This window comes from Coptis chinensis, chromosome 3, assembly GCF_015680905.1.
Source record: "Coptis chinensis isolate HL-2020 chromosome 3, ASM1568090v1, whole genome shotgun sequence".
NCBI lineage: Eukaryota > Viridiplantae > Streptophyta > Magnoliopsida > Ranunculales > Ranunculaceae > Coptis > Coptis chinensis.
The window spans coordinates 24,372,431-24,444,519 of record NC_141458.1 but is presented as its reverse complement, the minus strand read 5'-3'; the positions used below and the strand labels follow the sequence as shown (position 1 = coordinate 24,444,519).

Genomic DNA, 72,089 nt, shown 5'->3' with positions numbered 1-72,089 from the left:
TTATGAATGTGCCATGAATGTTAGTGATATGATAGGTATTCCTTGAATGTGGGTGGAATGACCTAAGGTATTCATTGAATGTGCCATGAATGACTCGAAGTTTTGTGCCAAAGAAAATGTGGAAAGATGTGTATGAAAGCCAAAGAGATGGCTATGATATTGTGGTATTCATGGGAGAGGCACATAGGAATGTGTGATTTGGCAAATGTGTGGAGTGCAAATCATGGAGTAGGTACTAAAGGGTGGGTGTATAAGAAAAGTAATTGATTAATTGATAAGAAAAATTGATTTGATTATGGAGTATGCTTGGGTTTATTTTTGAATACATATAGGATATCTACATATGTTATATACAAGTTCTAACTTTTCTTTGAGGGAGGTAGGACTTAATAATATTTTGTGCAGTGGACGCCGGTCCTACCTTTTATATGGATATTGGTAAGTATTAATTCAAGTTTTTAGATATTAAAACGAGTTATTAAAACGAGTTAATATAATGGAAGTTTTTCCATTATTATAAAATTTCAACACCAATTCTTGAATATTGAGCTGGGATTCGTCGTAATAGATATTCCCACTCTCTACTTTCAATTTCCTCATCAAAAATGGGTGAAACATCCCGAATTATAGAGATTTGTGAAATTTCTCTCGAATCGTAATTGCCTTCGTGCTGCCATAAGCGGCGGTATAATTTAGATTTTGATGGTGCAAATATCAAGAGGAGGTGGAGGAGGTGGTGCTGGAGGAAGGGGTTGAGGTTGGTGAGAGTTTGGCCAGCGTCTTGGTCAATTCGAATTCTCTCTTTGCCGCCGCTGAAAGTGGATAGTGAGGGGACCAAGATCGTTTTGTGGAAGAAGAAGTGGGGGTGGGCGCGGGTGCCCCCCGCGTGGAGCTTTAATACCCGGATCTTTGGGTTTTGGGTGGGGTCAAAATTTTGGCCCAAGTACAAATGAATTACAGAAATTCCTCTTATGTCCGAAAAGTTCCGAAATTTCAAACGTGGAAATTGATTCGTTTCAACCCGAATTTAACGGATGAGATATCGAACGATCAAGATTAAAATGTCATCCACTAGAATATGAAAAATCACATTCAAACATCAATTTTTATTTATTTTTTATTTTTTTATTTTTTAACCATCTTTGGTTTTTATTTATTTATCCTTTATATACAAAATGTACAAGTCGAGAAGAACGTGTCAACAACACCGGAAATCCAAATAAAACAACACATCACAAACAGCTGCTTTCAGGTAACTTTCATTCATGCCGGGTGAACCCAATCCAAATGATCGTGGCTTATCCTTTATGTTTTGGGGCCTAGGGTTTAGGGCCGGCACCATCCTTGACCAATGTGCAATGGTCTAATAATAATATTACCCCTTAGTACATATGGTATAGCCTCAAACCGCCTCAAAAGTAAATTACATAGAAAACTGAATGGGGTTGGCTCGGGGAATCCATGCTGCATTTAACTATGAAATATCCGATGGTGCATATCACGACTCTTTGGGCACCATTTGGGTGCTAATAAAACAAAAGCGTGTATATACATGTCGAGTCTTTTAACGTCCGATCCTCAAGGCGAATGTGAGTCTTTTAACGCCGATCCTCAAGACGAATGTGAGTTTTTAACGCCGATCCTCAAGAGTCTTTAATCCCTTTAACGCCGATCCTCAAGGCGAATCCCAACCCGCGGAGCAACAGCGGACGACGATTTAAGTTTATCTGTTGAGCTGGTGTCGACAATAATATACCTTATACCGGCCATCTCGGATAAAAAGATCAAGACACGGATGAGAAAGGAGTTTGATGTTTCATACACCACCCCATCCTTTTCGCCGCCTTTCGAGCAAAAGTACTACCACCATTACCAATTCGAGATGGGTGAGATTTGGACCAAATGATGAGTTGGAGTTCGCGAGGAAGAGAATAGAAAAGGGAGGAGAAAGAAGGAGTTGAAATTTTGGTACCCATTGTTTTCCCGGAGGCACGCTTTTGCTCTCGATTATCGAAGACATTTATACTCAGTTCAAGTAGAGTTTTCATGGACTAAGGTTCCGCGCCACAAACCACACACTTTAAGCAATTTTAAAAGAAAATAGAAGAGGGGCCGGCTACCCTAATGGCATACTTTTCTGTTTAAATACATGGAAAGAAGTACACCAGCTAATCTATTAGTCCATGTAGACCGGATCATTGAGAAGAGTCTCTTCGACATCCTGGTTCTTTAAACTCATGATAATGTTTAGCCGCCATTTACTTGGAATTCGCTACCATCATTTTCGTTGTTCACACAGAGATAGCCCCATAAGGGGTGACAGCAGAGAGACGATTGAAAGGACCGGACCATCGAAGCTTTTTAATTTTCTGGAAAAATGTGTAATCTTGAGTTGTACATCAAAACTTTTGACCGACTTTGAACTCTTTTTCGCAATATGTGCTTGTCATGCACTCTTTTTCATGTTGGCTTTATAGGATTTCGAGAGATCATAGGCATCACTCCAAATTTCTTCAAGCTCATTTAACTGCAATTTCTTTTTTCGCTTTCGCCATGTTAGTGTTATAATTGAGGCTTTTGATGACCCATAGAGCACGGTGCTCAAGTTCAACCGCAGATGACAAGGTTTTCCAAAAACGAAGCGTCGGAGACATCCCTATAGGTGTCTTAAAGTCGCTCAGATGCCCACAAGGCATCGATAATCGTAGAGACCGTCTTTCCTAGAGAAGGATTGACAGCTTTTTTCCAAAATGGATTTTATTTCTCGATTAGAGACTTCTACTTGACCATTTGGTTTGAGGATGATACGGAGTTGCCACTTTGTGCGTGACTCCATATTTCTTTACTAATGATTCAAAAATTTTTATTGCAGTAAATGTTTTCCCGTCCACTAATTATAGCTTTTGGAACACCAAATCGAGAAAATATTTTCTTTTACAAACAAAACCACCGTTTTATGATCGTTAGCACGACATGCCAATGCCTCAATCCATTTTGACACATAGTCAATCGCTACAAGTATGTATAGGAAGCCATGAGAATTTGGAAATGGACCCATGAAGTCGATGCCCCATACATCAAAGATTTCCACAATTAGAATCGATTTAAGGGCATCATATTACGTTGAGTAATGCGACCTAATTGTCGGCAAATGATTGCATGCTTTGCAATGCTCATGTGCATCTCTAAACAAGGTGTTGGCCAATAAAAAACCACATTGTAGAACCGGGCCGCAGTTTTTTTACCACAAAATGACCACCACAAGATTGTTCATGGCGGAAGGATAACACATCGCCAGGTTCCCGCCGGGAATGCTGGCGGATTAGTCAGTCCGAACAATACTTGAAGAGGTAGGGATCATCCCGAAATAGAATTTCCACGATGGATAAAACTTTTTCCGGTCATTACGAGACCAAGATAAAGGAACTTCCTCGGTAACTAAGTAATTTACTATGTATAACCGTACCAAGGGGACTAAAAAATAGAGTACAAGTGTTCATCCGGAAAGGAATCACAGATAGGTCGATGATCGCGATCAACATCACCGACAAGTCTTGATAAATGGTCTGCAACCACATTTTCGCTACCTTTTTTATCTCTAATTTGAGAGTAAACTCTTGCAAAAGGAGAATCCATCGATCAACCTTTGTTTTGCATCTTTTTTTCGCTAATAGATAACGGCGCCGCATGGTCGATGCAGACAATAGTTGGAGAACCCACTAGGTAAGGACTAAACTTATCTAACGATATACAACGGCGAGAAACTCTTTCGGTGGTGGTATAGTTTCGTTGAGCTTCATTAAGGGTTTTACTCGCATAGTAAATGACAACCGGCTTATCTTTCGGCGTTGCCCAAGATACGACTCCAATAGCATAGTCGCCAAGGCCACACATTAATTCAAAAGGTTTAGACCAATCGTGTGGTTGAATTATGGGAGCGGTAGTTAATGCGTTTTTAATACCTCAAAGGCTTGTTTGCAACTGAAACTGAAATCAAAAGGCATCTTTAAGCAGGAGATTGGTTAAAGGTCTAGCAACCTTTGAGAAATCTTGAATAAATCTCCTATAGAAACCCGGTCCTAAGAATGCGCCAATGTCTCGAACTGTTTTTGGTATAGGAAGTGAAGCAATTTTTTCTATCTTAGCTTTGTCGACTTCGATTCCGGCCCTTTGAAACGATATGTCCTAAAACTATTCCTTTAGTAACCATGAAATGACATTTTTCCCAATTAAGAACAAGGTTTTTCTCTTCACAACGTGTAAATACTTTTTCAAGATTTGATAAACAGACTATCTAAATAATCTCCATAAATTGAGAAGTCGCCCATGAATACCTCCATAAACCGCTCAACCATATCAACCGAAAATATGAAGCATGCGTTGGAGTACCAGTGCATTGCAAAGGCCAAAAGGCATTCGCTTCTATATGCAAATGTACCAAATGGACAGTGAACGTTGTCTTTTCTTGATCAGCCAGGTCTATGACTATCTGAAAATAACCGAATAACCATCAAGAAAGCAGTAATAGGCATGACCGCTAAACGCTCGAAAGCATCCGATCGATGAATGGAAGTGGAAAGTGATCTTTACGAGTGACGGCATTAAGTTTGCGATAGTCAATGCATATTCGCCATTTTATCGATACGAGCGAAATGCATTCATCTTTATCATTTCGCACAACCGTAATGCCGATTTCTTTGGAACTACGCGGTACGGGACTCACCCAAACACTATCGAGATAGGGTAAATAATACCCGCGATCTAGTAATTTTAACACTTCCCTCCTCGGACCACATCTTTCATGGTAGGGTTTAGCGTATACGTGGTTCACGCGACGCCTTTGCATTTTTTCTTCCGTGTGTATCGCGATGGGTGCACACATTAGGTTCAATGCCTTTAATGTCATCTAGGGACCATCCAATAGCAGAACGATGTTGTTGAATGACATTAATTAAACGCACTTCCTGATCGTCAGTTAATTTTGAAGAAATAATAACTGGGTGACGACCATCAGCATCAAGCTGTACGTATTTTAATTCCGAAGGAAGTGGTTTTAATTCAGGGGTGGGCGGAGTGGGTATTAAAGATTCTTGAGGAAGATCATCATCCATGTAGTAAACAGATTGATGATCATCCAAGTTACTTGACATCACTGTTGTAGGGTCAAATAATGGTACTGACTCTAATAACTCATTTACTTCGCGTGTATAATCATCGCCCTCAAACTCGTGAGTCGCTAAAGGAAAGAAATCGGGTACACTTCATCTTCGTGAAAAGAGTTTGTAAAATACCTTTGAATGAATCTGTCAACCCCCGTTAACCTCACCATCAATGTCGCTCGAAGTTGTTTCATCAACTTGAACACATTCACCTCGACCGAAAGATTTCGAAGGACATGGACATGGAACCATCTCGACAATTAATAAGAGCATTAGCAAAGCAAGGGCAAGGAACGGACGCCCTAAGATGATAGGAATGGAATCACATGCAACCTCTCAGATCCAAAATAACAAAGTCTACGGGATAGAAGAAATCTTGGACTTTTACAAGGACGTTTTCCACAATTCCTTTTGATACTTTATGGAACGATCCGCTAAATGTAGAGTCATGGTGGTAGGTTTAAGTTCATGAAGACCTAGTTGTTTAAATAAATAATATGGAAGTAAGTTCACACTAGCTCCTAGGTCTAGTAGAGCAAAGAGTCGCGGTATTTGTCACCTAAGGTGCATGGAACCGATTGGTCTACCGTGGTCTTTGTATTTTACTATACCATCAGGTTCTGGTAATGGAGTGGAAACCGATGTTGAGAGGAACGCTTTGTTGAGGAACATTAGTTCTTCTTTTGTGGTGCACATATCTTTTAAATTTTGCATGTTTTGGTAATAATTTTAAGGCATCGAAAAGGTAAGTTTATTGTTAAATTTTGAAAAGTCTCTCGAATTTCAAGCAAAATTGTCATCGTTTATTCTTTGCTAAAGCGTCTTTGGAAATGGTGCCTTAGTATGAATTTGGCAAAGGGTCTACTTGCTTGTTTCCTACATTCGAGGTGTTGACTTTGTTGTATCGGGGAATCTTCTCAGAGGTTCATTATTAGAAATAGATTCCTTGGAACCTCCCCGTTCTTTTGGTTGATTATCCCGCATCGATGATCCGATTGTCAATGATTTTTCCAGATCGTAGAGTAGTGATTGCATGCACCTCACCTTGGTTGGTGGTGGTGCTTGTACCAGGGGCATTGGTCAGTTCAAAGGTCGTGGTTTGCCGGTTTAGGGTTTGGAACCGCTTGTGCGTGAAACACTTTCTTTTTCGACTCTTTCTTGCCAATTCTTTGAAGTGATTGTTGGATAGACGTTAAAATTTGAGACTGTTGGTTCATGTAAGCCGGAAAGTCTCATTTGTCCTATCCGTAATGGTTGGCGCAGGTTTGCAAGGTAGTAGTTCTCGATTATTGCTTAGAAGAAGTTGTTGATTATAGTTGGGATTTGGATTACCGAACAAGGTCGCGGTTGGTCCGATAATTAGCATTAGAATTATTTTGAAATTGACCTTGTTGGTATTGTTGATTATTTCCTTGGCGGTATGGAATAAAATTATTGGTAGGTCTAACAGTTGATTAGCTTAAACCGGGAGGAGCCCCCATTTGTTGGTTATTTTGACGCCGTTTAAATTGGATGTTGTCTCCACGGTGCATTGGGAATGTTGAATGCACATGCCTCCTCTGCTTGTTGAGTAGGGAAGCATATAACAAGGGACAATATGCATCGGGATGATCGGGACTAAGACAAAGGACACAAGGAGCGGTGTCAACGCTCATGACCGGTTTTGGTAGTTGATCGCTTACTTGAACCGCAAGTGCATCTACTTTTTAGTTAGGGATTCTATCAAATTTTTATTTCGGGATCGTTTTACCTCAAAAATAGATGTGGCTTTTGTAGCAAAGATCCTTTGATGATCTAGACGACTCGAGTTACCCAGGTGTGTACTTTTTTCGCTTGTTTTTCAAGAAAAGTATAAGCTTCAAGAGTCTCTTTGTCCATGAAGCAACCTCCGTTCATTATATCAAGAGTTTCTTTTTGATGATCGATTGCACCATTAAAGAATGAACGAACAAGGACCGCCTTTTTCTAGTTGGTGGTGAGGACATTCTAATGTAAGATCAAGAAACGCGACTCCATGCTTCCGTAAATGATTCATGAGGATTTTGACGGAAGAATTGAATTTTCTCAAGCATTTCAGTTGTTTTTCTTCGAAAGTGTAAACCGGAAGCTACGAAAGCTTGAACTAGTTTATTCCATGTGTCTATGGATTGTGATTGTTGTCCCCGCTAGCCGATTGACGCTTTTTCCGCTAAAGTGAATGGAAACAAATAAGCAAAGAGTTGTTCCTTAGATCTGCTTTGGATGATGAAATGTTGTTGCCACTTTGTTGAAGTCCACGAAGATGATTCAGACGGTTTTTCGTGCTCCAAACCATGATATATTGGTAACAAACTGAAAACGTTTGGTGGGATACCCTAAAATCACCGACAATGTCCTCGAAGTTTGATGCAGAAGAAGGTCCTTCCCGTAATGCAAAGATAGAATCCGAGAGGGGGCTTCTGGCCGGTGGAGGATCGTCGGCCATAATGACGAAGTTGATGGCTTAATGAAGGATTATGATGAAGGTAATTAGCGAAGAAGAACAATTTTTATGTGAGAACTTACGCAATTGCTTATCGTTTTTTTTTGACGATAGGTTTGTTCAATTTCTTTAGTAGAACCGCACCTTAATCTCATGCAAGCATAAAATTAGATCTAACTTACGTAGGAATTATGAGGACTCGAATTTTATTATTATCTTAAGCATTAGGGTTGAACAACATATGCCTAAGTCGCCGCTAACGAAAGCGTTGAAGCTAGGAATACGTGTGCATAAACCAACAAACGTGCCAGTCACAAGATAGATATGAGGGAGGATTTCCGTGCAAGCACGGGTTCTAATTAAGTAACCTCAATCTTTCAAGTTTCCTAGACACCATTGGAATATGATTAAGATTTATGGAATTAAAATTTATGCAAAGGTGGTATTAAATTAATTTTTAATTTAATTTTTTTTTTTTTTTTTTTTTAAGATTTATGCAAGGTTTAAAATACAAACATACAAATACGATCTACTCATACAATACTAGGTGCAAGAAGCATGTGAAGATATTCTACTCATAATTATATAGCTATTAATAGGCAAGCTTTTGTGTCATCGATAAATATTTCCATACGCATGCAAATATACATCAAGAATAATGATATGTACGCTTAATTTGTAAATCGATATTACGTAAATGTATATCAACAATGAAGGTGAATTTGAATCACTCATACATGATCTAAATACCTTAGCATCTAATACTGATATATAATGCCAGTAATAGATGACAAAACTAAACATGCAAAGTATTATACCCAAACTAAAATCGACTCTTGTATTGCATAATAAATCGATTTCGACAATACTCATTGAGATTGCGAATGTCCCATATAGAGAGCGACTTTTACCCCGTAGGTTTAGAAACAACTTACCCAACTAAGATTTTAACCCCTCGTTGGAATGTTCTCCTCTTTCTTGACAAAATCGACTTAATATACAAGACCGCAGGTATGCGATAATGCAGAGAAATATCAAACATTTAACAAGCAACATTTATAATGTAGAAAGACATATACCCATGCAATACAATACCATTAATATGTAAATATACATTCATATGCAATTCATGTCCGTGGTAATCGATATATAAATATTTACCGGTATACCTAATTTGATTCATGCATAATTCGAGGCTAAAGCTTAAATAATAATCCATAAATTTTTCCTAATACTATATACATGGCATACATGCAGAAAAACATAATAATAATAATATAAATAAATTACAATAATACTGAAAATTGGAACCTCAGAAGCTTCCCGTTTGCTGCCAAAGATATGAAAAGGACGTTTCGATCCGCCGACGCCGATTAATCCCAAAGGATTATCGAATTTTTCCGATCTTCGACCAAATATTTAGGCCTGAAAAGGATCAAGGTGGATCGGGGAGATCTTTGGTGGCTGAAAATGAGCAATAATGAAGAAATTCACCCGGGGACGCTGGTCCCACTCTACAAGACGCAGCGACTCCCACCTGAAGACGCCGGTCTTTTTTTTCGTAATGACTTGAATTTTCACGTAAGTCTTATAATTTGCTACAATGATGTTTCCCCCTAACTTTTGGAACCGGCAAAGGAACCAAATTTTTTAGCTTAACATGTTGTTTACGAGGCAAAAATAATTTAAAAAAAAAAAAAACGTGAAAAACAAATGAAACGTAAAAGAAGAAAGAGAATGGGGGTTCCCCCTTGATGCAACTTCCGATCTTTAGCACAAGTTCTATGGCTTTAGAACAGCAGCGGCGCCATTTGATATACGCTTAGACACTACTTAGAGATTTGAACTCTCTAAGTTTGATGTAAAAGCACTCAAAGTACCTTACTCACGATCTTCGTTGAGTAGAGTTAGAATAAGGATTCGAACTACCTAAAGTATAGAACAACTACAAATTGGATGTTACAATAAAGGAACTAAGGAGTAAGGTTATAATACTAGGTTTCTTCCTAACAAACATTAAAGCAAAACATTTAAGTTTGAAATCATGCACTTAAACAAAATACAATTTACTAAAAAGAAAGGTGGAGAGTTAATCCTCCTCATGTGAAACTATCATTAGTTGTTTATTTGAAAAGGTTTTGATTCTTCCTAGACTCATAGACAAGTCCCTAATGGAAAATAGAATTGATCCCTAGCATGCATGGCTCACTTTAAGAGCTCATACATGCTAGTTAAAGTGAAACCAAACAATGACTTATCTCTAAGCTCATTGTTTGATTCCTAACTAGACACTACACCAACTATCATTTTGGGATAGGATGTAGTGTTAGTTGTTCATCCTAAAACCTACCAAACTCACAACCAATGTTTTTTCCCTCACATGAGTTGGATTAACTCCCCAAAGGAAGTTAGCTCATGATCCTTGGGACAAGGACTTATGAACTAATAAAACTCAAAAAGAGAAAGAGATAGAGAGAGAAGAAAATCCACAACCAACTCACTTCTATTATTTCTTAGAAGAACAAGTGTTCCTCCATTAAAACTATTACAAGCTTTTTTCAATAAAATCAAAAACTAAACTAACTTCTCATTTTCACTAAGGAACTAAAATAATGCCATGTGAGGAAAATAAGTCAAGGGAGTAAATGGAGTATCCCCCACCTTTGTCTAATTTCTTCTCCATTTGGGAGAAATCTCATTTCCTCCCACGTGAATTATCAAACCACATTGATTCATTTTTATCTACCACATTAAAACAAAGTGACACCTTGCCTTTTTCTCACTATTAACACCTAATCTAATTTATTACATGCAAGGTGTCAACTTTGCACCAATAATTTGTTATCTTTGTCTTGACATGCTCCATGATTGATGACTCATCCAATCTTGTGGCCCCAAGAGTGGGTCCATGTGCATCCAGATGTGATCCGGTATTTTGGGCAGTTTTACAACTTCCCTTTATCGTAGAAGTTCATCGCCCGATTGTCCGAAAGCAGCTCTCTTGTCGATTCGAGTCCCGGGTTCGGCGGTAGGAGCTTTGGAAGTTTGATGCTTCAACGTGGATTTGGAAGAATTCATATATACGCCGTTCCTCGCGGCTTTATTGGAGTTTAACCAATATTTCCATGTTTATCGCGAAATACCGCAGAAAAGTATGAAAACATATTTATTTCATGATTATTAAACACATAATGAACCAAATTTATATGTCTCAATGGGGTTTCATAATACACTTTTGGGTGCTTATCAATCACCGTCAATTCTACTCAATAAAAACGCATATATACTTACCTAGTTTGACCCCGACATTTATAGTAATCATAAATAATTTATGTACTCGTTTTGTTTCAATGTAACGGGGCAGATTTTATGTAGAAAATTTCGAACCAATGATAACAGTAGTTAAACCATATAATTTTAAATGTAAAATCGACCGTATGAACACAATAGGTATTCTCCAATTCCTCCTCATACATACAGAGTGAGCAAACACAGAAACTTAACATGAGCAGTAAAATAGAAAACTGGAATCATTATAACTTTGTCGGTAACCCAAAACAGGTTGTAAGAGTAATAAGAGTAAGAGATTTCATGTTCAATGAAGTGAGGTATTCTCTACTCACCTGTAACGCGCTCCGACTATCAGCTAGCTGATAGAAAAACTTCCTTTTCTGCTGTCAGTAAAACCCCCCTTTTTTTTTTCTTTCCTCTCTATAAAACTCTCGCTGTGTTTTTTACCAACCCTATTTCGTTTCTTTTCTGTTAAAAAAAAAACCCCCCGAAATAGGGAAGAATGTTTATCCCATAAACCCACGTCTCCTATTTCCACTAATACTTATCCTATTTTATTTTATCTATTATCCATTATTATTAATATTATTAGGAAAAAAAAAGAATAAAACACGGGGTGTTATATTTTGTGTAAATGGTGGTTACTTGTAATTTTTTGGAATGACGAGAATGTAATGAAAAAGTGAATATCAAATGTTAATCATCTTTACTTTGTTTATTAAATGTTGAATTTTAAGGAAAACACTTACATATCTTTACGTTGTTAAGTTTAAGAGTATCAAAAAATATAGTGTGCATGTGTTTGCAAATGTCATATATTTAATGCCTTTCACCTTGCTAAGATTGAATTGTATCAAGCAAACCACATAGGAATTATCGAAATGGAACAATATAAATGACCAAATGACCAAGTGATACTCGATTTTAAAACTGCACGCATGTTTATGGATTCTAATGTTAAATGCTGAAGAGAGTGTTTATGAATATATTCAAATGTTAATCATCTTAATTACTTTGTTTATTAACTATGCAATTTGAAGGAAAACACTTGTATATCTATACCTTGTTAAGTTTAAGAGTATAGAAAATGAACACTTTAAAATGTATCAAAACAGGCACTCACGACAGGCACCTACCGTGAGAAAGATTAATTGACAACAGGCACCTACCGTGGAAGACTGAATCTCATGGCAAGTCAGAAACATGGAAGACTAACTTTCCTAGCACAAGGGTACCGTGGGTGTCTATTTTCCTACTGGAATGCCACGACATCCAGGTGCCGCCAGCAGAACAAACCCACGGCACAAGGGTGCTGCCAAAAGACCACATGGACGGCAAGCAACTATCGTTGCTCACTTTTTACTTGAAAATGATTTAACTCTTGTTGGAATGCAACGGCAGGTAGGTGCCGCAAGCAGAACAAATACACGGCACAAAGGGTGTTGCCAAAAGACCACATGACGGCAAGCAACTGTCGTAGCTCACTTTTTACTTGAAAAATGGTCGAACCTTTGCTGGAATGCCACGGCATCTAGGTACCGCCAGCAGAACAAATCCATGGCACAAGGGGACCGCCAAAAGACCACATGGATGGCAAGCAACTGCCGTAGTGTACTTGAAAATGGTTGAACCTTTGCTGGAATGCCGCGGCATCCGGTGCCTCCGGAAAAGAACAAAGCCACGCACAAAGGGTGCCGTCAAAAGACCACATGGACGACAAGCAACTCTTTGTAGCTCACTTTTACTTGAAAAATGAACCTTTCTTTGGAATGCCACGGCAGCTAGGTGTCGCTAGCAGAACAAATCCACGACACAAGGGTACCGCCAAAAGACCACATGGACGGCAAGCAACTGCCGTAGCTCACTTTTTACTTGAAAATGGTCGAACCTTTGCTGGAATGCCACAGCAGTCAGGTGCCGCCAGTAGAACAAACCCATGGCACAAGGGTGCCGCCAAAAGACCACATGGACGGCAAGCAACTGTCGTAGCTCACTTTTTATTTGAAAATGATTGAACCTTTGCTGGAATGCCACGAGGTTTGAGTTTAAGCTGAGGCAACTTTGTTCACTCTACTGTCAAGTATGCTCCATTGATGGCAGAGGGAACTAGCCTTCTATGTAAAATCTTGCATCTATGTCTACGCTGTTACATTGTGCATATTTTTCAATTAGGTTGAACTAGTTCTGTAGATTTGTTGTTGTCATTCCTAAAGAAACTGTTTCAATTAGGCTGAATGAATTTGGGCATTGGGTTCGTATAGCATAACCACTTTATAACCACTTCACAACGAATTTGCTTCATTTGTCGTAGCTCATTTTTTACTTGGTTTATTCAATTGAGAGTTTGGATTAGAATTTTTCATGTTTGGTATTTACGCTTCAAACACTTTAAAAGGAACTGGACAATATTCCAACACTTTTCATATCAAGAACAAATTTCAGCAGAGTTTCATCTATATTTAACATTAAATCATAAAACTTGTCATATGTGAAAACAAATTTCACAAATATTTGAAGAGCCCAAGTTTTGTACACCATTACATATTCCAACACTCATCAGAACTATTTCTTTCTACTACCTCGACTTCGACCTCGCCCTCGCCCTCAACCTTGAGTTGGACCTGGACCTGGACCTGTAGTCTTTCTTTTCTTCACATTCACAGGACTGCCATCATTCGAAACAACCGCAACACAACCTTCATTCTCAGGACTACCAACCGGATTTGTCGATGCAGAAGTCGCAGAAGAATTATGAACCGGATCTTTGGATGCAAAAGACGCAGAAGAACCATCAACCAGATCTTTGGATGCAGAAGACGGAGAAGAATCATCAATCGAAAGTATTTGGTATGCTTCAATTATTTTCGCAATAGCACTTCCCCAATCCATCAGAGTCTTTAAAATGCTCTTTGCTTTTGATATACGAGAAATTTGCAATTTCATCAATTCATATACTTTAGGGAGGGGGGGGGGGGGGAACGCGACAATAATAGGAACTAAAAGTCACGACAAAAATCTGAAGACATGATCGAGTAAAAAAAAAGACAAACTAAAAGTTTAGGCCAAACATATATTTCTCAAAACACAAAAAGGTAAAAGTTGTTCGTAAGCCAACTTAAAAAAAAACATGAAACTTTCTTTAAATTCAAATTTAAAAGACCACAATGATGATCAAAGGGTTTAGCATATAGATATTGAAAGTCCACTAGCTGCAAACACAGTCTAGTGTCATAATGTAACGTGCAAAAATAAAAATAAAAATGACATGACATGATCAAATTCCAATAACATCAGAAAAACAGTTTCTGGTCTGCACAGTCTTGGGAAACAATTCATATAAAATTGAATATAACTCCAAATCAGTCAAATCCAAATCATGTGAAATTCTGACACATATATCTAGATTTAGTCTCAATAAACTTTTATCTAATCAAGTAGCTAAGTCATCGTAATACCTGACTAAACCTCAAGTTTTGGGAATGTCAGCAAAACGGTTTCTGGCCTGTGCAGTCATGGGAAACAATTCATATAAAATTAAATATAAGTCCAAATCAGTTGAATCCAAATTCTAAGAAACCCAGACACATAGATCTTGATTTCTTCTCAAGGGTAAAATGGAAGATTCTTTCTCTGAAATTTCCAAAAGTCTGTGCAAGCAGGGAGTAAAAATCTGACATGTTTCTTTCTTCATTCCAACACACAATACAACTTAGGTATTTCATAGAAGAAGGGAAAATAGCAGCTTTCAACAAGAATAAGAAACTAGTAAATGACGCTACTTCTCGAAGTTCAATCATCAAACTTAAAAGGATTATACAGGGAACTTATTCTACTTAGGATTCAACAATAATAAATGCATGAGGTCATTATTTATAACCGGTGTATTGACGAACAAAACCAGTTATAGGGAAAGCCTCCTGCATTAGACTTTGGGCTGTGTGAGAAGATGCGTTAGTGCTTAAGATACCGGCCTGCCAGTTGTACCCTTCCCCTACCCTTTCCTTGGCCAAAAGCAGGGCATGACAAGCGAAGAGCCGTGTCAATCGGTCCTTCACCACTTCTCGAGTAACTTCAGGTCGTAAATCGACCCGAGGAAGTGTGACCAGAAGATGTGGTCGAAGATGGCTAGCTTTCTTGCTTGCTTTCCGTTTTGGACAAGGCAGACTTGTCGTCTTGCTCACTTCTTGAGAATTGAGACTAGGGGTGGAAGAGTAGGAATGAAAAAGCAGTCTTAGAGAATTGAAGAAGGCTTTCAATGCACTTCTGAAGACCGAAGAGGAGAAGGAAGCCGCTAGTGAAAAGGAGCCTGAAGAGCCTAAGATGGGTGCGCTTAGGCTACTAAACGCTGTGAAGAAGCAATCTGCAAGTCCCAAGCAGGTCACTAAGGGTCTAATGTACATGGATGTGAGCATAAACGGATAGCAGGCTAGGGCCCTAGTTGATACAGGAGCAACCCACAACTTCATATCCGAGGGGAAAGCCAAGCGATCAAGGAAGGGAATTCATGCTAGTTGGTTGATCGGTAAGCAAGTGAGCACTTTCGTGTCTATCTCCTCTCTCTAGCATCTTATATAAAGAAAAAAAGAGTTATCCTGAACCACTAGATGATGGGTCCTAGATATGTGGAAATTCATTGCTCCCAATTCTCTCTTAAGCTGCTGACTATAGAAAAAAGAAACAAATTTCCCAGTCTTTTAAGCAATCTACCTCTAATTCCTCACGAGAAATGCTTCACCCAGCTCCTACGCCTACCACAAACTTGAATCATCATGTGGTTGGCTGCTAAAGGAAGCTAAGCTTCACACGGCTCTACACTTAACGATTTGCTATTGTTAGTATCTAACTTGTGCCAAAACCTACTATCCAGTCTCATCCGTTGCATGAATTGGGAATGAACAAGCCTTTTTTTTCGAACAAAGGCTAGCTAATGAGCTTCAGGATAGAGCAAAGGGGAGGAACTGAATCCCCTTTGAACCAAAGACATCATCGTCCAAATGAAGCTCTATCCGGGTATGCACCCTTTTTTTCCTACCGGGGCAGACTCATCAAGATCCGAATCCAGAATGGAATCTCCAAAATAAAGTGGCTATGCCTCGGAGGTTGTGGAACTAGTGAATGAATAACTGAGACTGGGGCCTTCGTAAAACTACTAAGACTTTGGGAAAGGAGACACCTACTACTACTTTCGTCACTACTACTACTCGCATCGCGCATAACAACTTCCTATTCACACCAAACACGAGGTAAAAAACGTTACAACACATACCAACTCATCATAGGTAGGTCGAGCAACCACTGAAGCGCGTTTGAACAATCCAGAGCACCTAACAGGATTTTGAACACGAGGGTGGCTAACACTGTAATACCACTCGATATATTTGGGGTCGCAGTATGAAGAATCAACAATAGCCGTTCCACGCATTGTCTCATTTAACACATGGTTAAACCACTGTGACCACTGATGCCCCTGAATGTTTGGGTAAATGATTTTGTAATTACGAGGAGTACTCGTGTCAAGCTCCGGTATAAGCCGCTTGAGTGGAATACCTTGAACCCTACCAAATTGGCGCAATACCCGATCTTGGTGATAAGCCGCCAAATCATCAAGACAACAAAGGCATCCACTAAAGAATGAAACCTCATCAAAAGAAAAAGATACCCGCACGTCTCTATAAGGATCCCAAGTTACCTACAAAAGAAAATCACAATTGATATTTAAAAAGACACAACTATACAATCCAACATGATTTTTAATATATATGGAATTTAAATCTTACATCTCTTGCTTCCTACTCATCAAGCTCCTCTCTAACTGAAGCCAACCTTGTCATGAGATCACCTGTACTGGTTCTAACGAGCCACCTTTTCATGCGTGGCATGTCTATAGTATATTCAGAATTATAAAGGGGTCGGAAGCAAGGAAAATGCTCATACACCCATGCCTGAAAATATTTAAGTCATACCACAACCAATGCTACAAAATAGCAAAAAAATAAAAATAGAAAACATTTTAACACATACCTCAACCAAAGCTGCAAAACCACAAAATTGTCTTACGCCGTGCTGAGAAGCAAGGCTTAGTTGCTTGTACAAATACGCTCCGCCAGACATACCCCAAGCATAATCTTTCACTTTTTCCAAATTCAACAAAAACTTCATGTATGCCCACGGATATTTTATCACCCGGACTTATTTGGGAAGAGTACACATCCAAGCAAATATAATAAATAACCCCTCACACAATTATCAATTATTTCACTATCTTTATTATTTTCCTTTCCCGCCAACTTAGAACGAAGCCAACCCAAAGACACAGCCTTACCAGCACCACCACAATCATTTAACTCTTCATCTATCTCAAGCCATTGCATTTGGAGATAACCCTTGCACTAGTAATTGTTTAGCATATGCCTTTTTAATATTGACTTTCCCAACCAACGCTTCACCCCTAATCGAAAGCCTAGTAAGTTGTTTAATATCACCCAAAGTGATTATCATTTCACCAAACGGGAGATGAAAGCTATTTTTCCCACAATGTCACCTCTCGATAAAAGCATAAAGAACGACTCTGTTAACATACCTATAGGTGTGCAACAAAGGGGAAAGACCTGAATCTTTAACCTTTTGCCAAAATGTTGTGCATTTTCCCTCCACAACCCATGCCAACATCTTCATTGTATGTTGGTGAGTTTTCAATACTCCGCGCTCCTACAAAACACATATTTTCTCATTAATTACAATGAGCACAAATGAGTTATATATAATAAAACAAATACGTTATTGCATAAGTAACACACCTTTCCCAACCAAACAAGGAAAGATACATGCTCATAATACCACCTCGAAACAGTCATTGTCATTGGGCCTCCAGGGAATGGACTCTCTTTGGGATATTCATCTCTTACATCAGGACCCTTGGTTTTTTCCTTCTTCTTTTTCAAAGAAAGTATAAAATTTTTGTCAGAGTATTCTTGAGCCCCTTCTTGGGAGTCTATGGAATTGCTTTCTTCCAAATTTTCTTCCTCAGAAGCAGAAATACTTGGAATTTCTTCTTCAATAACATTCTTACCCTGCTTTCTTCGGTTGTGATTTTTACGAAAAGAAGCAGTTTGAGGTTGCTTGTCGGCTCTTGACAACTTTGCAGCACTAGGTTGTACTTGGGAAGCCTTTGTACCTCTAGTTTTAGGAGACATCACTACAAAAATCATACAATTAATCATAGTTTATTCTTTAAGAAATTTAAAATTAATGATAAGCAGTATAAACAACATCATCGCAATTATTTAAAATGAAATAAAAAAATTCAAACATTCAATATATATTTAGCAAAAAATGCAACATCCATTTAGTTTCAATAAAACCAACACAAAAAAAATTACAAAATAAACGACAGTTTAGGCATTTCATCAAATATCTAGCACACTTTATCCAACTTCATTTCAATCCAAAATAATCAACAAATTCATCTATGCAATCGCTCAAAGTTCTTTTACGCATTTAATCAAAAACAGCAATGCACTTTACAATCATTTAAATCAACATTAAACCAAGAATAGCTAAAAATTCAAATGTTAAAAATTCAAACCCCATTGCAGAGTAACAATTAATAGAATTTTTTATGAAACTGGCGATACTGTAGAACTGTAGCTGAACTGTAAACTAAAAATAAACCATTAAAGTTTTTTCAAATATACAAGTTAGTTTTTTCAAATTTATCCAATTTAATTTACAAGAAACCATAAGAACAATTACCTAACTTAATTTACATAACACATTGTGAAAAATAAAAGTCAAAATTGAAAAATAAATTGAATGAATGACAAGAGGAGTAGATGAATACCGAAATGTCCAAATTGAAATTGAAAAAGAAGATGGAAGGTGCAAATTGAGAGGAGTAGGAGAGAGCGCCAATGTTTTCTATTTTGAAGAAGAAGTAGCCACCATTTCTTTCTTTCTTTCTTTTTTTTTTTTTTTGTTTTGTATCATGCCAGTTCCAAAAAGTGGGGTGGGAGTGCTTTGGATGGTGGGGTGGATGGAAAATGTCTTATTAAATGGAGGGGTGCCAGTACCACAGATTTAACCAAAGGGGTGCTAGTCCCATTTTATGGGGTGTCAATACCGCCCCCCTAAAAGAAAGAGATTCACATTGAAATTTCCGTTCATATAAAATGTCGCTTGAACAAAAACAACGACGTCTAGAAAAATGTGTGATGCGTGAAAAGGTGTGACGGCTTGATGTGCCCAAGTACGAACATCAAAAGTTTATTGCAACTCATGCAAAACGGCCTTTGATCGTAATAATGAAGATTACAAAACGTAAATAACAGTTTCGAAGGCACGCTAAGGTGAAGTCAAATGCTTGTTACTAAATTATGAACTGCTAATAACTCAAACATCAACACCAATTTTTTAAAATTTTGATGAAAGTCGTCTTCAGTCTTTCAACCATCCACCAACACCAAAATTTCAGTAATCTTGGCAGTAAAGTAAATAGGGCTCTATTTGCTGTCAAGGTTGCAAAAACGGTTAAACAAGTGACTTTTTCAACTATTCTAATAACATTTTTAAGAGAGAAACCAAGAAAACACCAAAATTTTGAACCAAACCAAACACCAAACCAAAAAAGCACTAACCAACTTTAGGAGAAACATTAAATATTCGACATCAAATGATACGGTTTTGGATAAACCGTGCCATATAACTCACGTGGCTTTCTTAAAACCGCGCACTGAAGCCCATCTTAAAAGCCTAAGCCCACGCGGTTTTCCAGAAACCGCGCCAGTGTTTGCAACACCACGTACTATGTCTATATAAACATGACCAAAACCACACGGTTCATTCATTTTTAACTTTTCTTTCAATTTATAAACCCTTTCCTTAATAAAAAAAAAACAAAAACCTACCTAACTCTTGAAATTTTATATGAATCATTTTTAACATTTCAACGATGATGACGATGAGTATTGGCAGTACACAAATGACATTGGCGATGATATAGAGATAGAAGAGCCCGAAGAAGTACAAAACGGTGGGGGAGAAGAAGCCGATGATGTCGCACCGACTGATAGACATCCCTATGTACTTGAGTATCAATTGAACGACTTCGATTGGCAATTTAATCCCGATGAAACACTTGATATGCAAGTTGTGTCTTCTATACGTGATACAAAACACGTATCGAGTGTAGTGGCTAATTCTCAGGTAATTTAATTAGTTTTGATTAAATATTTTAAATATTATTATGCATTAATTAGTTTAGTTGGACCAATTAATTATTTGTCTTATATGCATTTTTTTATTTATAATATTAGCAAGTTATTGACTACCGAGTTAGATCGGCTTTACTTGGTGTTAGAGAGTGGTGGAAGGTTCTTAAGAGTTTGGATGAGTTTATACATATTAGAGATAGTATTTTGTGTATACCTTTGGGTATTTTGGTTGATGTAGATTATGAGAAGGTTGATTGGGTAGTGGTCATAGCTTTAGTAGAAATATGGTGGAATATAACTCATACATTTTATTTTCCTTGTGCGGAGTTAGGGTTCACACCACTAGACTTCACCATGATATATGGGTTGAGTATTGGTATAGGCCAACCGATACCGTTTAATACAGATTATGAGAACATTGGTAGTATGTTTATGATTTTCCTCGCTTGGATGCAGATGCTTATGATTCTTCTGGTATTAAGTTATCTAATATTAAGACTGCATACATGGAACCTCTCTTGGATCCTAATACACAAGCGGAGTTAGCTTTGACTGTTCTACCTGGTAGTGAGGGTGTTGATGTGTATGTTAGAGCTTTTTTGATGTTTTTTATTAGGCACGTTTTGTTTCCAAATGGTCATTCTACGGAACGACTTGGATATTATGCTTATGTTTCTGATTTGCATAATATGAGATATTATGACCTTGGTATCTCAATATATGCCACATTGATAGCGGCGTTAGACAAATCTTCACAAACATTTGGAAGTAGAAGTCCTCAGATTGCAGGATTCATAGGACTTTTGTAGATTTGGTTTTATGAGTATTTCCATTGTCTTTGTCCTAATATAGACATGATTGCTGATACTTGCCTTAGATTTGCAAGTTGGTAAGGGCCTCACTTGACTCATAACATAGGACATATTAGAAATAATGTGTGTATGACTTGTGCTCAGATTGATATTAGATCATTGTCATCTATTGAGTGGAGACCTTGGCGTTTGTCTACTGCCTTTGACGATCTTGTTGTGCAGCATGCTTGTGTTTTGTCACGTCACAGAGTTGTCTTTGCCGCACGTGACTGTAAGGTTTGGTACTGTGGCGATAGATGTTGGAGACAGTTGACTGGATGTTATATATGGAGTTCCATGTGCTCCCATACCAGATGTTAGTGATGCTAAGTCGTGGAGTAGAACTTAAGTTCATGAAATTCTTGGCAGTGATGGTCCTTGGCCAGATGCGTCTTTATTTGTTGTTGAGCAGACTGCTAATCAGTATTATAGATGGTAGAATACCGTGTGTCACAACCCGAATTTCTAAACAATTACAAAGTGAATATTTGAAATATAAATATCTCAAACATCGATATGTTCAATTGTCTAAAAACCCAGGCTATGATGGGGTGGATACAACACATGCCAAAAACCTAAAAAACCACATCATAAAAGAATCAACTTAAATTAAAATAATCCCAAGAATTTTCCACCATCACTTTATTAAGCTATCATCCGTCCAAAACAAAACATCAACCAAACTCTAAGAATAAAATTCTTCACTACCATTGATATAATGTAAAACGCTAGTTTTACCAATGAATAAAGCTTGCGAGAACTCTTTCCGCTAGTAAAACTAGAACTAAACTCGTGCCTAATTTATCAAAGATTTATACTGTCAATCCTATTAAGATATAGTAGAGTAGATGATTCGTTCCACTCCTAGTTCTTTCACATGTAATGTTTTCTAAGTCTAATCAATCTTAACTAAAGTCTAATGAGAGATTTACGAATTATAAACTACGATGCAACTACCCACAAGATACGACTAATTAACTACAGAATGTTGCGTTGATTCTATGATAAGGAATTAGGGGGGATTGATTCCACCATAACTCAACTTAACTTACTAACGACGAATCGTCGTAATCCGAATTGAACTGCTATGCAGAACAATTGGTTCTTCCTAATCCCTAATTACACATGACACTTCTACCAATTCATAACTAGCATGTGAACGATTAAACCCATTCTCATGGTGAATTAATCGTTTCTATAGTGGAATAGAAATTACGACGACTCTACGATAATCGGAATCAAGCTTTCATCAAGGCTTCTCAACCCCCTCTAATGGAGGGTTAGCCGAGAATCATTATGCAATCATTTTTCGATATGAAATTGAATACGACATAATATAAATATTCTAACTTTATGAATTTTAACTAAACAATAATCCAACCCGAAATCAATAACTACGAAATGAATAACAAACAATAAATGAAATTAGATCTAACAAATTTAAATGACAAAATCGAATTTGATCAATAATAAACTACTTTATTTATCTAATCAAGCAATAACAATATTTTAAAGGTTTAATCTAAAACAAGGAATGAAATGAAACTAAACTTAATTAAAAACCATTAAAACTAGGTCTATAAGCTATTTTAATGGCTACTTTCTATCCTAAGCTCCCAGATGTCTTAAGAGTTAAGTCTTCTTTGTTGGTAAGGAGGAAATCAGATCCAAAATCGTGCATGGGCTTGGAGCCATGTTTTGGGCCGGAAAATCGGGCCCAAAACCCAATTTCTTCAGTCCAAAAAGGGCTCTTCAGCTGGATTCGGCTTCAATAGACTTTTAATCCACTTCTGCTCCTCTGGTTGGGTCAAAGCTTGGACCATTGGAAAGCTCTTCCCGAGACGGTCGTTTTGACATAAGGTAGGCCTAATTCCAAGGTCTGAGTCCAAAGATACGGTCTTCGGAAGTTTTATTGACTTTGTGCACTGTTTCTACCCGCGTGGACTTTGACTTTTCAAGGTTTGAGTAGGCTTTACAAAGGCTTTGTCTTCTTGAATCTTGGCCTTTAATCACAGAACTCCTTAGCAACCAATCATTGCTCCTTTATCTCATCAAAGTGGGACATTTCTGCACATAATTGACTTTGAAGCCTGAAACGCATAAAAACACGTAATCAGTATTAACTCTTAATTATTACTCACATAATTGGTCTAAAAGTATGATTATTAAGGGGTTAAAACTACAGTTTTGGGCTCTTATCAACCATGTTCTCATGTCATGCTAAAAAGTAAACTACGTTATTACATCTTTCCAATAAGAATTGGGCCTAATAAAAGAACTAACGGACTGCTCCAGGCAAGAATCCAAATCACACACCGCGGTTCCACCTATGTTCCCAAGAACATACCCACGTTACCAAAACAAAGCAAACATGGGTCAGCAAAATGGAATTTGCTGGTATGAGTAGACTAACCACATATAAACATTTATAATCTTTACTTATCAAAATAACACTTTAAATATATCATAATTTAATCATTCTCAGCTTGGAAGACAGGTAGTTCCGTCATTTCAACCGGCATATAGTTTCTTCCCAAGCAAGACTTCCATTATATTAACTCATTATAATAACTCGTTTTAATAACTAAGTAATTAAATTAAAACTTACCGATATCCCCTTCTGTATAAGGGTAGGACCACGTCCCTACACAAAATATTAGTAAGTCCTACCCTCCTGTAAACGAAAGTTAGAAATTTTATATAACATATGTAAAAATCCTATAGGTATTCAAATATAAGCTCAAACACACTCGCATAATCAAATCAATTTCTCTTATTAATTAATCAATTACTTTTCTTATACACCCATCCTTTAGTACCTACTCCACGATTTGCACTCTACACATTTTCCAAATCACACATTTCTGTGTGCCTCTCTCCCACCGAATACCGCGATATCATAGCCATCTCTGGGCTTTCATACACATATTTCACAGCCTCTTTGGGCATAAAAATTCAGGTCATTCATGGCACATTCAATGAATACCTTAGGTCATTCCCGCCACATTCAAGAAATACATATCATATCACTAACGGGCCATTTATGGCACATTCAATGAATGCCTTGAGTCATTCCCACCACATTCAAGGAATACCCAACCATACATTCACGTACACTCAAGGAATATAACTAACCCGCAAGGCGAATACCTTAGTTCCTCTCTAGGGCAGTCCAAACAATCTGGTCATTCATGGCACATTCAATGAATACCCATTTATAATGCTAACGGGCCATTTATGGCATTCAATAAATGCCCCATAACATATGACATCATCAGTCATAAAACTAAATTCCAAAACTTAAGGCGTGGAGAGTTCTAAAAGGGTGCGGTAAATTTGTTTACGCATTATTGAACTTTATTGCATATATTATTTTAGATAACGAAGGAGTAACTTGTTTCACGTATTATTGAACTTTATTATTTCAGAGAACGAAGGAGTAACTTGTTTCACGTATTATTGTTTACGCGTTATTAATTAAATTGATGTCTAAGTCTCATAGCGTCGTATATTAAAAAAACTGAAATATCACATAGTAGTTAATACACGTACACACGTATATATATAAAGGTCTTGGCCTAAAGCCAAGCACGCTAATAGCCCTAAACCTATCATAATAGACCTAATCTTAGTCAAGTCAAAGGTCAAACTGGGTCAACTGGTCAAAGTCAACCCTGGTCAACAATCAAAGTTAACCTGCCAAGGGTCAACAACAGTCAACCAGCCAGGTCAACAGCAGTCAACCAGTCCCAAACTCCTCTAACCCAAAAGCCCAAAGTTTAAGGCCCAAAGTCTAAAACTTAAACCTAAAATGAAATCTAAAAGTTTAAAACACTCAGGCCCACCCACTGATTCAGCCCAAGCACAAGCCAAAACAAAACTCACATACTGTTCACCTTCTTCCTCCCTCACCAGCTCGCCACTTCCACCAATTGACCACCACAACCCACCAACCTAACTCCACTATAAACCCTATGGTTCCACTCCTCTTCAAAAACCAAATCTGCCGATACCCTAAAACTTTAATTCCCTTATATTGTAAAAATCGCGATCGACCCGCCATTAATGGCTTCTTCAAGCTTCAATCACCCCCTCTCCAGCACCCAATCAACCACCAACAATCCACCTCAACCCAACAATATAACCTCACAACAAAATCAAACAAAACAATCATTTAAACAACACAAAAAATCCAGACGGTTTGGTTCTTGTTTGAACGCCATTAATGGTTGTTCAAAGCTTCACATCACTCCTATTCTCAAACAATCACATCTACATTCATCACACACAGTCCACACAACTCCATAGTTCACCCATCCAACCCAACAGTAAACCACCAAATCTAAAACCCGACATTACCCATAATCCAACAATCACAATCAATACAAAACGCGAAAACACATATTTAATTACCTATATATACAAAGTAATTTACATTAATTCTTAATCGCTTGATTACTCAATTTTTATCAAGGTATCTGGACCAATTTTCTTTCCAGAGACCAGATTGATTCTTCAACCGAAACCCAACATGTAAACGCAATTGGCACTAAACGACATACAGTACTGAATAAAGTAGCATGTGAACAGTATGAACAATAAAAATCATATATTTCCTTTTTTTTTTTCTTATCATAAAATCTACAGTAAACGAAAAATCTAAAAACCGTAAAATATCTACTCACCCGTAGTGCGCTCCAACTATCACCTAGCTAACAGAAAAATCTTTCTTTTCTTCTGTCAGTAAAACTCATTTTTTTTTCTCTGTATAAAAACTCTCTGTGTTTTTTTCCCAAAAACTCTACGTGAGAGTCTCATTTTTATTTTTGAAAACCCCCCACCGAAAAACAAGGATGAAAGTTATCTCTTTACCTACGGGGATTTTATCCTTAACTAATAGTTATAATATATCTTGTTTTACCTATTATTATTATTATTATTATTATTATTATTATTATTATACTAGGAAAAATAAAATAAAAAAACGGGGTGACGCGTTATACCTTGTCTCTATGGGTCTGTTGTTGCCCCTCTGCTGGTCGGGCTAGCAACTTCGAGTTTGTGCGCCTAGAAGGGATGAGACGTGAGCTACATATTCCTCATCCACACTATACCAAAATAGGACATACCTAACGGTCAAAAACCGTTACTAAAAATATTTGTAACGGTTTTTTTGCGTCACAGTTTGGGCGTTGCTAATTCGTTATTAATATTAAGTAGCGGTTGAACCGTTACATAATTATTTATTGTAACGGTTTTTTCCATAACTAAAAATATTTGCTAACGGTTTTCTTTGCTCAATTGTGTTACTTTTTTGTAACGGTTTTATAAAGTTAGTAACGCTTTTTTGTGTTACTGATTTATAAAATTTGTAACGGTTAATTTTCTTTTGGTAACGGTTTTGTTGCTTCGTAAGTGTTACTCATTGCAAAGATTCATTACGGTTTTCTACCGTTACAAAACTATTCCATATGTAAAAAAAATAATTTTCCCCAAAACCACCATTTTTGGGAGACTACTGAACCTGTATAAAGATGCCCCCACTTATTGGGTATTCTGCAATCGTCCATAACATAAACAAGAAATCTCACAAGTACATCCAATCACATAATCTTTTATTAAAATAACATCACCAAAATCTTTTTCATAAATAGGACTTGCCACGAATGAAATACTCATTGTTTTCCAATAAATGGGACTTGTTTTAAACTCAAGCTCTCAAAGCGTCATTTGTCTGAGATATCCCACCGTCAGTAGTTGCAAGCATCAGGGGATGACTTTGGGATGGTATCATCAGAAAAGTCCCTTTCATCATATACACCAATAAAAATAAATAAAATATAGTCAGCCAATAGAAAACAAATATGTATAGATATATATTTATATCCTATTCTTAAGTAGTAGCTCCTTATACTTAAACTAAGGAATTCAGAAAAGAGAGTATGATATCAGGCTAGTAGCAATAGAAGCATAGTATAGACATGAAAGTTTATGTAACGCCCCAAAACCCTATAGCCTTGTCAGACACCTTGACGAAAGACATAAAAATTTCGGCAGACCTTTGTATTTTCAACATTTCATAGATATAAATCCTGTCATGACCTGAAAATCAAGTAATATACTTCCATAACATATATTAAAACCTCAGACCTCAGTTGTAAACCCAACTACTCAAATATATATTGATTCATAGAACCATCTACTTAACCATCTCGACCAATGCCAGTTAAGTCAAATAACCAATCCTCGAATAAAAAAGACACCATAAATTATATACCAAAATTAAAATGAAAACAATATATACATCACTTCCACTTATATCAGTGTTATACACCTCTATTAGTTCCAATCAGAGATACCACACTTCGAATATATATACATCATACTTTCACACTACTCACATACCTATCTTCCAAAACAAAACTTCGTGAATATTCCAACATCCGCAGATACAATTGTCACATATGAAACGAAAAGAAAACCACACACAAGGACCTTACCTTTCATTAAGCGCTAGGTCTCCTGTTGTTGTTTCTACATCTACGTTTGAACGCTTAAAGCTAGTTCCTCACTCGGAGGCATTTTAGTTCCTTATTCCTATAACAAAATAATTGAAGTAACATATACTGCGATTATACACAATAACTACATTTAACATTACTTTTACCTTTAACCAAGTTAGTTTCATAGGGTAGACATAACACAAAAAACTAGTCCAATCAACACAAAAAGTCAGAACCAGCATATTCACTTGATCAAAGACAAAGTTCAAACCATGCTTGCTCAGTCAAAACCCACAAAATAATTACACCAAAAGAAATGACACTATCATGCTAGCCTATTCATGATTATGCAAGTACAAGGTCAATCTAAATCAAAGTCTCTACACAGAATAATATACTCACCATGCCATGCTTGGATTTCTTTTCCTCGAAAACTTTCATCTGCAAATCATCGCCACCGATAATACATAATTTCTATGTATGCATCATTATTGGTTTTTAAATAGTTCCCTTAAGAAAAGCTAAAATCAGCTCAATGATCCAATAAAAAAAAGCACTACACCAAGTATCATCATAATAGCATCCAAATACATAGTGCAAGTAATAAAAGCATTAAGATTTTAAATCTACTATAAACGACTAGAAATGTATAGTAACAATCTCCAAACATAACAACTGTACCATGAAAGATCTTTCCATTTATTTCAACCTCATATGACTCCATGACCTCCTGGATTATTGCAGCGCCGACATCACACAAACCTACATCTATTCCAGCTTCCTTCAGGATATAAGAGAAACACCACATAACAGATATGATGTATGGACATTAATGTAGAGCAGAATAAATTATGACACATGAGCATATTGTTGTCATTAACCTTAATAATTACCATCCATAATACTAGAATATGCAATGTAGTTTACTTTCAGAGCTAGAAACTGGAAGAAGAAAAGGCACTACATACTAATTCAAAGTTCATATATGCATTCATTGTGCAGTGATACATCTAAAACATATCAAACAAAAATGGATTGAGTGGCTAAGGTTTTATATATTGAAATGTTAGTTGCTTTTTTTTATGTAACATTAATTAAGTAAGTAAATATGCAAGGATGAGATGATTCTTTAAGTGTTCAAGAAGAATTCATTGCAAGATCAAACATTATCAACCAATGTAGAATTGTATGCAAAGACTATAAAGAAATGGGATACCTTAATTCCAGTATTGGTTGCCTCATGATGCCTTAAGTAACGGATCAAACATCGGATTAAAGGCTCTTGTAAATGCCCAATCAACTATATGTCCTGGAAACATTAGGAATAGAAACAATGATATTTAATTTAAAAATAAAATATCTAATTGCCCAAAAAAAAGTAAAACCCCTAAATACATGTTTAGCCTTCCTTTGATTAGGTCCGATTAGCAACAGAAGAAAACTTTTGCCACATAATCGATAGAGATGCTACAAGAATATAGCCTCACCTCAATTAGATGAACTATGAGAATTAATAATGGATGTCGACACATAAAAAGTATAACATCTCATATAGAAAATAGAATGTCTCATGAGTTCTTTGTACTACGAAATTTTTTGTACTTGAAATTTTTCTTTTTAATACAATTACCCTTAGCAAAAAAAAAAAAGAATGTCTCATGAGTTGTTTCCTTGGATTAGTTTGGGATGGTGTCAAATGGATTTCAATATGATAAGTTAACGAGTAGTTAACAAAGAGAAACAACCAGCAACGAGTAATTTCAATATGATAAGTTAGCTTGGTACATGTCTGAGTCTCCACGACTCATCAGGCGCGACTTTTTAGTCACACGGCTTTAGTTCCTTTTGGAGGAAACTTACTAATAAGCCTTTCAAATAAGGATCCAAGGGGGCTCCACGTCTTAGCCACCACTCCAAAGGAATGGCGCCAACGATGTTGCCAAACCAGAAAATAGGAGTTAAGAAAGTAAAAGCCAAAGGCAGTCAGATCTAGTGAGGAGCCTGAGTTAAAGGTTGCAGAAGTTGAAGATCAGTTACTGTGCAAGGGTTTAATAAAACTATATATGGTCACCACATAACGCGGTATGGCCTTAAACTGCTTTTCGTCACACGTTCTTAAAAGAAGGACAAATTACTTGGACTGAATATCAAAACAAGGATAGTTACCAATCAAAAGAATATAAATATTGTATATATATATATGGGTATATGAAGAACGTGACACGTATTAGTCTCTAGTCTGCAGTATATACACTTTACTGAATTAAAACCCAAGAAAGCAACAAACATTTACTTAATCAAAATCAAATCTATGAGTCTATAGTAAACAAAAGATCCATATGCAAATAATGAAGAATAGCTGGCAGGTGACAAAAATAACAATAAAATTTTTAATGGCTCTCATGTTTGAACTACTAAACTAAGGAATCCGTACCCAATGAAGTAACAACGCAATAGGTGAATGTAGTGGGAGAGACCTCCATTTATAGTAGTCCTTCCAACATCTCAACTGCATTGAGATTGGAATTATGGTTCTGCATATTTATTTCAAAAATAAATTAACATGTTATTTTGTAATGAGAACCATAGAAAAAGTAAGAGATAAAATATACCACGCTAGGGGGCATGAGTCTTTGTGAAGGCTCCACTCATCATCAACCCTACCAATATAATAACACTTGTGAATACAAGGGAAGAAATAAAATTAGATGTATATGACAAATATTCTAACACTCTAGATATAGTCCCCATGAGAAAATGTGTACACATTTGTATTTTCATATCCTCCAACAATGCGTACCCCATTTATTTGATCAATACATTTGCTTATGATAGTTTCTTTAAAACTGCTTGGCGTGACTAACTTGAAAAAGAGACCATGAGTGCATCAAATATTAGTGGTACTTGTGTTATAGACATCAAACATAAAAAATGCGTGTGGGCATGTGGCCATGTGGGAGCACTAGGCGAGGCAAGAGTCGAGCCATAGTTTCTCTCATGGGTGGGTATGATCAGTAACCACCGGTAAAAAGCTTTTCTTAATTTCTTAATCTAATACATGGTCAATAAAATATTGATTTTTTGAACTAAATGAAAACGATGTTCTTTTGATTTTACAAAATGCTACCAATCATTTCTCCTCGTTCTAAAGCAAAGACATTATGGATATTTGTCAGATTTGAGTCTCCTAAGTCCCTTCATCATTTTCAGCCCTTTGTAGTGATTTTGTCTCCCTCCATCTCACCAAAATGGTGGTCCAAATACAAAAGGAAAAATATTGTTCAAAACTGCAGTGCTAACTTACAAACTTCAAAAAGGTGCTTTGAATCAATTCTCATAAAACAAATCCACCAAATCCTACTTTAAAAACTAAACAAAAATACAGTTGATGTCCTTGCCTAAAGCTAGTACAGTGGACATTCTTCACGGTGTGTATGGATTCCATGAAACTCTATGAATAGTTGACATTTGGATTGGTGAAATTCTCAACTCAGTGATAAAAACTGAGAGCAAGTTCATTAAAATAACCTAGAGAAAATGCCTAAGTGATCGATAAGATATGATTAACTCTTGTTGTTTCAAGCTATCATGAAGTCAACTTTCCTTGTTATTTATATGATTTGAGCTCCGTCTACATTTTCACTAGTGTTTACCTATACTAGAATATTGCTCCAACTTTGGCATTCGTTCGGACTCTGAGTCCCACTTTCCCATTCCATCCTAAAGTAATCACCATACGGCAATGACGGATGGTACATGCAATCTGCGCCATTAAGGATGCCCATTCATGTTCATAAACTTGTTGTAAACATTAAATGTACAAATCCATGTGAATAAACAGAACGATAAGAATTGTTAACCAACCTTGAATAACAAGATGAACTTGACCCCAAGCAATTACACTCGTATTTCCACATTCCTACTTTATGGAGACTCCTATCCATAAGAAACGAACGACTCCTCCTCTTTTCACATATCTACTACAGACATAACAAAAAATTAAAAAGTTAATCCAATCCATAACAAGTGTGTGTGCTCAATCACATGATCATATAATTACGGACCATTGCTTCCTTAGAGAATGTAAAAGGAAATCATGTAAGACATCGACCGCCTCATTTGTTGTTCTAATCTTTCACATTCTTCTTTATGTTCATTCCAATGTGACACCTGTACACCAAATGTTTAACAAACTCATTACAACATTTCAATAGTTCATTTGTGTTATTGAATTTATATGAATAAAAGACGATGAGAAGTGGAGCAATAAGCAACAGACTCCACATTGGCCCATAACGTCTAAAATCATTTGCTCGATGCAATGTCAATCCTCAACGCTTTGCTTCCTTTCATCTGCAAGACTCCATTTTATTTTATTTTTAGTGTGAAATTGCAAACCACTTCAACACTTCAGCTAAAAACTTTTGTTATATTGAAACAAAAAACAAAAATTTGAGTTTAGAAATTGAGGTAGTGAACTAAAACGAAAATTGATAAAAGAAAGAAAGATACAAAAACTTGAGAGAGAGATGAGGGGGTTACCAAAACTTGAGAGAGATGCAACTCTTGCCGATTTTGAGAGAGATGCAGCTCTTACTGTCAAATCATTCCCACCAAAGTCTCAATTTCCTTTTACACTAGGTTAGGGTTATAAAAGAAAGAAATATTGGGCCGAATAATGAAACTACTGGGCGGGATATTGATATATTGGGGGCGTGGGCAATCACCTTTCTCTCGAAAAATCATCTACGACGGTCACTTTGAAACCAGAAAAGACAACTTGTCTCGTCTCGTATTTGGGACGAAAACTAATGTCCTTGAGTCAACCTTAGTCAACTTGAAAAACAACTGCGACGGGTTAAGACAATTTAAGACGGCAATTATCGTTATTAATTTAAGACGGGGTATATAGTCTTAAGAGTGTGTCCTATTTCTTGAATTATGGTGTAGTAATTGTTCCACATTAAAGAAGTGTAAAATACACAAGCTTAAGAGAAGAAGCAATTTAGGCAAAGTGAACTCTATTTCAATTCCAGAATTTCAATGGAAAGGATTTTGGGGTGGGAACTGTTTTGGGGTATAACCCCAACTTTAGGAACAAAAATAAAGTTAGATCTAACTACGCCAGCCATGAATCAATACTTGACTAAGTGAAAGAAAACAAATATGAAAGCACTTACTTTGGCCAGGACTTAATGCCTAAATTCAGCCAACATACAATACTACGGTTTCATTCAGATGGATCCCTTCCACCTACAAAGGCTGAAAAACACCATATAGGCAACCCCATCACCATCTTCTCCATCACTCCATTAATTAACTCTCTCCCTTCAAGTGTTAGCTTTCATAAGGAATTAACTAGGCGAAGTCAAAATAATTACAGCCTCACTTTTATGACCTAAACACATAGAATGTGAAGCACATTATCCGCACAAGTTAAGCATCTAGAAAACACATTTGAGTCAAATCATTAAACATGTTGCAGATGTAAAGGAGAACAATCCGGCTCATAAATTTAAATAAGTATCCCCAATCAAAATTGCATTAAGCAAAATCTATCAAAATATATGATTAAGTAACCCCAATCAAATATGAATTTGTAACCAAATATTTCAATCAAAATATAAGCTTGAAAATAAAAATCTTATCATTAAATGATATGAAAAATCTTTAATAAAATAACCATCACTGAATCTAATAACATACATTCATAAACTCGGCCAACCACATACCTGTTAAGTTTAGAAGATACCCACCTGTGGAGGATGGGTAGAAAATTTTAAACTTTTCACCAAGGTTCCACTTCTCAGCAAAAGCCCTTCAATATTTAGCAATGATCAGTAGCTGACCTACAATCATAAAAGATCAGCAACAACACCAAATCAAAATCAAAACGGACAGAGGAAAAAAAAAATTGAAACCAAGTATATTAAAATTAAACAACTCTGGTAAGTGTTTTGTCTAACTAAGAGATCAAAACAAAACAAGATTTATGGCAGTTAAGAAGAAAACTTAGAGCTCTTCAACAACTAACACAAAACCTTAATACACAAAATCTTAATTCCAAAATTGAAAATTTGAGCGACAAAATCGATAGTTCTTATCATAAACACAATAATTCGTTTTCCAACACATCCTCTAAAACCCTAAGTATGCAAAAACAAAAACGAGAATTTAAACGAAAAGGAAGACGGAAAAAATCCAGATTTTCATAATGTCTAAACAAATAAAGAAGAAAAGAGAGATGATCAGAATAAAGAAAGAACCTTTATCTATAAGACATAGCGGTCATGATTTGAGCAGCCTTTTATCTGATAAACTGATGAGAGGGAGATGAGCATGGGCTTCATACTCATTAGGCTTTAGCTTTGGAATTATGTTTCTTTTTTATTTTATTTCTAATTTTTGACGTTTCCAACGGCAAGCATGTGTTAGTATGTACCGTAAGAAAATAATTAAACTAATTGTTCGATATTCACAAACGGAAAACTATGATTGCTTACGCTTACCTACCGTTAGCACACTACTAACGGTTAGAAACCATTAGAATGTCAAAATTATGTGCGTTACAAAATCACCCAAATGGTGTAGTATCCGCCACAGCCTTTTTACAACCCACAACCTATGTCTGCCACTAATCCTAAGATGTTTGCCGTGTGTGGACTTGATGGGGAGGCTACTTACATTTCCATTCCTGAGGTGCCTCGTGCTCGTTTTTATGAGTTAGAGCCGCATATTGATCAGTATACCACGGTAAGTTTAATTGTTTTATTTATTTTATTCATTATATATATAATATGTACTCACAATGTATTTTATTGGATTTTCAAGCTGAGGTTCGGAAAAGATATGATGAGAACCATATTCTTATGTTTGATGGGATGAGGACTGTCGTGTATCATTATAGCCAAGAAAGAGATGAGGCATATTCTCAAACATATCAGCAATCCTAACGTACGTATGACGAGACTCGAAAAGCGTCTGAGGATATTCAAGTGTACACGCAACAACATCAGGGATATGAGGAACTTTAGGCTGAAGTAGTTAACCTTCATGCAGACAGAGAAGATCTTGGTTCTCAGCTGGTTAGGAACTTAGAAGAGCAACTTCGGAACATCTAAATTAAATAGAAAGAGGAGAGTCATCGAGTGGTAAGGGGCGTAAGAAGAGAGCTAAATAAATTTTTATGTAATATGATAGGTTTTGGATCATTTTGGATACACAATCATAATCATATATTTTGGATCATTTTCATCATTTTGGATACATAATCATAATCATAGGTTTTGGATCATTTTTATCATTTTTAGATAAAATTGCACAGTTCCTAATTTCTTTAATTGCATAATTATTAATTTCTTCAATTGCACAGTTCATAATTTTTAGATAAAACACACGCAGTTTTGGATAAACCACGCAGTTTTTCCAAAACCGCGAGAGAGATTTGATACAGCACCAAAGCTGGAACCAAATTTTGACCGATTTGGTGTTTGGTTTGGTGTTTTCATCAATATGTATCTCTCCTGAAAATGAAAAAATACCAAATTATGGAAATTTGGTGTTTGATGCTAGGATAGTATCTCACCTAAAGATTCTCTAAGCAGTTTCGATTTATCAAGTGGCGTGTTGGCTTTACACTTAGGCCCAAACAGTTTTTTAAGTGGCGCGTGGGATCTAACATTTTGGGCCAAATAGTTAAACAAGTGATCCGTGGACCGTGGTCACTCAAGTGGCGCGTGGGCATGGGCTTGGGCTGTGTGGTTAAATGTATGGAGCACTGTTTGATGCTGAAATTAGGGGAGTTTGAAAATTAGTTGACTTGGTAGGGGACCTTTGTTTGACATGCACGTGCAACAAGTATCTCTCACCTACCCGCCAAAACATTTAAACTCCACAAACTTAATTTTTAGGGCTTCACTCGTTTCACACATCCTGAAAACCCTAGCTAAAAAAAATAAAAAAAATGTCCCCAATAATTTCAATCCTCTTCACTCGTTCACACCGCCGTTGCCACATCCGCAATTTCACACAACCCTTCGTACCCAGATTCATTTCATCAGAACCAATACACGTGTCACTCTCTCATCCAATTTACATGATTTACGGTTCCAATACTAACGTAGGCAAAACTTTAGTTTCAACTGGTCTCGCTTCATCTGTACTCCTTTCAAACTCATCGAATAATTCCAATTCTACCCTTTTCAATTACATTAAACCCATTCAAACCGGATTCCCTTCCGATTCCGATTCTCGTTTCGTTTATCGAAACATTTCTGACATTTTAACCCACAGAAACATTCCCATAAATTTGTTCGCATCCAATCACGCATTGAAAAGTTCCGTTTTCGCAGCCAGAGAAGTGAGTGGTATTGATATTGAGGAGGAATGTGGGAATGAGGGGATGAGAGATTTGTGTTGGTATGAAGAAATGAGGATTGGGGAAGAAGGGCTGGTGAGGAATAATAACTTGGTTTGTAAGATGTTGTATGGATGGAAGGAGGCGATATCTCCACATCTTGCGGTGGAGAGAGAAAATGCGGGTTTGGAGGATGAGGTTTTGCTGGGGTCTTTGCAGAAGTGTTTGAGAGATGAAGGTGAAGTTGGGAAAGATGTTTGGACTGTTATTGAGACTGCAGGTGGTGTTGCGAGTCCTGGGCCTTCGGGTACTTTGCAATGTGACTTGTACAGGTATAATGTTGATAGTTTTCGATGAATGGAATTGGCATATAATATTGCAGTAGAGTTAATGGATATACTTAGTGCAGGTCATGTTGGTTGTTGCATGTGTTGACCTTGGCCCTCATGAATGCGCTCCTTAGAATTTTAAAGAATGTGGATAATTTAAACTTGTGCTTACTAACTTTCTAATGAAAATATTTATTTAGATAACATGTTGTTAGGACTATAATCTGCTCATGGTGCATCGGATATATATTTTGTGTGCTTGTCGCTGTCGAAAGAAATTTCCAAGATACTTTACATCTTTGGGATACTACTCCACCGATGTGCCTTGGAACGTCGGTCTACTCCTTTTATTTTCCATGCTTTGTTTTCTTTCAGTTTATACTACCAGTAAATTGTAAGTGGTGAGAACAAACAAAGTTCCTGTTGTTCGCCACTTTTGCTGCTGCCTGCTTTTAGGGAGAGAAAGAATGGACATAAATAACGAAGAGAGAGGAAGAGAAATTAGCTATGCTATCAATGGCACCGCCCTAAGGTAGGCGCCATTGCTGCCGAACCGCGATTTGTACTTATCCATGATTGCCTCCAATAGGTACTCAGTTCACTGAGATAGGCTTTGTGGACTAAGCTTTGAAATTGGAATTGATCGAAGAACTAAAACTGAAGAAGAGAACAAGCATATCCTCACTGGAATTACATTAAAAGCAGCAAAAACCTGTATCACAATTTTCTGTGATGCCTCTGCAAGAGATTAAAAGCTTATTGAGTGCATAAGAAATAAAAATCTCATTGTTTTGTGGCCTAATCTTTATGTTTTTGAACTGTCTTGAGATAGCTTGAGTCTATTAGACTGGGGTCATATTTTTATGTACTTGTACTTTGGCATCCAGGCCCTTTAGGTTACCTGTTATTCTTGTTGGGGATGGACGTTTAGGTGGTATCTCTGGAACCATATCGGCATATGAAAGCTTGAAACTTAGAGGTTATGATATTGTTGCTGTCATTTTTGAAGACAGTGGTTTGATTAATGAGGTGCCTTTGATGACTTATCTGCGAAATAGGTACGTGAGCTTAGCAAATTATTATTTGTAATGTTATTTTTCTCCAACACCAGTTTGTTTTTCTTAAATAAATGGTGGTGTAGGTTTTTTATTGTGTACTTATTTTGATGACCTTTATATTGATTTAGATTGATTTTTGTTTCTAGTGTACCTGTCCTTGTGCTTCCATCTGTTCCAGAAGATCAATCAAAAAACCTGGTTGAGTGGTTTGATGAGTCTCAGGACGTATTTGATTCCCTCAAGGAGACAATGCTATCTGCTCATCTACAAAGGGTGCATAGATTACAAGAAATGCCAAAGAAAGCAAGGAAGATTTTGTGGTGGCCGTTTACTCAGCACAGTCTTATTCCCGAAGAAAGTGTGACGGTGATCGATTCACGTTTGGGAGAAAATTTTGCCGTCCACAGGGTATAATTGAATCAAAACATATTCCCTTTTGTTAAATTTCTTAGATTTGGGTGGAATATGATCATGTTGTTTTATGTTTACTTGATGAAAAGTATCGCCGGTCTTTAGATCAGTACATGAAAGAATGTGTGATGAGCAATTGACATTTCCAGAACATTTAGACATTCTGATCTACAACCTATTAACTTCTATGTTTCTGTTTTTTATTTAATTGTTTTTCCTTTAATCTATGCAGGTCAGAAGTTGTGAGTATATTACTGAACAATTTGATGCCTGTGCTAGTTGGTGGACTCAAGGCCCTGATGCTACTTTACAGGTCACTCATATGAACTTCTTCTTACGCTTGAATTATGCTTTTAATGCTGTGGAGTTTTATTTTACTGTGATTGGTGAATGAATTTTTCTCCTCCCTTTATCTTTATCTGATCAATTTGTGAAGAAAAGGGCAATATACAGGACTCATATTTGCACAGGAAATACTAGTTGCCAATAAACTTTGTAAATCATCAGACACTACTATAGGAGTATGTTCAGGGTTGACCTGGACATCAAAAACTATCATCTAAGTGTGCAATGTGGGAATGAATACGTGCCAGCCTCAAATTGGAAGGCTATTGTTTGAGGCTGGCGCTTGTTCTTTCCCTCTTTTTTTTACAGCTCAAGATTATGATAATTTCCAATATATTAGCATTCCTTTTCTGTTTCATGATAGATCAATTACAATATGATCTGCTTTGCAATTTTGTATATGATACGGTATTTAACATATATTCTTTAAAAAACACAGAAAAGAAAAGAGAAAGATGAAGCGGAAAATACTAGATATCCCTATATACTTATATAGTCTGAATGGTCCTACAAGTACTGAGATTGGCTAGTTGATTGTTTATGCTCTACGCCAGTTGTTTGTTATCAACCCCATGGTTTCAATTCAAATTTTAGAGCTTACTGAAAAAATTGAAACATCTTATGGTAAAAGTACAGTTTGGATTCAATAGTCGAGTGATAGTGACTGTCATTGTTTTGCATTCACAAAATAGATGCTGAACATCAATCAGCTTTTGTTTCAAATTACAGCTTATATTTTAGATGGGATTCTTCATTTTCCTTGGGATGAAGTGTTGCCACCTATTGCTTCAGTTTTCTTTTTGGCTTGCGGCTAACAATATAAGTTGGTCTCTGAACATTCTGTGTCATTGTGTGGAAATGTGTTGAATTTTTTGTTTTTTCTTTACCATGTTACTTTTTTAGGTGGTTTCAGATTGAGCTTGCAAGAGACATGGGTTATGCTACTGCAAGATTTGGGCATGTAATGTTTCCTGAAAATGTTTATGAACCAGCTTTACGGTGTGCAGAGCTTTTGCTTGATGGTGTGGGAAGCGGTTAGTTATTTTAATATATTCTACCTTTGTAATCCTAGTAGTTATTTTATAATGTCTCCTTTCTGGAATCGTATTAGTTATTCTGTCTAATCTCTACCTTTAGAGTCAAACCAGATGGATATAATTCTTTTAAGTCCCCTGCCCCTTTATTTCTTTATCTTTTTCTTCTTTATAGTGTTCTGTTATTCTTTTGAGAAAGATATGCATTCACCCTGCTCATCCATTCTCTTCCGAGATCTTTAGAGTGAATGTCCCCTAGATCACAAAGCACCTGAAAGTGTAGTCTTCATTGTTCATTGCCTTGATAAATATAATGTTAAGTTGAAGCAAATGAGGAAGAAATATGGGAGGTCACCGAGTACTAAGGAATCTGAAATGAGCAGTACAACTGATTTAGAAATGGTGGGAGCAGAGCTATATTCCCTCTTTCCCTTAGGTAGAGTCAATTACCAACTTACCAAGTAATAATCTTTGGGAAAGAAGCCCTATTAGTTGTTGTTCAGTATCTAGAGTGTAAACCTAACCTTTCCCTAAGATAAGAAACATTTTATAATAGTGATAACAAGACATGCTAAAAGGTTCCCTTCCAGGGGAACCACAAAGGCATAAGTGATCCCACCAGGAAGGCCGAAGGCATAGTAATACGTTGATTAATTTCAAGTTCCATAGAAATTAATATCTGTATTGGATAATAGGAAGATGTTCAGTATGTCACCATCTTCCTCAGGTTATCCTGAAGACAAATTGCTAATGAGTTTACCAAAATTTCAAATAAAAATTTATTTGGAGATATTAGAATCTGATGACTAAGGCGGAAATGTATTAGAGGAAATAAAAGCCATCTGGTTTCCTGTCGCAGGCCATGCCTATTACTCTATTCATGTTCTTTTAAATAGAAAGAGAATATAGAGCCTTTCTGACTTTGGTAAATTGGTAATTGGTAATTTCAATGTCCGACTTTTGACAAAAGGTTGAAATTGCTTGCATTATTTGTTAAGTTCAATCATAAAATCTGTTCGCTGTTGAAAGGACTTGTTAGTGAAGAACACGGCGAAGTCAACAAAATAGGCAGGCACTTTAACAGAATAACATATTGGTTTACGGATATGCACTTTTGTTTTTGTGTGGTTTTCCTTGTTGCTGTTTTCGGGCTAATCAATGGTATATATTTTGTTTCTTGTGCAGGTTGGGCTTCTCGGACATTCTTTTCAGACAATGGATCTACTGCTATTGAAATAGCTCTAAAGATGGCATTCAGAAAATTTTCATTTGATCATGGGATCCTTTTGAATCTTCATAAGGCAAAAAGACCTATTGAGTTGAAGGTATGTCTTTTAAGCAAACAATTTGTAACAGTCGATGCAATTCTTTGAAAAAGATTTTGTCAGAAAGGAGTTTTTTCTAATCAAGTAAAATGCTGTCAAAGCACTTGCACCAAGAACTAGCAAGAGAGTGGGTACTAAGACATCTAAGTAGGTATCACAACTCACATTGGAGAGACCCGCTGTCATACCCCCTCAGCAAAGTCCTAAGAGAGCGATAATGGGAGCAAGTGAGTACTTGTTGAAGAGGCTAAAAAAGCATCCAAAGTTTCCAACAAGCCAAAAAGTCCCCAAAACGGGAGACTTTAAGCGTGGAAAACCTTCTTGACTAGCTGAAGAAGAGTAAGATCGAGGATTTAACTAGATGACTTAAAAAGACGAATGTTTTAATTTGGTGCAGTTTGGATTAATTCGTTGTGGAGTTAAAGAGTTGGACTGGTTAGTAAGCATGGTAATTCCTTTGTTGTACTCAGGTTCTAGCTCTTAATGGATCTTATCATGGTGATACTTTGGGTGCAATGGAAGCACAAGCGCCATCTTCATATACGGGTTTCCTCCAGCAACCATGGTATGCATTCAGTTCATATTTTATGAAAACACTTAATAGGTACTGTGTGCTGCATACCATCGAGTCTATATTGTTAAAAACATGTTTCTTGACATGGCTTGTAACTTTAGCAGGTAATGTAAGTTGGCTGTACAGTTCACTATGGTATAAGTTTTATTTGCATATGGACCCAGTTTATTATACTGCTTGCCCGCTATTTTTAGAATTATAAATTACATATTTACATTCTAATTTGTTAAAATTATAATTAGTTTTTGATTGGTAATTTTTTTATTTTAGTCCCAAAATAATTCTTCCAGCCAAACAAAGAGTAGCAAGATGCTAGGAGTCACTACTGTTACAGTCCTTCATGAAAGAGAATCACAAGATGTTACCAAACTATGTCATCTGAAGTTACAATAAAACAAGTGTAGCATGTGTGATGCACACATTTACTACATCTAAAGCACAGGTTGTGGTGGGCCCCTAAGCCTTTTTAGTTATGCAACAAAGTGTTAGATCAGATGGTCCCAAAGTTCAGTTGCTTACTTGCTATTTATGTATGTTTCTGCAAAGAACCTTATCTAGAAAAAGAAGTAGGTTTACTATGTTAAGGTTAGAATAGTAATTACGCGGCGCGAAGTTACTGAATGCTAAAATGAGCTGTCAATTGAGCCACCAAATTCAGCCAGTTACAATTAGACTGGTTTTATGAAACAATTACTTGTTGGTGGCGGCAGTGCTCTGAGGGGGGCTAGCCTCATATATATAGTAAAGGTATTGAAGTTTCAAAACAACACTCATCGGCCAATCGAACAAGGTCAAATTTATAAGATGTTGAGATGCTTAGTTGCATAATACAACTCTCCTTAGACTAAGCATAATTGGACAATGTCGTTACACGCTTAAATAGAGAGAAAATAATTTTGCAGGTGTCGACTAGCAAAGTCGGTAAAACCTTTGGGTGATGATACTAGAGGTCTGGGGTTCGAATGGTCGAACCTTGCCAGCATCAAAGAGTTACTGGTCTCATTTAAAATAGGCTTACCAAAAAAAAAAAAAATTGGACAATGGGCGATTAAATTTATTAAACACGACAATATGGATCATATGTTTGTTACAGTTTGGAACATTCAAAGAATAAATGTGGTAAAATACAAAACAAATATTCTTTGACACGTTGAACTTGCACTCAATTGCAGGTATAGAGGAAGGGGTCTTTTTTTGGATCCTCCAACAACATTTATCTGTAACGGGTGCTGGGTTCTTTCCTTACCCAAAATCCTGCACTCTGAAAAGTTGAAACCTGAAGATATGAGTAAGTTGTATGCATACTTCTCTTTTTTTCTTCTATTATGTTGATGGTGTAACCTGTTCTTTACACTTTTACAGCATTCAGTTCGCGCAAAGAGCTGTTTTCTGGAAGTCGGAGCGGTTCAGAGCTTGCTAGAACTTATTCAGCCTATATATCACAGCAGCTGTTGTTATGTTCAGGCTCGGAAGATGCTCATATTGGGGCATTGATTATAGAACCAGGCAAGAAGTGCTTAGTTTGTCTGATAGATTTTCACCCTTATTTTTTATTTTTTATTTTATTATTTTATTTTTCTTTCTTTCTTTATTTTACGTACAAAGTCTGACCCAATGGCCTAAACTTTGACATACTTGCAGTTATACAAGCTTCCGGTGGAATGCACATGGTGGATCCACTGTTTCAGAGAATACTTGTTACAGAGTGCCAAAATAGAAAAATTCCGGTCATCATTGATGAGGTTTTTACAGGTTTTTGGCGTCTTGGAGTTGAGGTGCGCTATGTGCTCATAATGAAACTTCTTTCTGATTCTTTCTCTTATTTTGGTTTATTGACATCGAGAATTCTTTGACCAGTCTGCATCAGAACTACTTGGCTGTCTACCAGACATAGCTTGTTATGGGAAGTTGATGAGTGGTGGGGTCATACCTCTAGCTGCCACATTGGCCACGGAGTCTGTCTTTGATGCTTTCAAAGGGGATTCTAAGGTATTTATTTATTTAAATAACATAAGACATAAATCGCAATATCTGATGTTAATTGTGGACTTTCCCTTTTTAGCATAGTAATATACTCACATGTTTCTTTGTATATCATTCTCTTTGTCAACATTGAATGATGTGGGCACAGATTGTGGCCTATGCGAATATAAAATATTAATAGTTTCTCTTTTCAACTGGTTTCAAATCAATCCATTTAAGGCTTGAAATATAGGCTTTTAGGTGTCTGCTCCTAGTTTGGGTGAGACGTCATGTCCATTTGGATCTACATAGTTATGTCTCCCTACAACAGCTCAGGCTTTTGGAGCATATTGTTCGTCAACATGTAATTGTACTTGTAAATCATTAAAGGCCACTCATTTGAGTTTCAAGTCCAATCTGGTGTGTGTTTGTGTTGGGGTGGATGTATGCCTTTGCCTCCTAGATGTATGTCTTCCCCTTGTTAGACCTAAGATCCATTCACTAGATATTTTGTTGTGTGCTTCCCTCTAGAAGCTCATGGTTATGGACTGAAGTGGTTGTTATTTTGAGAGGGTTTGGATACATTCACATCGTTCTCCAACAACATGAGCTTCTGGAATGATATGTTTGCTGGCAATGTAAAATCTTTGGCTAGTTAATGAAATGAGCCGGGGAAATTTGTGTGGGCTTAAGAAAGCAATTTTATTATTTATATAAATTAGATTCTTTTTGGAACTCAGTAGATGATTTTTCATTATGATTGTGATGTATCTTGTTGGCGGAAGCTTCAACAATGGATGAACATCAATTGAGTTTAATAAAATAAACACCTAAATCTAGGGTTTAAACCTTCAAAATGAAGAACAATTCACAAAGAATTAATAATCAATAATAACCCCCTAACAATGAAGGCCCAGAATCCCCAGATGCCTTTATATAATAAACCTTGTTCCTAATTCTATTTAGAAACCAAAATAGAAACCTTACTAAATAACCTAGATCTAAAACAAGTAGCAAACTCTTCTAACTTAATAAGACTACTAATAATATAATTAGAAGCTTCCATGCCCATGCATCAGATTGTTTGATATTATAAAATATCAAAATAATGAGTTTCTCATGAGGCTTTTGTGAAAGGTGAGTCGGGCACCTAGTATATAAAAGTACCGTATTGCTCTTTATTGTTTTGAATGTCTTTGCAAATTTTGTTATCTTTTTAATACTCAGTATGAATGAATTTGTTGAGACAAAGCAATCAAATGGTTTCAAATCAATCCATTTAAGGCTTGAAATATAGGCTTTTAGGTGTCTGCTCCTAGTTTGGGTGAGATGTCATGTCCATTTGGATCTACATAGTTATGCCTCCCTGCAACAGCTCAGGCTTTTGGAGCATATTGCTCGTCAACATGTAATTGTACTTGTAAATCATTAAAGGCCACTCATTTGAGTTTCAAGTCCAATCTGGTGTGTGTTTGTGTTGGGGTGGATGCATGCCTTTGCCTCCTAGATGTATGTCTTCCCCGTGTTAGACCTAAGACCCATTCACTAGATATTTTATTGTGCACTTCCCTCTAGAAGCTCATGGTTCTGGACTGAAGTGGTTGTTAACATGCAAATGTGTGAATTTTGAGAGGGTGCGGATACATTCACATCGTTCTCCAACAACGCGAGCTTCTGGAATGATATGATTGCTGGCAATGTAAAATCTTTGGCTAGTTAATGAAATGAACCGGGGAAATTTGTGTAGGCTTAAGAAAGTAGTTTTATTATTTATACGAAATTAGATTCTTTTTGGAACTCAGTAGATGATTTTTCATTATGATTGTTTGATATTATAAAATATCAAAATAATGAGTTTCTCATGAGGCTTTTGTGAGAGGTGAGTCGGGCACCTAGTATATAAAAGTACCGTATTGCTCTTTATTGTTTTGAATGCCTTTGCAAATTTTGTTATCTTTTTAATACTCAGTATGAATGAAATTGTTGAGACAAAGCAATCAAGGTTTTTATTTATTTAATAAAAATGCTTCATGTTTCTTCTAATCTCAGCTCATGGCACTTTTGCATGGTCACTCATATTCTGCACATGCTATGGGATGCTCTGCTGCTACAAAATCCATACAATGGTTTAAAGATCCTTTGAGAAATCTCAATATTACTGCTAAAGGAAAACTTCTCAGAGAGGTATCCATGAATTTCTGCTATCTCATTGTGGTTCACCACCTATTTCTGTAAATATTACTGTAGAACCTTGCCATACTTAACTTTCCTACCAAGTATTGTGGACCTTAGTTAGACACTCAGACCTGCTAGGTCTTAAGTCTTGTGACATGTCTGCAAGTTCTTGTCCTATTTACACTCTATCTTGGAATGTGAGTTCCACAGAGTTGAGTATGGTCCTCAATCTTCCATGCAAAATTGGTTTTTAGGATCCTCTAAATGGTCTTAGAATTAATAAAATAAATGATAACAGACCATACTCAAAATGGTCTTAGAATGTGTCTTATACTCTTATTGATGCATGGGCATGGAATTAATAGTATTTAGTTTAGTTAGTTTTATTTTTATTTGTTATGTTAGTAGTAGTTTCTTATTAGGACTATAATTAGAATTAGAAGTAGGGTTTTATTATATAAAGGCACCTAGGCCTTTATTGTTAGGTCGGTTGTTTTTGGATTGTTTAATCAAGAGATTGAATTAAGGAAATTCGTTTTCCCTTTAAAACCCTAGTTTTTGGGTGTTTATCAATTTTATTCATTGGTGTTATTGATTCGAAGTTGCTTCCGCTTTCGTATACATCAAATTGGTATCAGATTTTTAGGTTTTTTCCTGGTTTGCTTGTCATGGACACTCAACAAAGAGGACACGGACGACCACCAACAGTGAATACACGACTAAACTATGTAGAAGAACTACAAGGTAGCAAGATGGAATTGCGAAAAATTAAGGAGATGTTGTCGAAACTTGTACCAAATTATCGACGCACCACAACTGTTGACGAGCAACTCGTGCCAAGGGAAGAAGACGATGCCCCTAGTGATCACAGTTTGCATAGTTCCAGTTCCGATGTCGACGTACGCGACCCTCCAACACCTCGCCAACGTAGCCACACACTTTCTAGGCCACATTCACCAACAGTTTCCAGCGATACTAAACATCGTATTGCTCAATGGGTGGCTGTTGCAGACCCCCACAATCGCAGCATATCAAACCCACCGTTTCCAATTCGTGGAATTCAAACTCCCCACCACTACCAAGGAGATCGAGAGAGAAATCTCAGCACTTCCAACAACAAAAATCTTGATTTTGAAGGAGAAGATAGAAGAAATCGCCACTGCCAAGTTTAGAATTTGGTTCCTCTAAATCAAGTTGGCAACCACCACCATCAGCGAGGTCAAAGAGGTCGACAAGGAAATCAGCATGATTACCCCACAGATCAAGTTTTTGCACCCCTGGCAGCTTGTCTTCAACAACCAGTTCGTCGGAGAAGAAGACCTCTTCCTTCTATTTCTATTTCTGATCGTGAAATTGAAATCCCACATTGGGCTTCTACTAATCAGGCCCAATGTGCTACTAGCACTGGATCAGGTCATAATCGTGTTGCACCTAATTTCCAACCGTGGGCTTATGCAGACAGCAGACCAGGCCCAAGTTCGAGAATAACATGCTTTTAAGCCCAATCCTAATGGTCATGCCCACCAGAATTTTAAACGCCACCAGGGTGCTCCCATAGCCCGTGGGCAACAAGCTTCACCACCAAGTTCTCCACGAAGAAATCGACGGTAGCCCCACCGCATTGCTCCTGATTTTGATCCACTTGATCCTTCAAACTTCTCATCTTAGTCCATCCCCACCTCGTCGCAATGGGAGAAATCAGAGAAATCCAAGACATCGAAATTTTCAGCACATTGCAGGTAATTTTGATATTAATCGTTTATTGCGCATTTTAGAGAAGAATTAGATGGGTGATATTAAATTGGATGTGCCTGAATTTGATGGAAAATTACAGATTGATGCTTTTGTTGACTGGTTAAATAAAATTGAAAAGGTTTTTTATTATAAAAATTTAGAGGATCCTAAGTGTGTTAAATTAGTTGCGACTAAATTAACGGGCTATGCACTTGTTTGGTAGGATGAACTTCAATTGACTCGTGCTAAATTGGGTTACAATAAAACTACCACTTGGGATAAGATGCGCCGAGAGTTGAAAAGAGAATTTATACCTCATGATTATGAGAGGGATTTATTTATGCGCTTCCAAAATTTAAAACAAAAGCTTAAGAGTGTGACTGAGTATACCGAGGTGTTTCTTTTATTGGCCACCAGGGCTGATTTATCTGAGACTATGGAACAGAAGGTAGGAAGATATTTTAATGGTTTGAACCAATCAATACAGAAAGATTTGGCATTTAAAGATATTTTTGACACATCGGACGCTATCAAATATGCTCTTAAAGGCTAAAGAATTGAATAAATCTTATGTTTCTATAGCTACACCACATCCAGTTTCTGTTCCCATAAGCACTTTTGAGGCCACATGTTTTGAGTGCAGCAGAGTTGGACATAAGAAAAGTGATTGTCCACAGTTAAAGAGAGTGGCGTTAGTCCATGATGATCATAGTGAGATGGGTGCTACACAGTCGCCGCATAATATGACTCAGCTTGTAGTTGTTACACCTCCTGAATCTGGTGTTTCTGCTTTGATGATCCGTCGATCCTTGGTTACATCTTCTACTGATAAACCTTCTCGGCGTCGTTTTGCCATTTTTGAAACTCGTTGTATTACAGGAGGCAAATTTTGCAATGTCATTATTGATAGTGGTTCTAGTGATAATCTTGTCTCACAAGAAATGGTTGATAAGCTCCAATTGAAGACTGAACCGCTTCCAGAACTATACAAAATACAAAGCTTGAGCAAGGGTAGTGCAATTGAGGTTACTCATTGTTGCTTGGTTCCTTTCTCCATTGGCTCCCTTTACAAAGATGAAGTTTGGTGCACTGTGATTCCTATGACTACTGTTTGCTATCTATTATTGGGGCGACCATGGCAATATGAATGAGACATTAACTTATGATATATTTGCCAAGATCTATTCTTTCATTTTTTAGGGCCAACAGGTTGTATTGTCTCCACTTCCTCCTACATCTACTGTTCAAGGGCTGCCACAACATTCTGTCTTTTCTTCTTCTTAATCTCGAGGACGAGTTTGCTTTTAAGCCGGGGAGTCTGATGCATGGGCATGGAATTAAAAGTATTTAGTTTAGTTAGTTTCTATTTTTATTTGTTATGTTAGTAGTAATTTTCTATTAGGACTATAATTAGAATTAGAAGTAGGGTTTCATTATATAAAGGCACCTAGGCCTTCATTGTTAGGTCGGTTGTTTTTGGATTGTTTAATCAAGAGATTGAATTAAGGAAATTCGTTTTCCCTTTAAAACCCTAGTTTTTGGGTGTTTATCAATTTTATTCATGGGTGTTATTGATTCGAAGTTGCTTCCGCCTTCGTATACATCACTTATGGGGGCAGGGTTAGTCTTTGGAGGAGAGTGGTGTCTTCACTCTTCAGATCTCTGTGAGTCGGTTCTGGTAGTGGGGCTGGGAACATCGCATAATTTTGTGGCTCTTTGTGGTCAATAGAAGAGGTGTTAGGTTTTGCTTGGGTACTCTGGAGACATGGTTGTTCTCCTCTTCGAGTACCATGCTCTGCTTTCTACTTTCAATAAAGGGTTGCCCCGAGAACTTAGATGGGTGTTTAACTTCCATACGCATATTACGTACGAGACGTTAAGGAATTAGTGTCAGTCATGGCTAGACATGGGGAGTTTCTTGTGGCAGTTATAATCAAGAGGCATGTTTGGTTGATTACCAAAACGTGCATTTTCTTCTTCTCATTTTCTTTATTTCCCTCTGCGCTATTTCCCTCTTACACTCTATAGGGTTCCTCTTATAGTCGTATAATCTTATTCTTATATTTTCTTGATTTGTGTAAGTAAGTTTTTATTATTGCTAATGAATAAAATTTGGAGAGAAAAGAGGGTACGACCTTAATTTGTTTTGACCTTCTCTCACATATCTTTATATAGGAAATAGTAGGGTGTACATCTGTCCCTTAGAACTCTAACAGCGAATTTAAAGTTCCATATCTACTTTACTTTTCTTTTCTTGGTTCCCCACCATGGTTTTGGCCTAACCATTGACATCCTTAGGAGATTTAAAGGATTTTCGTTAGTGCTTTGTTTCTTTATGGTAAAATAGCTGTGAATTAGTTAATGCCTTGCCCTTTTTCCTTGGACATTTTGTCCTCCTTTTCTTCCTCAAACGGCTCAAAGTTCTCTTGGGTCATGATGGGTAAGGTGAGAAATATTTTAGTTTTTTGGCAGTCGCAGGTATATCTAACTGGACATTAGTTATATCTATTGGTTCCATTTGCTGTCTACTTGTTCCTTTTGCTGTTCTTTTGGGTTTGTTAGAGTTCAACAGGACATATAGATGATGGAGCCAAGTGCGTTATCATTCCAGTTAGAGGGAATGTAGTGAGCCAAGGTGTTTGTGGAGTGTTATTTAGGTGAAGTTCCATTAAGTGTATAACGTATTACTTATACTCTGGTGCATGGTTGGGTGCTTCTTCTGTTTTTTTTTTGATTGTCAAGCCTGTTTTAAATGAGATCAGTAACTCTTTGATTCTGGCGGGCTTCTTCTGTTAGATTTCCTTGGGGTTTATGTCTTGCTTATGTCCCCAATAAATTACTTTAACCTACTTTTTCTTCATATGGTTTCTTGATATATTTCGTTTCTTTGCTGATGAATCTGGGTCATGGTAGAGTCTTCTCAGAATTCTCTCATGTATTGCCACCTTATCTTAAATTTGTCTTTTAAAAATAAGTTAAAACTATTAAAATTAAATAGCTTATTGAAATCGTGTCATTAGGACATTTTTGGAGACTATTTGCACCCCTCCCTAGGAGCTGCACAAGTAGGGAATATAAGTGTTGATTTAAGGATCACTGTTGCTATACATGACTACATTTTGTATTATTGTTTTCTATGTACTTATTTCTCTGTTACATGCAGTTATGGGATGAAAAGCTTGTGCATGAGATATCCTCACATCCAGCAGTTTACAGAGTGGTAGCATTGGGTACTCTCATTGCAATAGAACTCCGTACAGAAGGAAGTGATGCAGGGTACCTTCTCGCTAGCTTCAACTTCTTATTGTCCTAAAACTTTTTTTTTTTTTTATCATATGGTGGCTTTGGTCTATAGTAATATTTTTGGCCAATCAGTTTTTTTTGTGTATATATAAATGACATCTTGTGCAGTCATTCTAGTATTCTACATTCATGGGTCTCTGATCCTGAAATGATAATTTACCTTTGTGCAGTTATGGGTCACTGTATGCGAGCTCTCTTGTTCAAAAATTCCGTGAAGACGGTGTCTACATGAGGCCTCTAGGTAATGTTATTTATCTCATGTGCGGCCCCTGCACATCTCCTCAAGTCTGCAGTCAACTTCTCAAGAGACTTTACGGAGAAATCCATGAGTTTAACCAGATGAAGGCGAAAGAATTGAAATCTTGTCAGTTGTAAACATTTAGCTTCACATTGGTAACGTTTTTTGGTGGTAAGAATTTTGGGATGTTTATAGTTTATGTAGCTGGACCCAGATGCTAAAGTTCCCCCAAAATATGGAGTTCTTGTGAAACCCTAATTCATTTCAGTTATGATTAAGGATCTGTGCCGGGCCTTATATTACTTCCTCAGTTTTGCGACAAGTAGTTGGGGTAATGCCCATCAGAGTGTTTACTTTTTTGACATTAACTTTAATATAATTGAGAGGATTGAAACTTGTCCCGAGTACTCTACTTAGCGAGCCATGTCATATTGTAGAGGCATCTATGGGGGCTATTTAGTAGATTTGCAAAAGAAATGATAAGTTTGAACATATATAATCTCTTGAAGGCTGTATTTAGTTCAAGGAAAAATGAGGGAAAAAAAAGTGTTTTCATGGAAATTGAAAATTCAACCAGGAAAGTGAATAATTGCAAAACGGATTATTTAAATGGGTTGAAAAAGAGTAAAACAGTCTCCATTTTTAGAAAAAGGAAGTTGTTTTCAGAGATGTGAAGATAACAGGTTATATGATTGAATGCTTCACAGGTTTCATAAGCCTTGATCAGTACTCCGAGCTAAATTCAACTAAAAAATAAATTTTCAACATAATCCAGTTTCTTGAAAAATCAATTCAAAGACTCGAAGTGTATAACTTTACCGACCATTCCATTTATCAAAATCAGCAAATAGATGTACAGAGTACTCCGTTTTATTGAAAGAAGAAACTCTTTTCTATTTTAAAACCGTACCGTATTTAGTGATTGACAATGCATCAAACTACTGTTTCACTATATAAACAATCAGTTTCTCACTTTGTCTACCATGTAATAGTAACCAGGAATCCAGGACCACCAATTTCTATTTTAGTAAGGTAACCGCTTCTTTTGATTTATATCCCGTCTATTTCATCACTAATAAAGTAATAATAAGTTTACAAAGGTAGTTGTTCCGTGCCTGTCATGCTTAATACAATTCTATGAAAATAAATGAAAAATCCTAAAAACCAAAGTACGTAACAAACTTTTCTCAAAACAGGTCTCTGAATATTATTCCCAAAAAACATGAGGTAGACCGTAGAACATACACAAAACAAGTTTTCTACGAAAAGACTCAAGAGTCAAGACCAATAAAAAACACCCACTAGTCGAACTGTAGAAGAACTAAAAAAAAACAAAAGATTTGGGCTACCACGAGAATATCCCTATAGGGATGCGGGTTCCGAAACCGTTGGATCTGAAATCCAACGGTCTCGGATGGCATCCCTATGAGGATATCCCGGGGTAGACGAACTCAAAACAAAAAGGGTCACCTTTCACATCCCAATAAAACACGTCATCTATTCTAATTCATAAGGTGATACGTGGTCGTGCCACCCCTTAACCAAAATGTTTTTGTAGAGTGAATTAACAAGTTTTTTTGGGATGAGTTTAAAAGTTTTTCTCACCTCGCCCACCCTACACAAAAAAGACTGTTTTTTCTTTTTGGGCTAAACTTGTATAGTTTTATGGGCTCTGGAAACATGAGTAAGGGGGCAGATGCGCATCGGAAGTCCGCGTACTCTGGAAATATGAGTAGGGAGGGCCGATGTATGTCTGGGGCGCATATTTGTGTCGTACGAGATGGATGTACACCGGTACGACACAGAATGCGGAGTATCTGTGGCGTACGGCACGGGCACAAATACTAGTCCCAAATAAAAAAATCAACGGTTGAGATCTCAATAACCAATCATCAAAATACCGGATTTAGGCGTCACTCATTTAAAAAAAAAAAAGTCATTCCCGCAGACTCTTGAATATAACAACAATAATTGGCGTCTCCAACTTGTCCACTCTTTTTCACGACTCAAAATTTCACTCTAATCTTCTCAGGTGTGTTCTCTATTTAATTTAATTATTAATAATAATTAAGTGAGTTAACTCGTCTTAGATCGTCGGTTGTAAGTAAACAGATCAGAGATCTAGTAGTAGGTGAAAAAAATGCAGCAGAGACAGACACGGTCGATGGAAAGATCGAATACTATGAAGAGAGAGAAACGTGGGTTAGATCCATCAGCTCCTGAAGCTACTGAAGATGCTCAGCCTGAAAAGAAACCACGTCCAGCTCTTGCTAGGTACTTTTATTGTTGTTGTTTTTTTTTTACTGTTTAGACTGAAATAGAGTTTCCGGGTTGTTAGAGATGTTATGTGTTTTGAGTTGTGGAATTGTTATTTATGAGCTGGGGAGGATAAAAATTAGTTTGAGTGGTGAGTGTTCTGACCAGAGAGAATTTAGGAAGTGACGGAGATGGCAAGTGTGACAGTGGGTGGTGAAGATTGAGATAGTGGTGGTGGTGGTTGTGGTTGTGGAGACAGACTTGCATCTAGGGGTGATGGTGGTAGTGAGTTGTTAGTCAATTGATGGTTTTTGACCTGGCCTGGTGGTTTGACCCGGTCACCAAACCGGGTTGGGTCATTCAGCAGATCGTTTTTGCATTTAACCCAGGTTGGATCCGGTTGATTCGTCCGGTTTTCCTTCCAACGTTGTAAATTTAGAAAAGTTTATTTTGTAATGACAAAGACTCGAACCTTGGGTAACTGGAAAAATAGTTAGAAGCTCTACCACCGTGCCACAAGCACATGGTTTGCCAATCTACGCTATATATTACTATATTTCATAGTAAAGTGCCATTAATAACAATTAAATTAAAACTTGTCACACATGGAGTCGAACCGAACTGGCTTCAAGGCCATTAACACTGCTGATAAATCTGTAACATTATCTAATTAATTTAAATATATTTAATAACATTTGCGCCTTTGCGGTCCAACTACCAACCCTCTGGTTGAACCGGTGACCCAGTCCCTTTGCCGGGTCAGTGTCCGGGCTTGGTCTGATAACATTGGTTATATCTTTAAGTTTTAGTTCATTCCTTTTATTTATCTTCGTTTGGTTAGTTAATTGTCTTTATATTGAGATTGTCACAATGTCCAGGAAATTTATTCTTAATGCTTTGAAAAGTAGTTGTAGTTTTTATAGTAGTAATGCTTGAGTCTACCTATTGTGAAAAAGAAAGTGGGATTTTCAACTGGTTTATGCTACTTTCTCTTATACTCTTTATTTTCGTTGTGTTTCTGTTGGCCTAGCCTCTATGCACTACTGACGACAAGAAAGTATGAATTGCAGTGTTATTGTTGAAGCTCTCAAGGTGGATAGTCTACAGAAATTGTGCTCATCTTTGGAGCCTATTCTCCGTAGAGTTGTAAGATAACACCCCTTCTCCTCCTAAATTTTTTCACTGAGAATCCTTTGGAATAAAGTTGTCCTTGCTATTTTCCAACGGTTCAACCGATTGAAATAACTATCTGTCCATTTCTTATTTTTGTTTAACACCTAAAGTCCTGTTATGAAGTAAGTCAACAAGTAGGTCAGTTCAGAATTTACTCACTCAAGTACTCAACTACAATGCAAAGAAGTTTTGTCACCATAAAAAAATTGCAAGACACAATTACTCACTTGCATATTTCTCAATTGCTCGTGAATTCATTGGATTTAGCTGGGAACTTAAACTAAGTATTAACTTTCTAACATCAAACTGAGGAGTGAGGATAGATGCTTGTGCAAACACTGGGCAAGCTGATTACTCCTTTGATTTTAAATTTTAAGTTCAGTGTAAAATACACATAATGATCCCACATTTATTAAAGTTAGAGAGTTCTCTTGGTTTGTTGGAGATGCTGGTTTTGGAACATCAGTAAGTGTAAAATGGATGTTGTTGCTTTAGTAAATGAGAAAATGGAGATAGAGTCAATGCTAGATGTTGGTATGCACTGAATTTGCACAAAGTTAGTTCGCATGTTTGTTTTTCAAACTTTATCCAGCACAAAGTTGACCTCTCACGCTATGTCAATGTAATGAATCCTTCTTTTGTCTACCAGATAAAAAGAATTTTGAGACTTTCTTTCATGTACTGTAGTTATTTTTTTGCCTCTAGAATTTCTTAAAAGTCCATGGTTTTTTTTAACTAACATTACATATATGCATATAATTGTAAGCTAGAGATTTAGTGCTTGTGAACTTTAGTTTTGCATGTTTGAACAATGTTTACATGAAATCTTTGAACAATGTTATAACGTTGTGGTACTTATCCGTATATATTACTGTTCTTTTGGCTTGAAACATCAAAAGATCTTTCTTTTTGGAACTTAGCATTCTCAAAATTTAAGTTGTCAAAGAAACAGACTTGCTGATATGACACTTTGAAAATCAGAAAAGTACCACAATTTATCTCCCAACCACATTTCCCAATCATTTATCGCCACATGTTATAATAGTTTTCCTGTCATTGCTTCTAGAACCTTCAGAACGTCCTCAATTTACATTTGTGCCTGAAATATACTTCATAAACATATGGAAGACATCTACATTGAGAAGTGACCATAGATCCTAAATGTTTGTTATCTTGTTGGGGTGGGCCCACTAACAACTCCATATTGATAAACTGGTGATATTAATTTTATTTTACTGACTTTTCTAGTTGGTTTATTGGTGATGCGCTGGTTTCATTATCAAAGGTTTAATTGCCGTTTAAATGCAAAACAGGTTAGTGAAGAAGTTGAGCGAGCTCTTGCAAAATTAGGCCCTGCAATGATTAGCGGAAGGTGCGAGATTTCCATGATAATTTTCTAGAGGACCAATGACTTGACAGTTTCTTATTTATTTATGTATTCTCATTGTTTGTCTATTGTGAACTTGTTTATGAACCATATGGTATTGCATTACTTTTCCTTCTGTGATGAAACAAATGTTGTTCAAAGGATATTTTGGTGTTAGTATTGAAATGGGATTATAATCTCAACACGTGGACAATATTTTTTAAATGGGTGGAGTAACATGGGCCCTTTGAGCCAGAGAAATAGCCCGCTCTAATACTATATTGAAGATAGGCATCCAACTTAAAACCAATTGGTGACAAGTGGAGAGACTCAGTGATTTATATATTTGATTGCGAGGCTTTAGATCCCGATTTGGAATTATAATCTCAACAATTAGTTATATCATTGTTGTAAAACAAGCCTGCAGTTTAGACTCTACAAAGGTCATTTGTATGCAGAACCTTAGATGCAGATTCCTTCGTTCTTGTCACTTCTCACATTCTATATATAATCAACGTTTATCCTGGAGTAGCGTCTCGCTGTAGGCCCTGTATAAGGTTTTATGTGATACTTTGGCTTATCTACCATATTTGGTTGTGTAAAGTTTATTGAAAAATGAAATCAATTATATACAGCAAGTCAGCGAAGAACCTACACTAATCATCTAGATATACATTCACTAGTAACGGAATCCTGTAGTGCTAGTCCGATTTTTTTTTTGAGAGAATTTAGAGATTGCTCCTTTGGATGGATTCGTGTACCTGTCTTGGAGACGATTACAGCGTTTTATTTGTTTGTTTGTGTCTTCTTTTAGCATTATTAGTGCTTAGAAGCGTTTTCTATCTTTGAATAACTGCATGGACTAGTTGCATTGACTTGTGTATGCGCTTTTTTTGGGTTTTAGTTTATAACCAGAGAATTCTTATGGCGAAGATAGTTCTTTCTGCTGGAGACATTGTTATCCTAATTAAAGATATTTAGCATGGAATTTTCTCCTCTGGTTCATATTCAACTTTAGCTTTGCTTTCTTGCTTCATCACTGTGGTGCCATTGTTTTCTTCATTTTGTTTGACCTTCAAAGTTACTTTTATCCCATGCTAGGTCATCTCCAAAACGAATAGAAGGTCTTGATGGGAGAAATTTGCAGTTGCACTTCAGGTCTAGATTGTCACTTCCCCTCTTTACGGGAGGAAAAGTAGAAGGGGAACAGGGTGCAGCGATCCATGTTGTCTTGGTTGATACAACCACCGGGCATGTAGTAACATCAGGACTAGAGTCGTCGGTGAAACTGGACGTTGTTGTACTTGAAGGAGACTTCAACAATGAAAATGATGAAGGCTGGACTCAGGAAGAATTTGAAAGTCATGTGGTCAAAGAGCGTGAAGGAAAGCGTCCCCTTCTAACAGGCGATTTACAAGTGACGCTCAAAGAAGGTGTGGGGACCATTGGAGATCTGACATTTACTGACAACTCGAGCTGGATACGGAGTAGGAAGTTCAGGCTTGGGCTAAAAGTTGCATCGGGCTTTGGTGAGGGCATTCGAGTTCGGGAGGCGAAAACAGATGCATTTACTGTTAAGGATCACCGTGGGGAATGTAGGTCATTTATTTGTTTTCATGCTTATTTTTTTTCAAATCTGAATTGAAGTTGAATTTGCATCTTGCACGTATTTTGCAGTGTACAAGAAACACTATCCACCTGCACTAAGTGATGAAGTGTGGAGATTGGAGAAGATTGGCAAGGATGGATCATTCCACAAGAGGTTGAATAAGGCTGGTATACGCACGGTTGAGGATTTTCTCCGGCTTGTCGTTAGAGATTCTCAGAAATTGCGTAATGTATGAATGCAGATTTACGTGTTGAAACAGTGTCTTGATAGCTGATGCCTGTTTAACTGATGTCTGTTTTCTTCTTGTAGATCCTAGGAAGTGGGATGTCGAATAAGATGTGGGATGTCCTTGTTGAGCATGCGAAGACTTGTGTATTGAGTGGAAAACATTATGTTTATCATCCTGATGACACGAGGAATGTTGGTGCTGTTTTTAACAATATCTATGAGCTCAGCGGTCTTATTGCAGGTGGTCAGTATTATTCTGCTGATTCACTTTCTGATAGTCAGAAGGTTAGTATCATATATGCTTTTCATGTTGTTGTTCTGAACCTACAGTATTATGGTCTTTCAGTGTACAATTGGTTGTACACGGTTAGTGAGATTCTTTCTCGCATTTGTAACCTTTTTTCATCCTAATCAATAAATTTTACTTATCCAAAAAAAAAAAAAAAATGTTACATCAAACCTGGTCTCCCATGCTCCCGGTCTTGGCCTTTAGTTCATTATGTTAGTTTGTGGGACTGATGCAGTAGCTAGTTTCTTTGAAAATTAGTTTCAAACCAAATATACTTCGTCTGTATAATGAATCACTGATGCTCATACCTGTACTGTATCCATCTAAAAAAAGTAATGATCAATATCCAAATTGATCTTGGGGTGCTGAACCTAATAGTCGAGACATTCGTTTCATTTTGTTCGTCTGGGATGGAATCATTTTTTATGTATTTAATTATGTGTACCTAACGGACAGGATGCTGTTGGAAGTCATTCCAACATTTGCACTTAAAATGGGATTTATCTGATACAAGATTGATTTGTTTATAATAATATTCAGCCGTTATGTAGAGCGACACTTGAATTTTTATTTTGTGTTTTACAGGACTATGTTGATAGCTTGGTGAAGAAGGCATATGAAAATTGGATGCATGTGATAGAGTATGATGGCAAGGCTCTTTTGAATTTCAAGCAGAACAGAAAATCCGGTGCTTCAAGGCTAGAAGTTCCAATGATTGCACCAGATTATCCCCCCTCATTTGATCAACAGGTCTCACTTCCACGCCTGCCTGTTCAAGCCCATCAAGAGCACCTTGCGATTGATTCAGGCCTAACGGTAGAAGGTACATGTAAAATGTGCAGCTGTTTTTATTTAATGGATCCACCCAGAAAAAGAAGTAATTAAGAATATGCTGATCATTGGAAATATACGATAGTAATATAAATAAGGTGCACACTTACGAATTTTGGTCACGCCAATTACTTCATCCACCCGCCTTCGAGAAGAGACAATATAAAATCATTGGACAAGGTTGAGTTATCCTAGCTGTGTTTGTCGACTCAGCTAGTTAAGAGTGAAGTGGAACTCACAGCGGCAGCTTGTAACAAATGTCTGTCACACTTTAACATAAATTGAAGATCATGTATATGTGGCTATGATTATAATTGCTAAATCCAAGTACCGGGCCAAATTGTATTATTCTTTGTCTGTTTCACAAGTGTTAAGCCAAGCTTTGGGATTGGGGTGGTTTTCACTAATAGCTACTTCTCTACCTGCAGGATACAATGAGAATCCAGCTGCCCACTATTCGTCGCACTCCCAACAATTAAATTCCAATGCTCATATCCAATTCGATGGCTCTTTGTTTCCCCCACAGAACCAACTAATCAGCACCTCACAGCAGAACCACATAGTCAGGAATGATATGGTTGGGCTGGCCTTGGGCCCTCCACAATCAACCTCGTTTGATTTACAGACTGTGGGTCCATCTGTTCAGCCATCAAATCTTCCTTTTGATGACTGGTCTCGTCGTGACAGCAGAGTAGAAGACTTCTTTTGTTCAGAGGAAGAAATCCGAATGAGAAGTCATGAGATGCTTGAAAACGAAGATATGCAGCATCTGCTTCGTGCATTCAGCATGAATGGTCATGGTTCAACAAACATAGCTGATGATCGTTACCCTTTTTCTTCATATATGCCCTCCCCATCGTTTAACTATGGCTTTGAAGAGGATCGAACACCTTCGTCTGGGAAAGCTGTTGTTGGCTGGCTGAAGCTCAAGGCCGCCTTGAGATGGGGCATCTTTGTAAGGAAACAAGCAGCTCAAAGACGAGCCCAGATAACAGAGTTGGATGATTAACTATTCTGGCCATTTTCTGTTGTCGTCAAGCCTTATTTCTGGCTCCTCCGGATTTTCTGTTATTTTACTGGAATCTCCTACTGACAAAATTAAGGTCTGTAGGACTGACCCAGACTATTGGTTGACTGTCCGAGGTTGGATCCGTCAGCTATTTATTGGATTTTACCTGGCCAGCAATTTCTGCTTGTGCAGTTCTTACCTGTACAGTAAGTTTATTTTTTATGTTAATCTTTGTTCACTTAGACAAAGACTCGATAGTCCCTCATTTTGAACTATCAGAAACATGAAGCTGTTTTATTTATAACCATTAAAAATACTCTTTTAGTGCAAAGAGAATTTGTAATACTGATGGGAACATTTTAAGACTTTATTTTTTAAGAGGGACACTTTCTCATTGCTGTTACTCTGATCTTTCTGTCAAGGTTACCTGTTTCTTTCTCCTTTTTTTTTAAAGAATTTGTTAACGTGGTTATGGTATACTTAACTCGAAAGCATTATGTGAGATTTCCCGCTTCCACTTCTTGCAAAATAATTATTTCCCTTTGTAGCCTTTATAAGCTGCCGTACTAAGAAGTCTAAGATGCTAGGATTTATCCAAATTGTAATGGGGGCTTACCTACCACTGTACGAATATGGAAACCTTGCAGGGTGTGGTGCATCAACTGGTTGTAGACTTGGAGTTGCCAATGCAAATCTAGGATTTTCACCTCTAAAATGATAGACTTCGTTTCTTCCAACCATTGAAGAATCTCATCAATTTAAAGAACAAATATGAGGATCGGAAAATTTCTATCATCTTGCAAAAGGTGGCCTTGAGGTTTGTTTTTTTTAATTTTTTTTTTATGGTAACTTGAGGTTTGTTTTAAGTTTTACATGGGATACATCTCTACACTATATGATAGCCGGATGTTTAGGAGGAAATTTTTTCAACCGAACTGTGTATTTGTAATCTCTCTATTTTATGATTTTAGAACCACCTCCCTTTAATTATTTCTAATCTCCCTCTTTTTTAAACAATTTACAAAAACTCTCTCACTTTATTGAAATTGCTTCATATTATTTTAAAATAATTTAGAAAACCTCATTCACGCCACTCAAATTATATTCAACCCCTCTTAATGTTTTTATATTATTTTTTAAATTATAACCGACAAGGTTTAAATATTTGAAAAACACATGGGATACGTTTATATCAACAAGCAAATTAAACCCAAATAATCATTTTGCTTTGTGGATTTTTCGTACTTTAGGGACAACCAACTACAACCCAATAGAGAGTTTGTAATGGGCAACTCAAAAACAGTGAACCAATTCTGCTTCTTAAAACTTGTAAAACTTAAATCCACTGCCAAACTTTGAGTATAGATACAATCCCTAATAGGCTTTAGAGCATTATTAAATTGGTGTATATTTCTTAGAGGTCGGCCTTAAGAGTGGTGGCAGTAGCGTTGGTTCATTTGGACGGTTTGGACCTAAGTCGGAGCCAGTCGGAGCTTTTTATTGGGTTGTGTTATGTGTGGCACAATGTGTTACGACCTACGAGAAAGCTAAAGAGAGTGTAGATCATTATAACAAAAAAAAAAAAACATTTATATAAACTGCATATTTTACAACGAATGAAATGAAAGAAAATCCGAAGGGTGTGTTTGTTAAATTTTAGTTAATGGAAAGGAAAAGAAATAAAATAGGTAGTCCACTATAGAATGGAATGGAAATGAAATAATTCGAAAATGGTGTGTGTTTGATAAACTGGGGGAAAAAAAATTGGGAAAATGAATAATTATGTTTGTTTTCAAAAGCTATGGAAATGAATAATTATATTGTTGAGTGTACTAGTAGAGAGTCCATAGCTATCTATTTCCTTTTCTTTTTTCAATTTTTTTAGAAGTTAGCTAAGGACACAAAACCTTTTCTATTTCCATGGTTTTGTTTCCATATGAAAAAACTCATTTTTTTTCCATGAGTAAACAAACACTATCAAAACTATGGAAAAGGTGGATCAGCTCTTATTTTATTTTCTTTTTTTTAGTGTTTCCATCATAATAAACACACTCTTAACTTCTAATCAAGTTAGTACAAGTCATAGTATAAAATATCACGATATATATATATCAAAATTTCAACAAAAAATATATAAATATCACAATATACTTAGAGATACATACGACTGTAAATATCGATGATATTTCTACAATATTTATGATATTTGGGGATATTTAGCAATATTTAGAGATATTTGGTGATATTTTGGATAGGTAATAATTTTATTTAATATTTATCATTATATTTCAAATAAATATAAATTATATATCATGATATATCAAGAAATATCCATAATATTTACGATATTTATTGATATTTTGGATATATTTGCATATAAAACAATGTCAAATATCCCCAAAGAGAATGAACGTATTCATAAATCAGAAATCGATATTTTGCCATATCATGATATTTTGTAGTATGGTACAAGTTAATTTAACCATAACTCTATTTACGATTTGTTTATGAAAATCAACATGAGAAGAGAAAGGCAGTAAATATTGAAATAGCAAAACTATTTTAGATTGGAAAAACATTATCTAAAGTGAGGTAGCATATGTGCAACTCCCAAGTTGCGTTGCCTGCTACTCTGCTATCTATTCCTCTTTGAGCAAGGTGCACTGCTGAAGGTTTTGGACTTGTAGCTAGAGCTCTTTGCAGGCTTTTCTTTCAGGTTTGATAAATAATGAGTATATCAAATATGTGTTTATGATTTTATAGAATGTTATACTTTAATTACGGGTCTTGAATTATATTTTATCCAATGCTTCCAAAGTGCTTGACAAAATGTTGTCTTGAGATTTTCGGTGCTTTCAAGTTCCCAATAAACATCTTGCAAGCAACAAAGAAAATGAACGGAATGAATAAACAAGGGGAAACCACATGCAATAACGACTAATTCACTATCGGCCTAATTAGATTAACAAATGATGTTCTCTATGCCATGATCTTACCTTACATTCTCATTTTTACCAATGCCATTTAAGGCTTGGGCAGTGCCTGGGAGCTAGGGTGAGCTCGGGTGCAACGTGTTAGGCCCTAGGGGTGAACCTAGAGCTTGACCGTGGTTTTAAGTGGGAGTAGGCTCGCTTTTTGGTTAAATAGGCTTTTATAAGATTGCCTAACTACTAGAAGATTACAAAAGAGAATGCAATAAGAGAAACCTAGAGCTCTTTGTGATAGTCCACAAACCTTGAGCTTCTAATATTTTGACCTTTAATGGAGCATTTTGATGTTTTTGTATGATATTGGTTCAAGGGTTTGGGCACACAATCGAGTGCCTTCAATATGCACATAGTCTTGTCATCTCTACGAGCATGGTTTAGGAAAGCAGTCAAGTGCCTTGGGCAGTTACCAAGTCATGCAAATACTAATCATTTTCTTTAACGCGAAAGCTGCTTTAACTGTGCATGTTTATGGTCTTAGTGTGGCCTTCTCTTTTGGATAATTTCCAAGTTCCTAACCATATCCCTCATATCACAATTGAGAGCAAACCAAATAACTGGTAGCATATCCAATGGCACTGTAATCCTGTACCACCACTACCCTCATTCTTTGCAATATAAAGATATTGTAATTCAAAAGTAACTTAAATTATTTAAAGCTAGTCATGCACTTAAATAGTAATCATCATAGAGTTAATCCATTTTATGCGTACTTTACTACTAAATTAGAATATATACTTTAAAAGAGTAAATGTGACGAAAAGAAAATTACTGTTTAAAATATAGGAAATTTGGCGTTATGACGGGCGTTAATGTTTTACTTATGGACATGACGAGCCCAGGTGTTGATATCTGCATTAATTTTGTATTTATGCTTTGGATTTATTTGACAAGTCAAAAGTAGAGCATAGGTAGTCGTGGATTTTACGCAATCTTGAAATCAGATAGAGAACCGTTTAATGATTTTGTCTAGTTATAAAGAAAACATCAAATGGCTAAGGATGCTTTACTCTCTATATATATCAAAAGAGGTGAGGAGGATATTGAAGGTTTAGGATTATGCAATAGCAGAGGCCTAGACCTTCCGGAGCTCCCTATGTCAAACCAAATGATGTAGCTTAGGCTACATTTTTACCTTCTCTTTTAGTTTTGGAGTGGTGGTGTCTGTGTTTCTTCCACCTCTTACAGTCTTGTAAGATTGTGTAATAAAGAAGGTTACGAATGAAAGTTTCTCTTGGTTATTTTTCTTTAGATTGTGCTTTACATCTTTCTCTTTTCTTGTTTTATTTTTCTTCCCCATCACCATCACCATCTCTCTCTCTCTCTCTCTCTCTCTCTCTCTCCTTGAAGGTTCGCTTGACGTTTGTTTTTTCAATAATATACTTGAGTGAATAAATTTGTACTTTGGGCACTATAAGAAATCTTTCAAGGAAATATTTTATCAAGGGACGCCTTTAGTGTTTTCTTTGAGATAGTTTGTGGAATAAACCTGTTGAAATTCCAAGGTTTGAAACCTTTTAACATTATGTTTTAAAAAGAAGATTATTTTGTATTAGATGTTTGGGGTCCCAGGTACATCCATTAAGTGATTACCCTGGTCTCCCTTAGGCCTCACCTATTTATCATATCCTAAGCCTTGAGTGTATAGTTATTTAGATTAGGAAAAACCTTGCGATTGGAAAGATGACCAAATAATCCTCTTCTTACTATGTATGATGTGTGACTCATCATTTGGTAGTGTTGAGACGTTTAATATAGTCCCACATGAGATGTTTAAAGCCTTACAGTATAGTATAAAAGTTCCTTGGACTTTCCACTCATCACCAATTGCTTTTGAGTTTGATGCTCTAAAGTTTAAGAGGGTTTACCTTTGACAATATTTCGTTGAAGCTTTTGAATATAGATATTTATTGAACAGTTTTTCCAAATTAAAGTGGTGTGTATAATGAAAACGACTGAAGTTAGGCCGTCATTTGTTCTTGATGGAGGTATGTGATTCTTTGTGTTTGCCGATTTGGTATTATGGCTTGATGAGGCCATAGAAAACAATTGGAGAACCCTTATTTTGATAATGGATTTCCCATTTTAAAATGATTTTGCTTCTTTGTGGATGATAGTGGATCTCGCAGTAAGTGAATGATTCATGTTAGAACAGAATTGGAAAGAGTTGAATGTTGCGAAACACTGTTGCATGGTCCTTTACAAGATCTACTCTTGACATGTCTATGATTGTGTTTAAGTAGAAACATTATGGTTATATAATCCAGTAGGTAAATCTAGGTGATGATTGACCTTGTGTTTAATGGATGATTTATGTTAGAACATAATTGGAAAGAGTCAAAAGCTGCAAAACATTATGGCATGATTCCTTCACAAGATTTACTCTTGACATGTCCATGATTGTGTTTGTGTAAAAAACTTATGGTTAAAGAATCCAGTAGGTAAATCTAGATGATGATTGAGATCATTTAAAGCAAGTCTAACTGACTGGGGATGGTTTGTTGAGATCATTGCTTGGCATCCGTCAGAAATTTTCTAAGCGACCAGATTCAAAATGAAAGCCAAATGCCTTGCTGGTTTGCTGGTGTTTTTAGTTGAACGCGAATAACAGGGTCATTTAAGACTTTGAAATGTTTGGAGGACTCCGGCTATCTTATCTCTACTATTTGGGCACTTATCCTCAAAGGAATAAGTAGTAGAAGTGTGAGGTAGCTGAATATTAGCGGTTCTGCCGGTTCACCAAAGATATGAAGGCCTTCGTTCCAAAGGTCAGTCTTTTGAAGATATGTTGAGTCTTCTTAAATTCATTTACTTGAGTTTCACCCTTTCTGACCTTGGTAACAAGAGTTTCTATTGCTGAGAAAATGAAATAGAGAAATGACTGAAATGCCTTATCAGATGGTTTTGAGAGGAGAATCTGAAATCATCTATTTCTGTATCATGGTGTGATGGCTTGTGAATAAATCATCTTTTCACTTATATAGAATGAAGCATGAAATATCAAAAAGGAAACAGAAAAAATAAATGAAGTGTGGAAGATTGGAGAAAACTGGCAAAATTAAATGCCTATTCACACACGTAATATATGATTATGAAGTGTAGAAGTGGGAGAAGACTTGCATGAACATGTTGTTTTGCTAAGGTTAATTGACTCTGCACATTCTCCAGCTGGTAATTAGAATTTTAAAGATAGTGAAAACTTGAGGATATGTGATTAAGTTCAAAGCATTACCTCCATTGTCTTCTGTCCTGGTTTCATTTTCCCCCTCTGCTAATTGTAGATCTTTGATAGTGGCAATCGAAGTGATGTGGTCCTTAAGGAGCACAGAGCTTTTAGTTTATCGTCCTGATTACACAAGAACTTTAAACGAGGTTGCCTTTTGATCACAGTTTCAGACGAGGTTGCCTTCATGAAGACACCATTATAATTTACTTTGTTTAATGACTTGTCCTGACTCCTTCTTAGAGGTAGAGTTCCACTTGAGAAGTCATCAATTGATTATAAAACAAATTGTGTAGCACCTTGTCTATCCAGCACGAAAGGATGGTTCGTGGACATGATTGATTATGGGAATCCTTGACATAATTAAATTGTATATTTTGTCCACATCTCTTATATGTGCTGTATTGTGAATCATACAGGTCCATCTGGAAAGATCTGTTTTTGGGTGGTTCGAGCTTAAGGCAGCACCTGGGTGAGGTGTCTATTGCAGGAAACAAGAAGCTCAGAGGCTGGTTCAGAAAGCAGGATTAGATGATTAACCAACGCTGTCGCTCTTAAGGTTTGTAGGACTCAGTTTGATTGCTTGGTTCTCCCAGGTCTAAAATTTAGTTATGTATGACATCTTATCAATTATAAAGTAGTTTTGAATTTCTTTTGTTTAATTCTTGCTAATCCTATCAAAAGGTTTTTTAGCATCTCCCCTTATTAAAACCAGTTTTATTCTTAGAGTCACTAAGATACATTTTCAGTAGCCTTTTCGGTTATGAAAGACATGTCCCAAAAGTCCAAAACCAAAACTTGAATTCGTTTGATACAATTTAGCCGGTTTAGATGATAACTGTTTCTTTTTACGAAACTGCGACTTGGTCTCAAAACCCACTGGTCTGAAGCTCTAGTACTTCGGGAGGAAAAAGAGAAAGGAAATGAATTTCTTAAAACAAGTTGTACATTTGAGCTTACACCTCCTCTCTTAAATAGGAAAAAGTCAGACAACTCTGGAATAATTTCTTGGAACTGCCCTTTTTTGGGTTTTTTTGACATTGAATGCAGATAGGCTTGCATTGTTTCGACTCTATTGGGTCTAGACCTGGTTTATTTGGATTTCAGTCTTCCTTACTAGCTAGTGTGACACAGGTTAGAGCTTCTGAATATGCAAAATCCAACTATACTTTTATGGTTAGAAGGACTAGTTTCTCAAAACCGGGATAAATGATCAGGTAAGGGCATAATTACAGTATTGGAAATGAATACTTGCTAAGGTACCGTTCTCCTTGCCTCTCATAATCTCGTTGGTTTTATTTCATATAGATGTAATTTGACGTTCGGTATATTTGTCCTAACATGGAAAGAACTGCCTATGAACAAAACATTGATTAAACTACATCTTTACTGATAATCTTGTATATCAATGCAGATTTATTTCAATTCTCAGCAGTTCAGTTATGGATTCAGAATTAAGTTTCTAGTTATCATTCGGCCTTCAGGTCAAGAATAACCCACTTCCTTAATTAAGATGAACTTTAGAAATCTTCTACTGCAAGAAAAAGCAAAAAGTCCAATATATGATGATATCATAACTCATGCGAAATACTGAAACCTATATTTTTGAGTGCTTCTGGTTTCGTCATATTTGTTTGGTTGTACAGATTCCCTCACAAGCTACAAAGCATTTTCACTCTAGCTGGCATAACCTGACACTACTGTCTTCTTCCTAAGCACAGGAGAAATCGGCGCAGAAAGTTGACTTAGCCCTTTTGTTCCTTCCATTAAATGAAAGAACCTAACAGAAAAAGTCCAGTTTCATTGAAATCCAGGGTACCCTCTAATCCTCTATTACAGAACCTGATTTTGTACGCTATCAAGTTGGATAGTTACCAAACTCTGTTTGTTCTCTATTGCTTGATGGGTGATTTTGAAGCAAGTCTGAAGATGTTATCACATGGTATGGGACCCAATTCAAGTAGGACAGAGTTGAAGCATGCTGAGTTGCTGACAATACGTACATGATTTTCACATGTTAAACAGATTCTATCTTTATCTTGAAAGGAACTGTGCAAGTGGGATTGTGAAAGTTTTTATGGAGAGGTACATGTGTGCGTGTGTATATATAGAGAGGTCGATGAGAGAATTTGTAAATGGGGTCTAGGTATAGATCCTCAAGGAGCTCCCTTCTATAAGTCCAATCCCAAGAAGCTATTATGCTGGTGTATTCTTATAGTATTGTTCATCCTGATTTCTAATTCTTTGTTGTGAAAAGATAAGAGGAATAATCAGAATATATGTTGTGGTTTTTGTTGCTTGATTAATAAACGTAGCCTCGTAATGAAGCTTAGATATTTTGTTCCTATTTTATGGTTTATGGTCTATATTTTGGTGTGTGATTCCTGAACTAGAACTATCAATCTTCAGATGTATTTTAGTTTTTATTACTAATGCTTGCGAGAAATTAGTGAAACTTCGCCTCATTTTCATGTGTTCTTGACTTCTTGTCAATACCTGCTACCACATTCCTCAAGAAACCTTTCTTTAATTCTTCTTGAGAAATTTGTATCCTGATTTTATGCAGTACAGCATCATGCATCAAGGGTGAACTGTAATATGATACTTCGGATCATTTCATCAACTTTGAACAATTAGAGCTAGTCAGATGTTTCGAAAACTAGATAGAATTCTCTTCGGCAAATTGTAACAGACAAAGTAGTACGTGGATTTTTATATTACATTAAAAGAAGAATTACAAAGTAGTTCGGTTACAAAAATGAATTGAATGAAAGAATTTTGGGTGACCTTAGAGCTAACAAATCTCTATAGATTGGTGGTAGCACATTCTGGGGGTAAGCCTTGAGGAAACCGCTTGGTGTCTGCGCAGTAGTTGTAGATCATGTAATTTTTCTGAACCCATTTCATTCTTCCCTGGCTTGTTGAATCCAACTGTTGTGTGTACCATGCATTGTTCTTAGACGCCGAGGCAAAGTTTCTATAAGAAGCTGTGAAAGGAGCATGAGTCCAATCTGTTTTAACTAGACCACCCCTTGTTGCCCAATCATCAGCATTCCAAAGACTAGAGTAAATTCTCATTGGTTGGTTCTTTGGAAATGGAACACCAAGTGATTCTGAGTTCTTGAATTCTCTTATAGGAGTGCCATCAACAGAGAAACTGCAAAGAAAGAGAGAATGAAAATTAGTTTAATCTTAACTGAAATCCTTCGTGCCAAGTATCAACAAAAAAAGGAAATTGGTTTAGGCCTTACATTATGCGTTGGGGATTCCATAAAATGGAGTACGTGTGAAAATCTGCAGTTGGGTCGAACCAAAGGTAGAATTGCTGCTCTCTGTTACCCTTTCCTTGGCTGAACACATTGGTGTGAAGAATGTAAGGATCACCACTTAGATTCCCCAAGAACTCAAAGTCAATTTCATCATGAGTTGGTCCTTGTGATGATAACTGCAAATCCAATCAATATTCAAAGAAAAACAACTATTAGTAATTGAACTTGCAATCTTTTTATATACTTGAATAATGTAGTTGGATGCAAATTAGAATGGATGAGAACTTACATAATAGGCAGTGACAGTGCCAGCAGAGTTGCCAGGAACTAGTTTGAGTTGCATATCAATCTTGCCAAAGAGATATTCCTTCTTGGACTGAAATCCAGAGCCAGATGCTTTGTCTAGGGAGAGAGTGAGAAGCTGTCCATTGCTGAGCATCTTACCACGACCATCACCCCATGTTATATCAAAGTCTTGGTAGAAGTTACCAGCTAAAGCAGCCACTAGAAGAGTGCTTATTATGAACAATCTTGACACCATTGATGAGTAAGTAGAACAAGCCATTTCACAGTTGGGTTTGTGAGATTGTAATAAGTTTGAGTTGAGTTGATGAGATGAATGTGCATCTGAGTAGCTATTTATAGTTGCTGTGAAGTGGAAAAAGTCAGAAGGTGGGAAAGTGTGGAAGGTTAATTTGCATGAGTGATGAGCTGGGTACAGTTGGCTAGAACGCGGTTCTATCATCTGCGATCAGCGAATATGGATTGGGGTGGGTGGTACTGAGGTAGGGTGGCGAGGAAACTGGACAGCTGCTTCACTTGCTTCCTATGTCCTTATCAATACCAAACCCAACATTGATATGGGTGCTGGCCCATTGTTCCATTTCAGTAAACGAGTCAAATGTTATTATTACTCCGTGTACATGAAAAACTCACGGAACTGCTTGTATTGGATGTATTCTATGTTTGAGGACATTTGAGTGCTGTCCCATTTTTACCCGGTATGGTATGAAGCCCAACTGCCTAAGACTTAGTGAAAGCAATGTGTGTAACAAAAATTATTGGCCGGTTTCTTGCTAATTTGCTACTTATCCATCTGTGTGGTACTGGTAACTTCTTGCCGAAATATGTGGGATTAGGGTAACTGTTATGGACCGATTTGGGATGATAGGGCCCAAAGGTTCGGAATAGCCCATGGGCTGATGGGTCATCACGATTTGGGGGTAGACAAGAAGCCTTGGGCGAAGTAGAGGGGATAGAGAGGAAGGTGAGGAACAGGTGTGCGAAGTCAAGGAAGACACGTGGGTTTAGGAGAACCGAGGGATGAAAAGAAGATGAAGGGTAGAGCGCAAACTAAGGGACGAAGGAAGTATAAAGAAGGGGGGAACCCTAAAGAGAGAGGAGGAAAAAAGAAAGTAGAAAGTCTAAGAAAGGGTAGGAGGCCACAACAACAATTCCCCGGCATCCGAGGGGATCGAACCGGACGACCACACCGGTTAAAACCACGGTTCTAGGAGAAGAGATGGCACCGCCGAAAAGAAAAGCGAGAGCTGAGACGTATAAACGGAGGTCGGGAAGCAAATGGTATAGGAGTGGACAACCAAGTAGAGGTAGGAGGAGAAACGATCATCCGACGGCGGTGGAGAGAATGAGAGAGATGGAGGTAGAGATGGATAGGCCGAGGGAAGCGAATGAAAAGTTTAGAAGAGAGAGGGAAGCGGAAGAAACAAGAAGAGAGGAAAACATCATAGAAGATGAGTCGATGAAGAAAGCTATTTCGGATGGGAAACACAATGCAACCGTTAGATGGAGTAGAGAAGGGAGTAGAGCTAGATCCACAAATGGAAGGCGGTGGAATAGCAGATGGAGTCACATTACGGCAAGTTCAACACATGTTTGAAAGGGAAAGGAAGCCATCCGACCGGTCATGCAGCAGAGAGCGAGAGGAACGGCAAACCGTAATAGCGGGCGATCCCACAACCCGTTGGCGGCGGTGGTGAGGTCAACGGAGGTACCAAGGCGGTTCACACAACCCGATTCGATAGATTTGATGGAAAGGGGAGACCCGTGCATCACATACAACATTTTCGCCAACGATTATTTTTATGGCAAGAGGATAAGTTTAATGGTTTATGGTGTATGCTTTTTCCGGCGAAGTTTGAAAGATGGAGCTTCCGATTGGTTTTATCGGTTGCCGAAATTTGGAAGTATAGAAGTTGATGAACTAGAAAAGGCATTCGTCACTCATTACATTCATCAAAAAGAAAAGAGCGGTAGACGGTCCGCTCCCTGTTTTATGTGAAACAAGAAGACGGAGAATCATTAAGGAAATTTGTGTCCAGGTTCAACGCGGAGGCCATGAAAGTGGAGAATTTAGATGAGAAGACTGCAGTGATAGCTTTTAGGAATGGAGTTCGCCAAGGAAGTAAAGTACACATGTCCATAGTAAAAAATGAAGAAGTGATATCTAACTTGGCGGAATCAGATCCTAGATTGGAGAAGTATATAAGGTGTGAGGATTATATACCGCGGTCTACTAAAAAAGGGGGAAAAGGGGTCAGTACAGTGGAGAAATATGATGAAAGGAGAGGCAAAGTGGACTACAAGGGAAAGGGATACAAGGCGGAACGGCCTAGGGAAAGAGAACGGAGGGAAGAAAGGGTCAGAAAACCATATCAGGAAAAGATATATACACGGTTGAACAAGCCTTTGGAGGAAATCTTTAGGGTTATAAGAGATCGACAGGATTACATACCACCGCGGAATTACCCAGAGGAGAGAGCGGACAAGCCTTATTGCCAGCATCATCAGTTACGGAACCACGGCACCAACGAATGTTATGCTTTGAGGTGGTTGGTGCAGAAGATGATTGATGAAGGTCACTTGAGGGAGTTTGTCGCGGACAACAGAGAAGAGGGTAAGATACCTGAAGATTGCAGAATTATGGGAACTATCAATGTCATTTATAGCGGTGAAGTACCGACTCGGAATGGTCAAAGGGACAAGGTAAGGCGGACAGTTCAGTTACAGCAGGTGTACGAGGTAAACTTGATGCCAAGAGCTATACCGCAGAGTACGTCCGGCTACAACAACATAGCGTTCACGGAGGAGGATAGAGAGCGGGTCAACCTTCCTCATGATGATGCATTGGTGGTAACTCCACGGTAGTAGGTAACTATCTTACTAAAAGAATTTTAATTTGGTGGTAGTTCAAGAGATTTATTGTTCCCCTAGGCTAAAATGCATATAGAGACATCGGCCTTGAAACCAGCTAGAAATAATTTGTTTGGTTTTAATGGGAGTAGGACTGAACCCATAGGAGAAATAGAATTGCCCGTATCTGCAGGCCCAGTCACAGTCATAACCACGTTCGTGGTAGTAGACTCCGCGTCCCAGTATAATATGATTTTGGGACGCAAATGGATTCATGCGATGAAAGCCGTCCCATCCACTTATTATCAGGTCGTAAGGTTTCCTTCGTCAAATGGGAATATGAGATCGGGGAGATCGGTTTCGGCACATATCAAGTCA

The 72,089-nt window shown here is 37.1% G+C and overlaps 3 protein-coding genes and 1 long non-coding RNA gene across 8 annotated transcripts; 3 read left to right on the top strand and 1 right to left on the bottom strand.

Annotated features, from left to right (window-relative positions):
- The first annotated feature begins 35,360 nt into the window (after positions 1 to 35,360).
- On the top strand, positions 35,361 to 50,714 carry BIO1 (adenosylmethionine-8-amino-7-oxononanoate transaminase). The gene is made up of 14 exons (XM_086601151.1): positions 35,361 to 36,162; positions 37,047 to 37,217; positions 37,364 to 37,625; positions 37,861 to 37,941; positions 38,887 to 39,007; positions 40,193 to 40,332; positions 40,803 to 40,897; positions 42,079 to 42,194; positions 42,269 to 42,412; positions 42,548 to 42,681; positions 42,764 to 42,895; positions 44,918 to 45,052; positions 49,941 to 50,053; positions 50,251 to 50,714. The coding sequence occupies exons 1-14, from the start codon at positions 35,438 to 35,440 to the stop codon at positions 50,453 to 50,455; spliced, it is 2,574 nt and encodes an 857-aa protein (XP_086457277.1). The 5' UTR covers positions 35,361 to 35,437; the 3' UTR covers positions 50,456 to 50,714.
- Positions 50,715 to 52,191: 1,477 nt separating this feature from the next.
- On the top strand, positions 52,192 to 59,482 carry LOC147508766 (calmodulin-binding protein 60 C-like). 4 transcript variants are annotated; one of them, XM_086601153.1, is made up of 9 exons: positions 52,196 to 52,350; positions 52,431 to 52,592; positions 53,645 to 53,720; positions 55,061 to 55,119; positions 56,215 to 56,708; positions 56,791 to 56,951; positions 57,032 to 57,235; positions 57,825 to 58,062; positions 58,499 to 59,482. In XM_086601153.1, the coding sequence occupies exons 2-9, from the start codon at positions 52,459 to 52,461 to the stop codon at positions 59,077 to 59,079; spliced, it is 1,947 nt and encodes a 648-aa protein (XP_086457279.1). In that variant the 5' UTR covers positions 52,196 to 52,350; positions 52,431 to 52,458; the 3' UTR covers positions 59,080 to 59,482. The 4 variants fall into 4 exon arrangements, with proteins under 4 accessions (XP_086457278.1, XP_086457279.1, XP_086457280.1 ...); XM_086601154.1 differs by having other exon boundaries at positions 52,227 to 52,350; positions 52,409 to 52,592; XM_086601152.1 differs by having other exon boundaries at positions 52,192 to 52,592.
- Positions 59,483 to 61,470: 1,988 nt separating this feature from the next.
- Positions 61,471 to 67,636, top strand: LOC147508765 (uncharacterized). Of its 2 annotated transcripts, none has more exons than XR_015218209.1 (3): positions 61,471 to 61,795; positions 65,709 to 65,848; positions 66,424 to 67,636. It is a non-coding gene; the product is annotated as an uncharacterized LOC147508765 (long non-coding RNA). The 2 variants fall into 2 exon arrangements; XR_015218210.1 differs by lacking the exon at positions 61,471 to 61,795 and adding an exon at positions 61,804 to 64,834.
- A 336-nt stretch (positions 67,637 to 67,972) lies between these two features.
- LOC147508764 (xyloglucan endotransglucosylase protein 1-like) lies at positions 67,973 to 69,213 on the bottom strand. The gene is made up of 3 exons (XM_086601156.1): positions 68,848 to 69,213; positions 68,541 to 68,734; positions 67,973 to 68,446 (listed from the first exon to the last, which is right to left on the bottom strand). Exons 1-3 carry the CDS (start codon positions 69,121 to 69,123, stop codon positions 68,095 to 68,097), a joined length of 822 nt encoding a protein of 273 aa, XP_086457282.1. The 5' UTR covers positions 69,124 to 69,213; the 3' UTR covers positions 67,973 to 68,094.
- Positions 69,214 to 72,089: the final 2,876 nt, after the last annotated feature.

Coding starts and splice junctions, on each gene's coding strand:
- BIO1 (XM_086601151.1), top strand. CDS start 35,438: ATGTCCCCAATAATTTCAATCCTCTTCACTCGTTCACACCGCCGTTGC. Junction 39,008..40,192: donor GCTTGATGGTGTGGGAAGCG/GTTAGTTATTTT, acceptor TTTCTTGTGCAG/GTTGGGCTTCTCGGACATTC. Junction 40,898..42,078: donor GGTTTCCTCCAGCAACCATG/GTATGCATTCAG, acceptor ACTCAATTGCAG/GTATAGAGGAAGGGGTCTTT.
- LOC147508764 (XM_086601156.1), bottom strand. CDS start 69,123: ATGGCTTGTTCTACTTACTCATCAATGGTGTCAAGATTGTTCATAATA. Junction 68,735..68,847: donor GCACTGTCACTGCCTATTAT/GTAAGTTCTCAT, acceptor TTGGATTTGCAG/TTATCATCACAAGGACCAAC. Junction 68,447..68,540: donor TGGAATCCCCAACGCATAAT/GTAAGGCCTAAA, acceptor CTTTCTTTGCAG/TTTCTCTGTTGATGGCACTC.
- LOC147508766 (XM_086601152.1), top strand. CDS start 52,459: ATGCAGCAGAGACAGACACGGTCGATGGAAAGATCGAATACTATGAAG. Junction 52,593..53,644: donor CCACGTCCAGCTCTTGCTAG/GTACTTTTATTG, acceptor TATGAATTGCAG/TGTTATTGTTGAAGCTCTCA. Junction 58,063..58,498: donor TTCAGGCCTAACGGTAGAAG/GTACATGTAAAA, acceptor CTCTACCTGCAG/GATACAATGAGAATCCAGCT.